At 45.3% G+C, this 70,822-nt stretch overlaps 2 protein-coding genes and 1 pseudogene across 4 annotated transcripts; 1 reads left to right on the forward strand and 2 right to left on the reverse strand.

Moving 5' to 3' along the window:
• Positions 1-3,577: 3,577 nt before the first annotated feature.
• On the reverse strand, positions 3,578-5,389 carry LOC119042837 (ATP synthase subunit alpha, mitochondrial-like; annotated as a pseudogene).
• A 1,284-nt stretch (positions 5,390-6,673) lies between these two features.
• Positions 6,674-37,697, forward strand: FAM234B (family with sequence similarity 234 member B). Its single transcript, XM_037136591.2, has 13 exons — positions 6,674-6,781; positions 13,398-13,796; positions 18,766-18,864; positions 21,688-21,876; positions 24,183-24,313; positions 28,004-28,151; positions 28,486-28,627; positions 29,604-29,747; positions 29,921-30,002; positions 32,464-32,619; positions 33,237-33,354; positions 34,377-34,597; positions 35,175-37,697. Exons 1-13 carry the CDS (start codon positions 6,745-6,747, stop codon positions 35,178-35,180), a joined length of 1,872 nt encoding a protein of 623 aa, XP_036992486.2. The 5' UTR covers positions 6,674-6,744; the 3' UTR covers positions 35,181-37,697.
• GSG1 (germ cell associated 1) lies at positions 33,646-53,821 on the reverse strand. 3 transcript variants are annotated; one of them, XM_037136593.2, is made up of 7 exons: positions 53,765-53,821; positions 44,144-44,462; positions 42,922-42,969; positions 41,975-42,127; positions 41,248-41,359; positions 38,501-38,845; positions 33,646-33,702 (listed from the first exon to the last, which is right to left on the reverse strand). In XM_037136593.2, exons 2-6 carry the CDS (start codon positions 44,460-44,462, stop codon positions 38,503-38,505), a joined length of 975 nt encoding a protein of 324 aa, XP_036992488.2. In that variant the 5' UTR covers positions 53,765-53,821; the 3' UTR covers positions 33,646-33,702; positions 38,501-38,502. The 3 variants fall into 3 exon arrangements, with proteins under 3 accessions (XP_036992488.2, XP_036992487.2, XP_036992489.2); XM_037136592.2 differs by lacking the exon at positions 53,765-53,821 and adding an exon at positions 46,947-47,001; XM_037136594.2 differs by lacking the exon at positions 53,765-53,821 and adding an exon at positions 46,627-46,648.
• Between the last annotated feature and the right edge of the window lie 17,001 nt (positions 53,822-70,822).

Raw genomic sequence — 70,822 nt, forward strand, 5'->3', positions numbered from 1 at the left:
CACTAGTCCCACTTACAAGGGCTTTGCCCTCATGACCTAATCATCTCCCAAAGACCTCACCTCCAAATATCACCACACTGGGGACTGGGCTTCAACAGATAAATTTTGGAGGGAACAAACATTCAGTCCATTGCACCTTTTCATGTATATTACCCAATATTACATGTAAACACACACACAGAGGATCATTATGTATATATTTTCTGGACCTTATGATGGTCATGTTCCCATATTAACACATTTAGATCTATGTAATTATTTTGAGTAGCTGAAATTCATTTGTATATATTAATATATTACATTTTTATTTTATTGAAATGACATGCAAAAAGATAAAATTGAAATGAATTTTTTTTTGTTTTAAATGCCAACATTATAAATACAGGGTGGGGCAAAAGCAGGTTTACAGTTGTGAGTATGTGAAACACAGAGTTCATTCTTGTATTATTACTTATTAACTACTGTGTTATTTTCCATACAAACACTTTGTCCCACCCTGTATAATCTGTGTAAATAGTACCTGGACATTGGTCCCAGTCATATCTGTCCTAAGTCACCAGGATGTGTGTTTGCCCATTCACTGAGAGAGGGAATGAAGCCACAGATCTATAAGGCTGCAGTGTACAAAGCAATACATCAGTCACAGAAACAAATGGAGCCTTGCATCCTGAGCTTTAAATGGTGATTGGAGGGAGAAGTATTCAACAGTTTCTCAGATAAGAAAACAAAGGTGCAGGATTCAAATGAACAGTAAAGAAAGAATTTGTTTATATGGGACCGGAAGAAAAGCTTCCTGCAAAAATCCTTTCTCTGAGGCACTTTCTCCTGTTTAAGGTTGGCCCAGTAAAGAAGAAAGGAGCTTCATTCTTGAAACGAGAGTAAGACCCCAAGCCTTCAAGGTTGACATAGAAAGAGAAACAGGGAGAGAGTCTCCTGGAAAAACTTTCTCTCTGTTGAATGTGAGGCTTGACTGCTGAGGGAAAAAGTAATGGCAAAGGAAGCCTCTTGCACAGGGAGACAAAACTTCATGTACTTAAGGCAAAGGGAAGGGGGAGGGAGAAAAAATAGTTTTGATACGGAGGAAATAACTTCCAGCAAAATTTCTTAGGAGTTCTGCCTTAGTATTTCAGGCATTTTAAGAATTGCCACTTGGCCTGGGGATCCAGGCCTCATTCCTTTTGACCTTGGAAGGGAGGGTTAGCACTGCTGGATATGGTCCTGGGTCATAGGCACAGAGTTATCCAACTGTAGGTGTGATGGGGAACACAAACAGGGGAAATTTTTAGTTTAGGTAATAACTAATAAACTTAGTAATTAATGAATGTAAAAAGCTATTGTTCCAGGAACTGAAGGCATGACCCATCCTGACTCCAGCAGACCATAAGCAGTTCCACCTTTGTGCCTCAGGAGGACTGCAAGCCATCAAGATGCTATCTGAGCCATTGTGCTCCAGGCTGAGAAGCCCACTTCCTTGGACACAGATGAAAGAATGCTGCAGCTTTTACCTGATTAACTTTTCCCTGGAATTCCAAACATTTTCCCTACACTTTTCGTCCCCTTATAAAAAGAGTCGGTTTAAAATGGAATTTAAGAAAGTCTGTTAGGGTACAAGCCCACCATCTTCTCAGATTGCCGATGATCTAAGTAAAGCGCCCATAAAGACTCAGTCCTTGTCTCTGCTTATTGGGTCTGGTAGGTGACGGGCAGTGCCAACACTGGCTTTTCCGGTTTCAGGTACCTGCTGCAGCCGCCAGCTTTCAGGAACTGATAATGTCCAAGCAGACACGAACTGACTGAGGATTATAGAAATAATTCCTACTCAGTGGGGATTGGATTTTCAGACCTCTGAGATTCCTTTCAGTATTGAATCCAATGCTATGAAAAGAAACAAGCACACATACTCAAATCCCCTTCAGCAGAGCTGACATTGGACATGGCAGTGGGTTGTAAGGTGGGATGGCTCTGTGCGGTGGAGAAACTATTGGAGGGTGGAGAGGGGCTGGGGAAATATTCCTAGCAGGCCTCATGAATCTAAACAGTTTGATTTAAAATGTATGGGCATGCAGGTGGGGGCAGGGTGGGAGAACTCCCCCAAGTAGACAAAATACTGCATTTGACCTTGAAGAATAGGCGGCATAGCACTGTTATTTTTCTAATAAGTATGGCATCAAAAGAAAACAGAGGCAGTCTTCCCTAGTTGCCATTACACTATACTGCTTTGACACTTTAACAGCACTAAAACATAAAATGATACTGACTTGTGAGAGATACAAGAAGTAACCCTTTCTGAAACGGCCACAAGGCCCGGAGGTCTCAGTGGTACCAAGGAGGGGTGGTGTCAGGGGTTGCTGAACAGGGTACTGGTTCCAGGAAGAAGCAGTAAAAGCTCCCGGGAGGCTCGGGACCAGCAGAGGTGGCCACAGCGTCCAGGGATTGGTAAGTATTGGATGACCAGATTGGATCATGAGCCCATGCAGGATGCTTAGAGATTTTGCACAACACTTGGGCTATCACAAAGGTAATAAGAGCCAGCGAATATGGGTTTCCTCCCCAAGGTATCGGAGACTTGGAAGATTGGGGAAGAATACTCCCACTGCAGATCAGTGTTCTAAGAGCAGAAGGGGCTCTTCTGGCTTCCGCTGTGACTTTCAGAAACAGGATTTCTTCCCTTCACAGCAGCACAGCAGCCCGTCCCCAGCCACTCTCGGGGAAGTAAGCCAAACTGGGAAGTCAGGAGGCCCTGGGCAGCAGGCGTTTTCTGCAGTGACCTCAGTGGGCATTTGGGCAGTAAAGACACTCATATACTGCCAGGTAACTTAGAGAGGAACTCACAGGTTTTCTTCATGTAAAAGGCCAAGATCCCCATTCATTTGATGGCCGCTTTGAATCTTTCTTTTATTTGAAGAAAAATACACTAAATTTGGAAAACACTGTTCTAATCTGTGATTCCTGTGCTAAAATGTAAAACAACTGGGGGGATGGGAGAGATTTCCAGATAGCAAGTAAGGCAAAGAGGAGGAAAGCTCCGGGACTGGGAGTGAGCAACGCCTCAGCACCTGCTTCCCCCTGAATATAATTTTGGCAAAGCTTGGCTGATTATAGGGAAAGTGGAAATGCCACAAAGATTAGGCACATGCAAAGGTGAGGGGCTAGAGATGCCCCATCTATGAGATGTGTTGCACACTCACACACCTTCATGTGCAGACACAGAACTGTGTTTATGTACACAGGTGCTTTGGATGACTATACCACTAAACACAAAATTTTAATCAAACTTTAAACTGTACAGCTTTATTTTATATTCACCACATAAGAAGGCACTCTCCTGGAATATACCCTTTCACTAAGAAAGTGAGCAAATTTCCTCTTTCCTTCTCTCCTGTGTAACCTGGCTGTTCCAGTCCACTGTACTCTTTCCTAGAAACCCAAGTTCTTGTTTTTCTGCAGCTAAGGTGGGCACTTTCTATATTTACTCACCTTAAAGCTTCTTTTTAAATCAGTTTTCATGGCTCAAGAAAGTGTGCCAATGAACTAGTCTGGTAGCCGGCAAGTCACTGCAAACTTATTGTGACTTGTGTTGAACCTCCTAGATGACCTACATAGATATATGTCTTGTTTTTTTTTTCAATATAAAGCTTCTATTTTTAAGGTGATCTGGAGTATACGTGGAATTCTTTTTCAAATGGAACCGATTACTAGGAGACACAATCAGAAAACCAACCAGGTATTTGATGTGAATTCTTAGGAACTGAAGCTTCGAATCCAGCCGAGAAGTTTGTTACCCTCTTCCAGCTTTGCATTGGACTGTTCCGAGATCATTTCCTCAGCCCCAACATTGTCCAACAGGGCGTGATGTTGGCTGATAACAAGAGACAAGAAAGCATTCTCAAGTTTTGTGACTTTGCTAGGCTCTAGTTTATAGATACCCCCTTACACTGGCATAAATAACAGCCATATGTTCTTTCATAGCCATGGCAGAGTACTGTCCTTGTGGCAGCGACTCAGATGCACATCGTGACTCAAGAGTTGCTGCGTGGCAGCACTGAGGTCAGGGCAAAACTGAGCCAAAGCAGCCACCTCCTGATTCCAGCCACACTGGCTGGCTTCATGGCCCTGGTTTGGGCAGCAGATCAAACTCAGGACACAGACAAACCAACATTAATGGCAGGGTGGATACCTCAGTAGAACAATTCTGTTTCCAAGAAGATCTGTCCCTCAGTGACGGAAATGACATTCGTTGGAATGTAAGAAGGCACATCACCAGCTTGTGTTTCTGTGACTGGTAAAACAGTCAAGGAGCCACCATCAAAAGGATCATTCATTTTGGCTGCTCTCTCTAGCAGATGGAAGGGTAGGTAGAATACACATGAGGATGGGCCTCAGGACCCGGGGATTGGAGCAGCAGCAAAGGCATCTTACGATAAGCAACAGCCTGTTTGGATAAGTCATCATAAGTGATCAAAGCATGTTTGCTATTGTCCCTAAAATATTCCCCCATAGAACAGCCAGAATAAAAAGCAGGCTCTGCAGTGGGGTGGCAGCATCAGAAGCAGTAGCTGACACCACAATGGAGTACTTGGTGGCATCTGCATCTGTAGGTCTCTTCACCAATAGGGTAACAGTGGATCTCTTCTGACCAATAGCAGTGTAGATACATTCTACATTATTTCCATCAAATCCACCATTGAAAACATTTCTGGTTAACAATTGTGTCAATGGCAATTGATGTTTTGTTGGTGTCAGTCACTAGTAATCAGCTCACACTCACCACGACTGACTACTGACTGGCCCCAAGCTGTCCACAGCCTTAATGACAGTCTGCTATGGTCCCCAGACACAGATTGGGAGAAGGATTTCAAGGGCTTTCAGGCCAATTCACCTGTGAGTCTTGGAACCAACTGTACCCTTTCCATAAATGGCATTACCAAAAGCATCTACTACATGACCCAACAGATGCTCACCAATGGGAACATGCATAGTGGCTCCTGTTTGCTTCATAATATCTCCTTTCTTAACTAGTTTATAATTTCTGAGCACAATACCACCAACACTGTCAGGTTCCAAGTTCAGAGACATACCCTTTAAGCCTGAGGAAAACTCTACCATTTCTTCTACTTGAACATTCTTCAGCTCATGTACGTGGGCAATGCCATCACCAAGACTTAAGACATGCCCAGTCTCTTCAAGGTCAACAAAGGTATCAGCTCCAAGAATCCACTCTTCAAGATCAGAGGATGTCTCAGCAGTGCCAGTATTCTGAAGATGAGTGCTAGGGCCACGGGGATTTCTTGCAGCAATGATGACCCCAGGGCGTTTTTGGAGACCAGCCTAGCTGCGGAGGAAGGGAGAAGGCCAAGGCCATGGCCATGGCAACACACATGGAGAGCATTTTTGCAACTTCATGGCAGTTTCTCTGTAGCCACAGTCTCCGTAATGACTAGATACAGTTTTTAATTGTACCTTGAGAGTGGTGGCAAACAGTAGAAAATTTGAGTGTTATAAAAGGCTGAAAAAAACCCTCATTAAATTATTATATTTTTTGTTATTAAATTGTCAAAAATAATAAATTATTAACAAAAGAACTAACTCTTATGAAACACTTTCTAGATGCTAGGCACTGTGCTAAGTGCTTTGCGCGTTATCTATTCAATTGTCAGGACAACTCTGTGGAACAGGTTCTATTTCATCCCTGTTTTGCAGATGAGGAAATTGAGGCAGAGAGACATTGAGCAAATAGCCCTAGATCTGACATCTAGGAGGACATGGTGCATTCAGGGGTTGAACTCATGACCTACCTGACGGTAGAGTCCTTCTCTGTCAGTCAGTGGCCTTTTTTTTTTCCTGGGGAAATGGGTAATGGGGATGGGTGTTAGAGAATCTCAGATTACACCCACAGGATAGTCCTATCTACAGTTTCTCAGGGGAAGGAGGCAGCCTCCAACTTGAGAGGTATCTTAGAGCTTTTGTTTGACGCTAAGAAGTTACGTCACCTTTTTAGACCTGTTTTCTCTTCAGTAAAACAAGGAGGGTGTTCTAGATAACACCTTCAGCATCCCTGCACTAAAACGCCTATCTCTTGGTGCTTGTGAGGAAGAAGCAGGTCAGTTTCTGCATCCTGGACCCTCCAAGCTAGGAGCTGCAGGTACCGTGTCACCTACATAAACTGGTAACAAGAGATGGAGGTTGGACTTTTACCTAAGAAACAAAGAAACAATTGTCTATTGGGCACTGTGTGTTTTAAAGAGATTACATAATTTAATTCTTACAGTATATTTGTGCAGTAGATAGCATTGTGTCCGTTTTTAAAAAATGAAGCTGAAACATAGTCCTACCAAGTGACTTGCCCACTATGGCCCAGTTAAGAAGAAACGAAGGCAGGACTGAAATCACGTGTCTTGACTCCAAAGCCCGGAGCGCATTTCTCAACCTGCGCCTCCTTTAACATCAGTTATGTCATTTAATTCTCACTGCAAGTCTACGTGGTAGTTACCACCTCCCCATGTCACTGAGGAGGAAAGTGAGCCTCAGCTCACTTGCCAAGTAAGGGGCTTGGCTCCGAGTGGGCGGGAGAAGAGGCCACAAGAGCGTGCACGAGCGAGCGGGGGCCGCAGGCAGGCTCCTCCTCTTCACCCTGTTTGGTCGCGCAGCTCCCACCTTTTCAAGTCCCAGGCCCACGCACCGCCCTCCTGGAACTACATTTCCCGACAGGACGCTGGCGCGCGCACGCGCACCGGGGCCTCCACCATGGCGACAGTGCTGTCCAGGGCACTTAAGCTCCCGGGTAAGGAGTGGCCCCCTCGCGACCAACCCTCCCCGACCTGGGCTGGGGAGATGGGGAGGCCAAGATCTGGGGGCGAAGCGGGTCGGGGCCTAGCCCCAACCTGGGCGCAGCTGCGTGCGCGCGGAGGCGAGCGATGCTGTACCCGTGGGCTGGGTTAGTGGCGCCTGGCGGGTCGGGGATCGCCGGCACCCAGCCTGGGAGACCCGCAAGGAGGGATCGCTGGAGGCACGCGGGGCAGGTGGCCCGGAGCAAGCTGACGCTGTTGCGGTGATGACTGTCAGAGCGCGCGTCGCCGCCTTCTCGAGGGTAGGGATGGTGAGGGGCGCATCCTTTCCCCAGTGCGCAGATGGTGTACCGCGGAGTCTCTAGCTCCCTCTCTTGGGTTGCACCTGAGCGGCGGCGGGCGGGCGCAGCAGGACGACGTGTGACCCTCTGGAGCAGCCTGCCCTCTAATTGATGGGTATTTTCTCTCCGAGTTAACAGAAAAGGAAAATGGCAGTTACTTGGCTGATTGGACTAGTCCAAAGTCACGAAGCAGTCAGTACTGGAAAAACCTAGACTTGGACGCCGCGGGTTGTTTTAACGCTAGACCCTGGCCTTTTGATTCCACTTAGCCTCTGGCTGTCTAAGCTGAGCATTTAGGAGGGAAATGATATGGCACTTGCAAGTTGCAGATAAAGTGCAGAATATTTTTTAAAGAAGCACTAGTGATGATGACAGCTTCCAGAGCCAACGCAGTACTTTGGGCAGCCGTCCCAAGTCTTTTGTTTGCTTGTTATTTTGTTTTTAACCTTCAGAATGGAATTGTGCTATTAGAGACTTGCTACTTTAGTAAATGCAGATTCTATTCTGCCGAAATAAAATGTAAACGTTAAGGCTTTAAAAATTTCGTGATTCTACCTAATAAAATTTTTAGACATTAAACTATAAGCATTTGCTGCTAGCTTAAGGGGTTAGTGGGCAGAGCAGTTGCTTTCACAGGCCTTGTTAGAAAGGGCTAGTTGGGTGTCCATCCGGTGGACATCCAGCATAGGATGCAGGGGCTTGCACTCTGCTACATTGAGCCACGGATGACTGTGTTGGGTATGGATTTGATAGGAATTTGCATTCCTGTCTCCAGACTTCATGACCTAAGACTTTCCCCCCACCCCCACATGGGCTTGTTAGAACATTAGAAAGAACATGGATAATATCTACCTTGGAATGTGTAAGTAACATTGAGCTGAACGGGAAGAAATGTCCCTCTACCTGCATAACTGATTAACTTTGAAGAGAGTAGTAGCCTTGTGTATCCTTAGTGTAGGATGATATCCTCCCAAAGGAGGTAATGAGGTGTCAGACATATTTAATTTTACTTCTTTTTTCTTTTAGTTCCACACCCTGCCCCCTGCCCCCCTACCCCCCTGCCAAAAAAACATGAGTAACAGTTACTCTCTGAGGATGGGAATGCCAGAAAATTTTGCTTTCAAAACTCAAGAAAATCTTGCTTTCAAACTCCTGAGCTCTTCTGCATTCCACATCTTGAGGCTGTGGTAATTTTACCCCCGGGGGTATTCAGTTGCAGTAGCCCCGTCATCTGATAGGGTAGAGAAACCACAGCCTGGTCCTTGGGCCTATGTTTGGGCAGCGGCTTGCCCTGAGCAGTCAGGTGAGTTTGATATAAGTGAGTTTGATACTTTTTAATGCCCAGATTAGCCACACATTCTTTGATCTGATATGGGTTGGTACTTTGTTTCGAGGTTTGTTTTTGTTGTCGTTGGCTTTTACTTCAGTTATCTCTTGCCTTTTCTCCCTTCTACCCCAAATACAATTTTTAGCTTTTATATTAAGTAAAATTTGTTTTTGGATACACTGTCATTGCAGTTGTGAAACTGCTGTCCTGTTTGGGTTACTGTGTCATGCTACTTTAGTTAACGTCCTCACTATTCTTTTAAGGGGGCAGAAGTGACATATATAACATTATATTAGTTTTAGGTGTACAGCACAACGATTCAGTATTTGTATGTATTGTGAAATGATCGCCACAGTGGTGTCCTCCCTATTTTTATGTGTAAGGAAGCAGAACAGAATGGCAACTAAGAGCATAAGACAGGCTTGAATTCAAATCCAGTCTTTATCAGATTAGTTACTTAATCTCTTTAAGCTTTAGTTTCTTCATGTATAATAATACTATTATGGTACATTCACTCTGTTCCACACACTACTACATATTGACCTCATTGGATTATTTAGCAAAGTCAAAGAGATGGATGTACCTGAGAGGTTTGTTAATCTTGACATGTGCTAGTTATTCAATAAGTGTTAGCTATTATTATTATCATCATTAACTCCATACTGGAAGGAAGGCCGATGTAATAGTGAGATAATGACAGATGTCCTCAACCTTGTGAAGAAAGAGCAGTGGCTGGGACTGCACTTCACAGTCTCATACCCTTCCACTAAGCCCATGATGGAAGGATGTTTGGCCCACATGCATAGAATGAGGTTAATTAATAACAGAAGGACAGCATAACCTTTATAAAGCAGCCTGTGAGACTGTTTATCTTTTAAGTATATATCTTTTTCAGTTCATTTTAAAGTTTGAAGGTCAAACACTGAAAGGAACATCAGCATAATGTTATTGCAATAATTTGTTTTATTATGTGTAACTTGGAACGATCATGTGCCCTGCCTGGGTAAACGAATCCATGATGTGAATTATTTATCTTTAGTTGCAGTAGAGTGTGTGGCATAGTCTATGTAATGTATAGTACAAGTCACAGAATAGTATATATTATAGTGTGTTCTTGGGAACCTTTGGGGATGGCACAGCTGCATGTCTTTCCTATTTACGTTTTCCTCCACACTGTTTTGGGAGTGGTGTGTAACTAGTGTCCTCAGTCTTTCTACAGGGAAAGCGGTAGCTATGGAAAGCTCGTTTGCATTGATGTATTGTGAAATGTGTCTTCTCCCCTATTCTTTGAAAACTTTTCATTCGTTAAAAGTGTGGGTGGTGTCTGAAATCATCAGAGAAGAGAGTGCCAGAGTGCCCTGAGCTTAGGAGCATGGTTTTGATGTTAGCTCCTCAGCCTAAAAGGCTGATGTTTATACACCCTTACTGTCTTTCTGTGAAACAGAAAAAAGCGTTCACTTAGGAGTTCTCTAATCAAAACTTGCAGTCTGTTATAATTAAGCAGAGGTTTGTCTTTGAACTTTCTGGAAAAATATGTACTATTAATAGTGTAAAAGTAAATATTTATTTTAAGGGTTTGGACAAGAATTGGTCCTCGTCTTTTGTGATCTTTAAAAGAAAGACACAAGAGTGAGATAGCCTGTGAGTTCTTGCGCACTTGCCTTTACACTTCCCAAATATTGTGGCTGGACCAGAGTTCTTGTACTTCACAAGAACATTTACATATTGTGGCATGGTCTCTTTTCTTCTGAGAAGTTTTGCAGATTGTGGCATGGTCTTTTAGGGATGTATGTCAGTGTGGAGAAGTCAGTCTGATTTTTGTTCCCATCATTAGTGACTTGATTCTTTTTCCCTTGGCCTGGCTACTCATATGTTTCTTTCTTTGTCCTTGAAGTTCAATGACTTTACTAGACTATGCCTCAGTATTGATTAACCTCTATCAGTTTTTCTTGAGACTCATTGTATTCTTTATACTGCAGTTTTAGGTCTGGCTTTATTGAAGGAACTTTTTTTGGTATATCTTTTTATTTTGTTATTTTTTTCTTTACTCCTCACCCAAGGATATATCTATTGATTCCAGAGAGAGAGGAAGAGAGGGAGAGAGACATTGATGTGAAAGAAACATCTATTGGTTGCCCCAGCTCAACCCTCTGTACATGCCTTAACTGGAAACTGAACCCACAAACCGGGCATGTACCCCGACTGGGAATTGAACTTTCAGTTCATGGGACGATGCTCCAAACGACTGAGCCACACTGGCCAGTGCTGTATATCTTTTAAATACTGCTTTTGGTTCAATTTTTCCCCCTTTTTCTTCTTCAGTTATGCATTTATTGGATCATCTTTGTTTTCTATAGTTATCCCTTTTTTCCTAGTCCTAGTACAAGCCTTGCTCATTTCCATGGAAGGCACACCGGTAGTCAGTACAGACTTCAAAGCCAGATTGTCTGGGTTGGAATTCTTGCACAGTCACTTACTTGCTGTTTAGCTATGGGCCAGTTAGATAAATGTCCAAACCTCATCTTTAAAATGGAGATAATAGGGTGCCTAGCTCACAGAGCTGTTACGAAGACTTCCTGAGATAAGACAGTAAAAGCCTCGAAAGGGTGCGTAGCAGGGGCTCAGAACTGCCAGCCGTGGTTACCTCCATTTCATTTTCCTTCACTTTCACCAGTGTGTCCTTCATTGTCTCTGACTGTTTTCAGTGCCTGTTATTTCTGCCGAGCCCAACAAAGATGTTGTTTCTAAAATTGTTTTGTCATTATCTTCCATTTTTCTGTGCCCTGCTTCTCTACTGAAGTATCATTTCTTCTTAGAAATACATTTTTTTCAGAGAAGGCCAGTTTCTTTAATTTCTTGGATCCCATGGGGAAGTACCCATTCATTATTTCTTACATTTCATGGTGTCATTTGTTCGGCCTTTGTTCTTTAGTTGGTTTTGTTTGATGTTTTGTTGTAACTTCTTTCTTGATTATTTGTAGAACTTCATAGTATCTTACAGAATGACTCCTAGTGATGGCCTCCTTCTGACCGTGATTCATATTTACACGGGTGGTTGTGTGACAGTGGGCAGAGGCAGGGGCCAGAGGAGCGAACTAGGGTAATCGGGATCAGAATACAGTGTAGGCCTGCTAACTCAGATTCCTTTTTTCCCAACTGCCGCTCCTTGGTGGATGTCACTATCCCGGCTAGCAGGGGGCTGCCAGTTTGTTACGGGGCCCCTGTGTGCCAACTTAGCATTTACTTCTCTTTGTTTCTTCTGCCAGTTATTAAATTACTGCTCCTGAAAGTGGATCTGGGCCCATTTATTTTTTATTTTTTAATCCTCATTCAAGGATGTATTTTTATTGATTTTAAAGAGAGAGGGGAAGGGGAAGGGGAGGAAGAGAGGTCGGGGAGAGGTCGGGGAGAGGGAGAAACAGGGATGGGCCGCCTCCCATGCACAGCCGGACGCCTGCCACCTGCCACCTGCCAGGGGGTCCGGCCTGCAGCCTTTCTGTTGTAAGGATGACTCTCCAACCAACTGAGCCACCCAGCCAGGCTGGGACATTCATTTCTAAATCAAACATTTATTGACTTTCTATGAACCAAACGCTAGACTTGACACTAAAGATTTTACTTCCTGTAGGCCCTGGCCGGGTGGCTCAGTTGGTTAGAGCATCGTCCCAATACACCGGAGTTGTGAGTTCGATCTCCAGTCAAGGCCCACGTAAGAACCAACCAATGAAGCATAAATAAGTGAAACACCGAACTGACATCTCTCTCTCCTTCTCTCCCTGTCTTCCTCTATCTCTAAAATCAGTAATAAAAAATATTTTACTTCCCGTATTGTGTTTTATTGCTTCATTTCATGTCTTGAGCAAACTGAGACATAATATATGAAATGATATCACCAAGATCACAGTGACCAGAGGTAGAGATAAGCATCAAGAATTCCTTTTTCCTTTTAAATTAGATTTTCACATTTCTTCTTAATAGAACATTTAAAGTAGCATTTACATTAGTAACAGCTTACCAAGTACTTTCCAAAACCAGAAACGTTTTCTTGGCTTCTACTTGGCTTTGACATGAAATAAAGGATAAAATCATCCAGTCACTGGCAGCGAGGGCCAAGGGGTCACTTGCGGGGAGGTGTGTGCACGCCCGCCTGTAATTTCCACCTCTCCGCCACCCCAAATAAACATAAGGTCAAGTGAAAACAGGCCCTTGTTGTGTAAACCTTCTTTAAGAGCAGCCCTCTACCTCTTCGTTCCTGCTCAACCCCAACCCTCCCAGAATACCTGCTCAGAACAGCATTTTTAGACATAAACGCTGTTTACTAAAACAGGTACTTGGAAGGGCATCAGACTCCCAGGAAGGTTCTCAGGAGTGAATTCCCAGTGAAGCCTCTCCAGGTGGCATTTAGAGTTCATCTCAGTTGTTTCGTGGAAACAATTGGAAGCCACCAATACCGGACTGTGAGAGGCATTGTAGAGAGAATAAAATTGTTTTAGAAGTTTAGGGAAGTCCCAGGAAAGATTGGAGCACCACATTCCTAAGAAACTAGAAGGTTTTACGGAAGGCATATGGAAGGTTGATGATGTAAGAGCCATCATCTTTCTCATTAGAGAGATTCAAACAAATTAAAAGAGGTTTTAAATAAACAAACAAAAAAACCTAAAAAGGCACTTGAAATTTGCTTTCTCTTTTCCTTTCCAATTTCTTAAACTCATGCAAGTAATATTTCTTGAACTCTGTGAGTTTCCTTCCTTCCAGCCCCCCGCCCCCATTCTTTCCTCCATGCTGGTGTCTATTTTACAGAGCCACAAAGGTCCCGGCTTATAAATCTGCTTTGTTTCATTTTGTGTCATGCTGTGTATTTTCCTAAGTGCTGAAGTTGCCATGTGCTTGGTGAGGGTTTCTCCTTCCTTGTTCTCCTTGAAGCTTCTCTTTCTGATTTTTCAGGGAAGAAGAGCCCAGACCTCAGCGAGTATGACCCCCTCACGCAGGCCGACAGTGACGAGAGTGAAGATGATCTCGTGCTGGACTTGCAGCAGAAGAATGGAGGGGTCAAGAATGGGAAGAGTCCTCTGGGGGAAGCCCCAGAGCCCGACTCCGATGCTGACCTTGCAGGGGCTGCAAAGCCTCACCTTTCCGAGGTCATCACGGAGGGGTACCCCTCGGAAGCCCTCGGAGGCCTGGAGCCGAAGGCAGCTTCCTCCCTCGTGTCCTACATACGCACATCTGTGTTTCTGCTGACTTTGGTGATCTCAATGATCCTGGTGCTCGTGTGTGCTTTCCTGATCCCCTGCCCGCCCAGGGATCTGCACAGCACTTGGAGCCGCCGCCTGCACCCCCAGGGAGGTGAGTTGTAGGATTTTCAGCCCTAATTTTGTAAAGCTTCTGATTATTGCATTGTCCTTGAGTCTCCTCCAAGTCCTTAAAAACTAGTGTGTGTCATGTAGCATCTCTGCCCCTGTGGGTAGAGGTGCCTTTAGGAGCTTAAGACTTGAAATCAAACAAAAAGATGGATTGATAACTTGGGAAGATCATTGCTTTGTTGTGTTTCTGTTGGCCTTGTTTTTTTTAATTTTTATTTTTCAGTTGTGGCTTATTTTCAGTATTATTTTGTATTGGTTTTAGGTGTACAGCATACACCTGAAGAGAGTCGTACACTTTACAAAGTGGTCCCCCCAATATTTCTAGTACTCACCTGGCACCATACATAGTTATCACAACATTATTGACTTATGTCCCCTACCGTACTTTATATACCTCCCTCTGACTGTTTTGTGACCACCAATTTGTACTTCTTAATACAATAGAGTATTATTCAGCCATAAAAAAAGAATGAAATCTAACTATTTGGGACAGCATGGCTAGACCTAGAGGGTGTTACACTCAGTGGAAAAGCCAGTCAAAGACAAATACATATGATTTTACTTTTATGTGGACTCTAAGGAAGAAAACAAACAAACAAAACTGAAGCAGACTCAGACACAGAGCACAGAGTGGCGGTTGCCAGAGGGGAGGGGGACCGAGTGAATGAGGTGTTAGTTGGTCTTCATTAGACATAGATGACAGAGTATTGGTTCGCTGGCTTCCTGATGCAGCCAGCGCCATGTCAGGGCAGAGCAAAGCAGTGGGAAGGGCCGCTTAAGAGAAAAGTACGGCCCCAGGCCTGGCCAGACCAGGAGCCAGTGCTCCTGTGGGACCTTCAGGCAGTTGTTGATCACAGAAAGCTGACTTAATTTGAAAATTAAAATAATTGTTTAAAAATTTTCTAATGTTTATTATTTTCATTTTCTAAAATTTATGAAATAATTTATTTTCAAGTAAAAGAGAGTTGCTTTCTTGTAGCAACTTTTCTTCCTTGTCCCTAATGGTCAGTTAAGATGGTGCTTCCCAGGTCATTCTAGCTATTTTGTCTCATTTTTGGAGCAAGACTCTTTCAAATAGCTTGCCCTGGGCCAAGAGTGGGGATTGCATCTACAGCGTCAGTGCTGAGCAGTCAGCCCTGTCTTTTGTAAACTGCGTGAGGCCAAAAGGATTCAGAACACACCAGCCTCAAATAGGTCGCTTTGGCATATTGATTATTTGGGACATAAAAGCACTTGAACAGCAGCAGGTGCAAGAAGGCCACTCTGGCTTTCAGTTCTTACTAAAATCAAGAGGTGAAGCTCCCACGTGAGAGATGTTCTTCCTGTACCGGCAGGAGAGAAACGTTCTTATCACCAGAGACAGGACATGGAGGCCAAGAGAAATGTGTACAAGCAGACCTTTTTATTTATTTATTTTTTAATTGTATTTTATTGGTTATGCTATTAGTTTTCCCAATTTTCTCCCTCTATTCCCCCTCCACTCTGCACCCCCAACCCTCCAGCATCGCCCCCTTAGTTCATGTCCATGGGCTGTACATATAAGTTCTTTGAGTCCTCTGTTTCCTATACCATTTTGACCCCTCCCCGTCTATTTAATGCCTATCAATTATGCCTTTTCTTCCCTGTACCTTTTCTCCCCCATTCCTCCCTTCCCCTTCGACACTGAAAACCCTTCATGTGATTCTGTTCCTGTTCTTGTTGTTTGCTTAGTTTTTGTTTTCATTGTTTTTCTTTTCTTTTAGGTTCATTTGTGAGTTTGTTGTCATTTTATTGTTCATATTTTTGATCTTCCTTTTCTTAGATAAGTCCCTTTAATATTTCATATAATAATGGCTTGGTGACGATGAACACCTTTAACTTGACTCTATCTGGGAAGCACTTTATCTGCCCTTTCATTCTAAATGATAGCTTTGCTGGATAGAGTAATCTTGGATGTAGGTCCTTGCCTTTCATGACTTCAAATACTTCTTTCCAGCTCCTTCTTGCCTGTAAGATTTCTTTTGAGAAATCAGCTGAAAGTCTTATGTGCACTCCTTTGTAAGTAACTGTCTCCTTTCCTCTTGTTGCTTTTAAGATGGTCTCTTTGTCTTTAGTCTTGGGTAACTTAATGATGATGTGCCTTGGTATGTTCCTCTTTGGGTCCAACTTCTTTGGAACTCTCTGGGCTTCCTGGACTTCCTGAAATTCTATTTCCTTTGCCAGATTGGGGAAATTTTCCTTCAATTGTTCAAATAACTTTTCAATTTCTTGCTGCTGTTCTTCTCCTTCTGGCACCCCCTATAATTCGGATATTGGAATGTTTCAGGTTGTTCCAGAGATTCCTCAACCTCTCTTCATTGTTTTGGATTCTTCTTTTTTCATTCTGTTCTGGTTGGATGTTTATTTCTTCCTTTTGTTCCAAATTGTTGCTTTGAGTCCTGGTTTCCTTCCTCACTGTTGGTTCCCTGCATATTTTGCTTTATTTCATTTTGGGTGTCTTTCATTTTTCAACCAACCTCAATCAGTTCTGTGAGCATTTTGATTACCAGGGCTTTAAAATCTCCATCAGATAGGTTGGCTGTCTCCTCCTCCCTTAGCTCTCTTTCTGAGCTTTTGCTCTGTTCTTTCATTTGGGTCCCATTTCTTTGCTCGGGCCCCTGATAAGTTGTAAAGAGGGCGGGGCTTAGGTATTCACCTGAGCAGGGCAAACCAGCACTGCAGTGCTGCCTGTGGGGCAGGGACCAGAGAGGGAAGGTGTTGCTCTCTTGTTCGTGTCTAGCGCACTCTTCAAGGAACTTGTGTGAGACTGGGAGTTGTGGCAACCGTGGTAGCCCACAGCCCTCTCTGAGTCTCAACTTCCCCTTAAGTCAGCCCCGTCCCCGAAGCCTGCCACCTCACCGCAGCCAGCCCGGTCTGTGCTGTCCATGGCCTCACCGCGGTTTCTCTCCATCCGCCCGCTCATCAGTCTGGTTGTTCTGGTTGATGTTTTCTTTAATTCCGTGGTTGTCAGAATTTCATGCAGTTTGATTTTCTGGCACTTCTGGTTGTTTATTGATTTTAGGTTGGTTGTTTTTCTCCTTTTGGTTGTGCAAGGAAATGAAGGGCTTCTGCCTATGCCTCCATCTTTGCCGGAAGTCTAGATTCTCTTCTTCCAAACAGACCTTTTTAAAATACCTCTTATCTTCCTCTAGTCTCCACATATATTTTAGTTACTTTTTACAGTTGCCTCTCTTATTGAACCTGGTATATAAGCTCTTGGGCCTGGCCACTGCTGGGTCTTCATTTTCTTGTGGGACCTTCTAGTACGTGTACAGGTTTATTAAATAAAATTTAAATGTTTTCCTCATTGATCTTTGTCAGTCCCAGCTAGAAACCCTACCAGGGCAGAGGAGCAGTTTTCCTTCCCCTACGGTAGTCCCACACCCCATACTGTCTTGGTCTAAAATATTTCATCTCTGACATTTCTGTGATCCTAGTCGAATTAGCCTCTGATGAGTTCTGTGTTCTCATCTTTACTTTCTCTTAAGGGGAAACTGGGTGACTATGACTTAAGTTATATCTCTACAACATAGAACATCTCTTCCTTTCTTTTTTGATTTTTCTAAGTGAGCTCTGTAATACTTGGTATATAGATACAGTGTAAAAACTAGTAACAAACTTTAGGCATCTCCAACACCCAGCCTAGGAAAATAGGACATTGTAATGACCTCTGAAATCCCCATGTGTCCCTGTGGAGTGTGTCTCCCTACTCTCCTGAGTTGACTTTTTTTTACTTTATAGTTTTACCACATATGTGTCCATAAACTGTGTAGTCTCTAATTTTACCTAGTTTTGAATTTTATATAAATATAATGTAGTCTGTTGTGAGTGGCGTTTTTGTTTAACATACCAAAAAGTATTTTTGTGGTTCACTTGAACTGAGGTGCCGAGTGTATGCTCATTTTCACCACCGTATGATTTTCCACGGTAGGTCTAGCTTATGATTTATTGATCCATTTTGCTGTTGGCAAACATTTATTTAGGTGGCTTCCGTTTAAAAAAATAATGTTACTAAGAAAATTCTTGTGCACTCTTGTACATATTTCCTGATGCAGTATATAAGAATTTGTCTAGGGCATACACCTAGGAGTGAAATAGCTGGGTCATAGGGTATGTGCATGTTCAACCTCAAGTTTCCCACAGTGGTTTTACCAGGGTACACTTTCACTAGCTGGGTGTGAATTCTCTCCGGATTTGGCAGGTGCCCTCTGACTCCTCCCTGTTTGGGGTGGAGCGTTGCTTGTCACTGCCGGGTGGAGATGGAAGTCCAGGCATCCCCTAAGCCTCTGCTGACACCACCCCAGTGGGGGAAAGAGAGGGGGACCAGGCTCCCTCATTAGGGCTGGGTGGGCTAGAACTAGAGGCTCCCTACCTGGCCTTCCCTGACATGACCCTGGTGGACGAAGGAGGGGTGCCTTGTTGCCACTGGCAAGGGTGAAAGTCTAGGCTCCGTACTTGGCCTTTGTTGTGGGGGTGGGCTTTCAGTTTTGTTTGCGTTGTTTGGCTGGGCTAGAGCAGTTATTATCTAAAACATTTCTGTCTTGCCAGCCTAAGGAAGCCAGCTTTTCCAGGGGCCTTTCGTCTGTACCTGTTGGCTTTCGTGGGTTGCAGGCTTCTGCAGTGCCTAGTCTGGGATAGTTGAGGCCCAAAAAACCTCCCCAGGGGGTCATCACCTTGTCATTCCTTGGGTCTCACAGTCCCTAACTGCCCTGCCCTCTCCCCAGCTTCCAGAGTCTTCTTATATTTGTTTTATGTATAATGTCCAGGGATTTCATCTGCGTTTAGTGAGAAATAGGCAGAACCATGTCTACTCTCTCTTACCTAGGAACCAAAAGTCTGCCTGATTTTTATGGAAGTGCTGGAACTCTGTGTTCATTCCTTTTTTAACCAGTTTGTGGCAACTTGCTAAGGGTTTTTTTCATTGTGTTTATCAGGTGGGGACCTGTCTCCTTTGGAGTTGGCCGATGTGAACGGCGATGGCCTGCGTGATGTACTTCTCTCCTTTGTAACTGCAAGGAATGGGAGTGCAGTCGGTAAGAACTCGACTTTTGGAGGCTGCTACAGGAGGCGCTCGTTGATTGGAGGGGCTGTGTGCTAAGCGAGGGCATCCTGAGGGGCGCCGTAGAAAAGGGTCTGCATCAGTCACCGTGGGTCTTGTCATACAAGATAAACCCTATCAGCAAGTTCCTGCGTTTAAGTAAAGCTCATTTCAGGAAATCATGAGCCCTATAGCTGGAAGGAACTTTTAGTGGTCGGCAGTCCCGTGAAGAAGCTGACATCTGGAGAGGAAGTGCTTTGCCCACCCACCTGCAGTGCTCACCGTCAGTTCTTAGGTTTCTTGAGTTTTCTCCCAGTCAGTGTTTCATAGCTTCTTCAGTTATAATGAACATTGGCGATCCTACCATCCCACCCCGGCAGAAAGCTTTTGTTCATGTACTAATATATCTTCCACACTTACACCTTAACTGGGTGTTTTCCTATTACTCCTTCTCTTTACTCCTTTGTCTCAGCTCTCCATTCTGCTGTCTGCTTGGCAAGGCTGACCTGTGTGAGTTATGACAAGGGTCTCCCTTGTGTGCAGACTTCCAATTGGGTTTAGCCAATGGGAAGCACAGGCAAGAAACTGGAGGAGAGGAAGGGAGCCAGGAGAGAGTGTGCATTCCTCTGGCCCCGTCCCACTGCCGTTACAGTCTGGCTGCATCCTTGATCCCAGGTCGCAGCTCCTGTCGAGGTGGTCCTCTTACAGGACTTCCTGGATTCCAGTAGTCACTTCCTCCACTGTTCCACTGGGCCTGGGAACAGGAACAGTTCTGAGGTTCCCTGCGCCCTAACCACATCTGTCTCTTGATTAACCCTTTCACAACCTACCCTGATTGAGTGTGACATTTCCTGGAATCCTGAGACCCCAGCTGTTACACGTGTCAACTGGGAAAAAAAGTGCTGCATTTGTGGCACAGGCACATGAGGGCTTTGGTTTGTCTTGCGGCCTCCATTGGGCACAACACGAACCAGCCTGATTTGGCCATAGATTGTAAAAAGACCAACATATCTACATATGGCACTTTCTATGTGCTGTGCACCACTGTAAGTCCATAGCATATATTATGGATGAATTCATCCCTCAGCTCAGTCCCATGCAGTGGACTAATATTATTATCCCCCGTTTGCAGATGGGGAAACTGAGACAAGTGAGGCTAAGGAACTTGCTCAATATCCCCAGCCGGTAAATGATAGAGCTGGGCTCCAAATCCTGGGAATCTGGCTGTGGAGAGTTCAAGTTCTTGACCCTCTTATCAAACTGCTATGCACGAAACTCCAGACACTGGGTTAAAAAATCTGTGCTACTGAGCATGAGAAGGATTGTGTTTTTTTATTTGTTCTGTCACTCATCCATTCATTCAGTGACTGGGTATTGAATGCCTGCTGTGTCCTCATGTGGAGCTGTGCTGGTTATATTGAGCGAAACAAAATGAGTGTGGTCTTTGCCTCAAGGAGTCACAGACTGGTGGGAAAGGGATAACCCATCATCATCCAGAAAAAGATGAGTCAGGGAAGTCTGTAGGGCCCTGAGGGAGGAAGGAAGAAGCACAATACATTAATCACAGCATCCCGAGAAGTCTGAGCGTTAACATTTGTCACCACGATTTGTCACCACAATTTGTCACCTGTATTACTGCTTCTGGCAACCAACGCTGAAAGAGTGAGCTACCACTTGTCCCTTGTTTTTAAGTTGTCTGTTTAATCAGCAGCACTGAGGCACAAGTACCGAGTGCTGGAGGGGAAAGTGTGTGAGATGGGTCAGTACCCCACACAGACAGTGAGTGTAAAGCTGGCGCCAGAGAAGGTTATTATTCTGCTCTGTTAACTGACATAAAATACAGGGCCCAGCAGAAGTGACGCCTGCTTGAGTGTCATTGGTAGGATAATAATATGAGTGTCATAATTTTAGTTTTAATTTAAACATTTCACCTAAAATGTCATATGGTGTGCTTGACTGTGATATTGTTATATTATAGAATTATATGCTTATGATGTTGTAATAAAAGCTTTTGTAATAAAAGGGGGCATTATTTATGCCAGATCCTGTATTATTCATTAAAGAGGCAAGCTACTCGAATTCTTTACCAGCTATCCTTGGGCCTAGGTATTAAGTTTTTCCAAGTATTCTGTCCTGACTGGGGCCAAATCAGTTACTGCCAACTAACTCTAAACCAGGAAGACCTACTGATTTTTGCTAAATGTAATCTTCAGGTTTATTTTCTAAAATATTTTTTTCTGCTCTCAGGGAGCATTTGCTAATGATTAGAATTCAGAGCTCCCTGCTCTGCAGACATTCTACTTTAGCCTCACTTTTCTGAGCACACCTTCCCCCTCCTGTTTTTTTTTTTTTTGTTATTGTTCTCAGTAACTAGTTTTTCCATATTCTTGATTTTTTGTTGCTCCTTTTTTAAATTTAGAAGACAGTTGGCTGCTACTTCTCAAGTACTTTGTACGCCACTGAGGGTTCAGAACTTAATGCCTTAATTAATGTCTTTGTCCTTAAGGATATCTGTGTTCTGTGACACTCGGGTGACAGACACGGAAACACGTGTGTTGGGAGAGGTGCGAGAGTAGAGTTCCATGAGGCAGCCCGGAGGGGGGCCATGGCTCTGGTCCTGGCGAGAGTGTGTTGAGCAGACACGACAGGTACTCCGTTTTCGGACCTTGGTGCCGGAAACATGGGAGAGAGCTGAGCACACAGGTGTGGGCTGCTGCCTTCCCAGCATTTATTCTGGCTTTCCGGCCTCTTGCTCATCTCCGTCTCTTATTTTCTCTGCCTCCTTTCTTTTTTTCTTCTCTCTTTTGAATGCTTCCAGGTGTCTCAAGGCCAACTGCTGTTCTCGTGTGCCTTTCGGGGATGAATGGCAGCACACTCTGGTCTAGTCCCCTCCCTGAGGAGGCTCGAGATATTACATGTTTGGACCTGCTGCCAGGAAGCATGGCTGGGACCATCTGCCTTGTGACAGGGACACACAAGATGTTCAGTGCATTCAACGCGACAGCAGGTAAAGATCATTTGCCACAAAAGATTTCTGCTCCAGTGAGCCCTAATCTAAAATAGAACAATCTGGTGAGCATCGTACCTTTCCACTCTCACATGGCGGAAAATCTCACCCACTACTTTGGAAGGCGTTATTAAGGGAGACAGCAGAAGAAGGGTAACAGATTGAGTGCTCCTAGATCCATGGTTTAACCTGAACAGAAACTGCCTTAAGGTCTCTGATATCTAAGTGGTCTCCCTCCTCAGTCATTTGCACAAAAGACAGCTGAGCACTATCTCTTCGTATTTGATATATGTAGGGCCCATGTGTAAACTCGGGCTTTAACTACTTAAAAATACGCCAGTGAAGAAAGTGAGGTTTGTTGAGGCATGTCAATTGGGCCTTTTATCTTCTTATTGCATTCAGACATACACGACCCAAGGAACGAAAAGGAGTTGCGTATGAGGGCTGTCTGCAGAGTCATAAGTATATTGCAGGTGTGCTCATTAACACCTTAGACTCAGGTGGAGCTGAATAAATTTCATCCTTTCCAGTTTTAGAGGTTAGAGTTTGGTCCTGAGGTACTTCAGAGTAAAAATAATGGAATTCGAGTTAACTTTAGAATTGAGGTCATCTTAAAAATCTCCTACAATTTTTCTACTCGTGAACACAGATAAGGGGAGAGAATTAGTCTTCTGGTTGGCCACCCCAGGGGTTCCGTAATAGTTGTAATAACCTCTAACAGGTCAATTCCTCTGTCCTAGACAAGTGGGCTACTCTTGTTACTGAACAGAAATGGGGGTTTGGCTGCCCACTGCCACCAAAAGGTGAACTTGAGAGAAACTGGTGAGAAAGGAAAGGTTTTTATTTAGATGCTGAACAAGCTGGGAGAACCCGTCTCAAAGCTCATCTCTTCTGCACGACCCAGACAAAGCCCAGCCATCCTCAGCAAGATTGAAACAAAAGGCAGTGCACAGAGTTCCTGCTACATCTTAAATGACTGTCCTTTGGAGCCCAAGGTGGCTGTCAGTGATCATCCGAGTAGCTTAGCGTGTTCTCAGCTGCTGTCTGGCTTCAGTCTCCTTCCCGGAGGGGGGCTCTGTGTGGAGCTGGTGCTGCAGCTTCTAGAGCCACAGGGTCTCACAGCTGCTGGGCCAGAGAGCACGGTGAACACATTGGTGAGGGCTCCACCAGGTCAGTGGGAGAGACAGAGACTCCCTCCTGGGGGCCATGGGCCATGTGACTGCTGAGGTCATGTGGTCCCCGGAGAGGACAGGCCAGTGCACTGTCTGAGTACAGATCCTGAACAGCGAGCAAGGAGCAAGAGAGTTTCTTTCTTCCCCTGGGTTTATGTTAGTTTTGGATGTGGGATGGACCAGGTTCTTTTGAAGAATGATCAGTTAACTTCTAAATTTTTGTGGGCTTTGGGTAGGTGCGCCTCCTGAGCAATCCCTTCTTTCCCCAGGCCGGACTGACAGGCCTCTTTGGTCCAGGACCTCCGCCCCTGCTGCCGTTTTAACTTCTATTGCACGTGCCTTCCTCCAGTCAGTCCCACTGTCAGTCTGGTACTGGAATGGGGCACAGTGCATTTTCCCTCTATCCAACTATCTTGCTAGCCTTGTGAGAGCTTAGTGTAAGAACCTCTTCTTGTTGCCATGGCTGATGGGGGAGACTCCCACGGTGCTCCATCAGCTCTGCACCTCCCATGCCCTGGTCCCTGTCTGAAGCAAGTTGCCCACACTCGGAGCCCACTGGCAGAGAGCGACTGAACTAAAAGCCTAAGTAAGGAGACCCTGGGGACACCACTCGGCCTCTCAGGCAGCACCGAGTCTTGCAGAAGTGCTGTGAGACGCAATGTCCTTGCCATGACCCCGGGTGGTTTGCGAAGGTATTGTCTGGCTTCCCGCCGTGTCCTCAGTACCCCGAGGAGCGTGGCTCAGTGGCTCCCAGGTTCCGTACCCAGGGCCTAACTCCATCTGCCCTGGCGACCCCTTCCATTTCCTACCCTGAGCCCTGTCCCAGATGTCAGACAGGCTGTCTATTGGTATCACTCTCTCCTGGAGAGACTTTAGTGCCTCCATTTTACCTAAAAAACCAAGCTGTGACATTATTACATGGGTTTGTTAGCTAGATACTTAAGGGTTTCAGCTCACACTCCTTGCTTCCTTCCTCCCCTTTTAGTTAGATAAAAACTAAAGGAAAATGGAAGTAGGAGTTGGTGTCTGTTGTTCGGCCACTGAGTTTCTTTTTTTCTGGCCTGGGGATTTAGCAGCTGCCTCTTCCAGAGGCAGAAAGCCGTCATTGTGATCAGCGTATTTGCCCTCCCCTAGGGAAGACTATCTGGACTTTAAACCCGAACTACTTAGCCAACAGTACCCTGGCTGCCCCAGGGGTGGTGCTGCCGGACGTGGATGAAGACGGCGTTCGAGATCTTGTGGTTCTGGCTGTTGGGGAATCACAGGTAGGCTGCATATTCAGTGGTCCTTGTTTCTTACAGAGAATCCTTCAACTTTAGCTAGTTCTTGGTATTGTTATTATAAATGCTGCTTGAAACCTCTTATTGTAAGAGCTTAGATTTAAATAAATTTGCCTTGTGAAATTAAATGGATAAATGATCATTCTGCACCCATTTCCCCCGCAGTCTCACTGTGGCTCCATTGACCGTGGCATGGTAGGGCTGTGCCGCCAGGGAGATCTGTGTGTGAAGTCGCCCTGTCACTCTGTAGCTTTGTGGCCTCGGTGAGCCAGGAGCCTGCCCACGCCCGGGCTTCTTCCCACGTGCAGTGGGGCGTCAGAGCCGTCCTATTCAATGTGCCCAGAGTAGTGCCTCTGCGTACGTCTAGTTCTGTCATGTTTAACTCTTGTTGCAACTGTAAAACAAAAGACAGACTGATAGAAAGTTTATAAAACAAATATATAGAAACCAATGTAGAAAAAATTATAAGTTGACAAGAAATAACAAAATGACCGAAGAAAAGAGAGCTCTAGTTCAGGCTGCGACAGCACAGACCTCCGTTCTGGGGCAGGGGTCCGAGCCTTCCGCTCCCGCCTCAGGCCTCCCTGGGCCGATTATCCTCCGCCCAGTGAAGTGACTGTTGGGGAGCGTTTCTCCCTGACTCACAGGACTGATGAACGTAATTATCTCAACCTTAAGTCTGTATTCCTGAAGTTTCTCTCGGAGCTTCTGTGAAAGTCTCTCTAAGATTCCCTAGTGTGCATCTGCCAGGGGATGGGTGTGGAGAAAAGAATTGAACAACTTGGAGAGAATAGTTGTTGAAAAGGGTGGATACAGATCATTTAGTCTCATTTGATCATTTTAATTTTAATAGACCTTGTGTTTGCTGTTGTGATTTTTGTAACGCATATGTGGAGTGGAGTTGTAAAATCTGCAAGTACTGCTATTTAGAAAAAAGAATTAAATCCATCAGTATTTTATCATTTTCTGCCTAGAGCCCTGTGGAGCACTGAAAGTGCCCCCAGACACCAGTTTCAGGAGCGCTGCTCTGGCGCCCCAGGCGACGCTGGTGTTCCTGGGAGGAGAGGGGCGCCAGGCCAGGGAGTGTAGGGGGGCCCGGCGGCTTTAAGGGCACTTTCCATTGATTTTTCTTCAAGTTGCCAGTTGGTCTTGAAGTAGACTGAGCCAAAATTCTGGAATTACTCACATAATCTTTTTTATTCCATCATGTGAGTAAACATGGGGTCTGGGGCAGATTTCCATGGGCACGTCCATCAGGCAGTGATTTTCTGAAGGTCCCAAAGTGGGAAGTGTGGGCGGTTTCTTTCTGAAAGAAATTACAGTTAGCAAGACATTGGACAAGTTTATAACCTAGAGCCCAGTGGTGGTGGATGGGGTGACGCTTCAAGACCCTTCCCAGTGAGGTAGCCTCTCGTAGGGGGACGGGCGTCTTGCCCGTCCTACTTGGGGCCCCTGGTCTTTTGTCTCTGCCAGAAAACAAAAGCGGGCCCAACTTGCCTCAGAGAATTTACTCATTTGTCCAGTCGTGTACAGATATGGAATAGTCTCCATGCTGCCCCACAGTGATAGACTGTACTAGAAAAGTCTTGGAGAAGCGATGGGTTTAGAGCACTACCTTTATCTTTATACTGACTGCTTTTGACTTCTACACCAGCAACAGAGAAGCTGAGGCACCTGCTAACTGTGAGCTGCAGACATGGAAGGCTCGTTCTTCACAAGAAATGAAGTGCATTAGGTTTATGACTTAGAGCGATTGCATCCTGAGATCTGGTTTAGGGCGAAGTGGGCTTGGGGCAGCTGACCTGGCATGGGGTTAGAGGAACTGATCTGGCCTAGAACATTAGTGGGAAGGGGCCTTAAAAGCCACGTGGTTAACCCCTTCATAGCCTGCTTTAATCTCTGATGCAGTATTCCAGGCTCATTGGCACCCATGCTTTCCTTAAGAACTCAGGTGGATGGGAATATCACTGATTTGTGAAGCAGTCCATTTGATTTTTGGTCAGGTCTGTAAAATTCTGTCATTGATCAGAAATCTTCCTTATAACTCCAGTTCATTGTTCAGGTTCAGCCCCATAGAGCTACTCCGAATGGATCTAATCCTTTTTCTTCATGGAAGCCCTTTACCCGTTAACCTTGTCTTGCTAAGCCTGCTACTCTAAAGGCTAAATATCCCCAATTTGTCGTACTGTTCCTCGTGCTACATGGAGTCCAGGCCTCTCTTTTTTGATTTCCGTCTCTTTGTACTCCAGTTTGCTCATATCTCTTTTAAAACTCTCTTTTATTTCTAGTATCACTTTTAGTGACATAAGGAAATTGTTACTTCTTTTGATATAAACTCTGTATTTCTATTAATGCAGCCAAAGATTGTGATAGCCTTTCTGCGATTCAGTTTTTGCTCATAATCACGTCTTTTAATTAATCAATTAACTAATGTCCCAATTTCTTCTTCCAGATTTTGGCACATCTTACATCTAAGACTTTTTTGAATTTTGAGTTTGTCACAGAGCATATTAGCTGTCTCTCTCAGTTCTTTGATAAGCTTCGATTTCGTTCCTTCAAGTTTTTGATAGGAATGATGATAGAATTGGGACAAGAGCAGACTGCTGTGACATCCCAGTAAAAACCTCCCTCTGCCCTGGCTGGTGTAGCTCAGTGGATTGAGCACAGGCCTGTGAACTAAAGGATTGTGGTTCGGTTCTCAGTCAGGGCACATGCCTGGGTTGCAGGCCAGTTCCCAGCAGGGGACTCACCAGAGGCAACCATACATTAATGTTTCTCTCCCTCTCTCCTTCCCTTCCCCTGTAAAGATAAATAAATAAAATCTTAAAAAAACAAACAAAGAAACAAAAAACCTCCCTCTGGATTATCATGGACTCCTTTTCTGGGAAATCACTTGCCTTTTTCTTGTTCATAAGAACTCAGGATGATAAACTTTGTCAAAATCCTTACTGAAGTCATGGTATCAATACAGCCCTCATATTTCCCAACCACCCCCATTTTCCAAAAGAAAACCCTCTCAGGCGGGGTTGGCAAACTATGGTCTGAATGCTAGATTTGGCCCATTGCTTGTTTTTATAAATAAAGTTTTATTGGGACACAAGCCTATTCATTTATGTATTACTGCTGATCACTTTTACACTACAGCGGTAGCGTAGTTACTACAGAAACTGTTGGCTGGCAAACCTAACATATTTACCAGCTGGCCTTTCACAGAAAATGTTTGCCTGTCTTTGCTTTAGAGTAGGTTGAGAGTGGCCAGGCCAAACTTGTAATGTTTTGATGGGAGATCAGTGTCTGCAACAATATTTGTTGGGACCACTAAATTAGTGGGTATTTCTGGGTATGAGGCTAGGGACCCAGGAATCAGCTGTCTTGTGTTTAGCTCTGGACTACAATTCTGGTCTCAGGTGATTGTTCATCAGCCACAGCTGTGCTTCAGAGCAATTGCCTGAGCTGCGGTAAAGATGCCCTTTGCAGGTATCTTACTGAGGGGCTGGGACAGTCGCCTCCCTTTCTACTGAGAGGGGAATAAAGTAAAGCAGGTTTGGCTTGGTGCTTCCCAACGCTGGAAAGTGTTTCTTAGCTAACAAGGAAGCAATGACTGAGGGGAGAAATGATTTGACTAGGAAATGATAGGGCTTTTACTGACCGGTCCCCCTTCTTTCAATTCTTCAGCAAGATTTGTGCTTTCTGCTGGTGTCTGGCCGGACAGGGAGGCCAGTAGGCCGAGCTGTGAAGTACAGCATCGTAGGAGAGGGGAATCTGATCGGTCCTCAGGTTTACATCACCGCAAATGGAGCTGTCTACATCCTGTTTGGACTTGGTAAGAAGCAAGGCTGGTTTGTGCTGCTGCTCCCCACTGCTGTATGTGATCGGGTTTCTTTTGGGAGACGGGGTGAAGGCTTGGGGATTGCTGACACCAGCCCTTTCCTTACTTCCTATAGTAGGGGCTGCTCCCTGCCCCCACCCACTGCAGGTTATTATTTTTGCTTTCCCTTGCTGCCTTCTGTAAAGAGAGGACTCTGTGTTTAGCATCTGCATATTCACTTCCTGGTTCACTCTGTTTTGGACCAGTCTGGGTGGGCTGTGTTAGGCCCTCATCCTGGGAGAGTTCTATCCAATTCAACTTCTCAGTGTTGCTCTTCCTGTGGTGCTAGGAAATATCCAAGCTGCCGCCCTGCGGGACATTTTTGTTCAGGCCCAAAATCGGGACAGCTCACCACCTTCTCTACAGAGAGAAGAGCCGGAGTGGGAAAAGCGAAGATCTGTCAACCTGTCTGAACTGATTGACATTTACAGGTAGGGCCTTGTCATTGGGGTCTCCTAAGCTGTCACGTGCCATGGAGTCCCTGAGTTCGGTTGGGCTGGTGAATGTGTGGGCAGAGTTTTGGGGAGAAACAGCGATAGCCTTAATATGCCATTTTCTGGTCTGGTTAAGTGAGGGAGAAATTTTCTTTTCTTGATAACATGATGGGTCAATGGCTGTGATGTGTGGTCCCTTTGCACACAGATTGCAAGGAGAAATATTTTTTAGGTTCTGAGTCGGTGAAGCAGAGCCAGGCTGGAGGGCCTTCAGGCAGGGAGACAGAATTACTTAAAATGACTGTAACACTGGGGAAGTGTCTGCCCTGCTCCTCCTGTGTTGTTCTCTGAGTTAGAGGATCCTGTTGGCAGAAGCGAGGACAGTCATCCATGAAATCTTATTTTTTTTGTTCTTGTTTTTTTTTAACTAATAGTATGTACTTTATCTGTCATATGCAGCAGATTTTACCCATTTAACCCTAAATCTGGGTAATAATTGTTTTTATTATTTTAATACTAGAAGTTTCAAATCATTTTCTAGCATTTCCTGAGGCAGTATTGTGTTCCAGTGAATTTGACAGATGGGATATAGAATGGTTCCAGCTGCACAGAGACACGATTTGATAAAGTGTGTGCCAGGAGTTGCTGTCCAAGCTTAATGACACGTTCAGGACTCCTGTCCGGATCTCCGCCCCCTCCCCTGTTCTTTTTGGCTCTGATTTCTTTCCCAGAGTATCCAGCGTGAGAGGCATGCAGCACTTCTGTGAGTTCCTTATGAGCTTGCGTGAATTTTCTAGGGACCTTGGTTTCTAACGGTCAGGAAAATGATACTGAGCTGGAACGACAGACTTCCCCCAGGTGGGAGGTGACTGCAAGAGTCCATACAAACATGTGCACCGAGAGAAAAAGTCCAGGCCAGTGGGTCAGGAAACTCAGTTAAGCGGGAGACTGACTGTTGGTCTTGGTGATTCAGCGATGGTGTCGAGCAGCTCCAGATGGTAAAGGCACCGGATTCCAACTGCAGCAGCCTCCTGATTACCACCCGACAGTCCCTGGTCCTGCTTCGAGGGCAGACGCTCACGCCATACTGGACACTGAGACTTCGCGGTCTACACAGGTATGCAGTGTGCTCCTTCTCCTGTTCGCCGTTTTGACTCACTTTCCCATGTTTAAAAACTGCCCAGAGCAATTGTTTGCTGTCTGGAACTGAGGCAGAAGGGAGGGGAAGAGTTCATTGTTTTCCTCTTTTCCTTATTCACTGTCTATCACTTACTTTCTTCTCATTTGTAGCCAGCCTACTCCTGGATATTTCACTGATGATCAGGTGTTAGACTTCCTTCTGCAGATGGAGGATGGAGTTGGGATGAAAAAGGTAAAACCTCGGGACTCAAATCAATCAAAACTTATATAAACTGTACTTTGTGTGCAGCCCTGCTCGAGGCATTGGGAGAAATAAAAACAACCTAAAAATATGGTCCCTTCCTTCAATATGACTCAAAGTCTAGCAGAGTGGATAAAGTGAAAACTTAAATTCACGCTAAAATCTGCAGCATTGGAAGCTTTTCTAGCTAACCTTCCTGCACGGGGATATCTTGTCCTGGATCCTAACGTGCAGTTAGGCCACTGGAGCCTTGCCAACACCGCCTCTGGGTGGGAAAGGCAGGCATCAATAAATCATCCTTCAGTGCACACCATCCACATCCGAGATTCCAGAGACGGCAGGGCATCCAGGGCGGCTGCGTTGTTAGAAAGGGCTTTCTAAAAGAGGGAACGCCCAGCGGGGTCTTGAAAGTTGAACTGTATTTCTGTGAGGAGGGGGTGGGTGGGGAAGCATGCCAGGGCTGGCGCCCGAGACAGGAGGCCCAGAGACAGAGCCATGTGGCGTGGCCCCAGGACACTGACCGCGTGAGGTTTTTACATGGGGGGGCAAAACCTCTGATTTCATGTGGGGTTGCATATTGTGAGGATAGAATGGCCGGACAGATAATGTTCATTTCTTTAACATTAGAAGCAGCATTAGAGTTTTAAAAATTTCTTTCTGATAATTGACCAAGCTTTTTGCTTTGTCTTCACTGTAAAATATGTAACTATATATTGCGTACTATTCCCTGAGAGAGAATTCAACACACGGTTCATCATCTGCTCTAATGTGTGCCCAGTTCTGCGCTGGTTACCCAGGTGATGTCTGTGGAGATGCGGCCAGAAGCTGAGGCCACGGGCCGTAGCGAGTAGTCTCTGGGCGCCTGTTGGCGCACCGCTCTGCCGCATCCTGGTGGGTGTGGTAAGGAGGCTCACAGTGCCGCCGGGTGTGGAGAGCAGGTCGAGTGCAGGGAGTCAGGAGACGCTTCGCATTGCCCAGGGGTTGGGTGTGCAGAATCATGGGCGCGGAGAAGAGGTTTGCAGGGTGGACAGACAAGGATAGGGGAGGGGCGTTCCCGCCAGAATGAGCTTAGCTGATGGAGGGTCGTGAAGGCAAGGCTGCAGAATTGGGATGAGGCGTGGACGTAGCAGGTTATTTGGTCACACGCAGAGAACGGACCTGATGTTATAAGAGTCATTTCAGGGAGAGTCTTCCAGCGGTGCTGTCCAGGAGAGAAGCAATGTCTGGTTGTCTTTCAAAGGAATTTCAGGTAGAGATTGAAATTTTCATTGGCATTCCTGGCAGGGCTGGGGGAGAAGGGTAGGTATAGTAGGTTGGTTGAAGGCTGATAGGCTGAGGGTTAGGACTTGGGTTCTAATCCTGGCCCCACTACTTGGTGAGCTCGGGCACATCAGTTTCTGCATCTCTAAGATGGGTCACAAACACCACTGCCTACTGCCTTTGGGAGGTTATTGTGACAGTTAAATGAAACAATAAGTGTGACTGGATGACATCGTTTAGTGCAATGTCTCTAGACTTGTTTTCCTCCCGGGACTGTCAGAAGGAATCTTGGATGGCTAGCCTGCGCCCTCTGTGCGTGCTTGGAGGGGTTCATCTCCAGGCGGTTCTGAGACCTTTGGGAAGCAGAGTCTGAGCATGGGCAGAGGAGGGCAGGACGTGAGAGCCTGGAGGAGTAGGGCAGGCATGTGGACAGAGGTGCAGTCCCTTCACGCACTGAAGGACAGAGACGCGGAGGAGAAGGACGTGGGGCTGCAGGGAGACGGGTCAGTTCCTGGGGGGTTTTGTCCAGTGACAGGCTCGGAGGAGTTTGGGGTGAAAGGATATGGAAATGCTGCCGGGGATCGTGCATTCAGTGTCTTTCATTATCCTTTGAGAGATTCACCAAAGGAACAAATTTTCTCCTGTTTTTGCCTGTTTAGACCGTGGTCTTCTAAATTTGGGACTGTCCTAGGGCTGAGCCACGTATGCCGTGACCCCCTTAGTCAAGCGCAGACGGCCCTTGGCCCAGAGTGTGGGACCAGGCGTTGCTGCCGCCGGGGAGGGAGGCAGCAGGGATGGGGCACTGCCCTGGTCTCCTGGTTCCAGCCCCGCCACTGTGGACTGGCTCTCTGTCCGAGGACTGTCCGTGACGCAGAGCAGTCTAGGTACTGCCCGCCTCCGAGCCTTCGTTTTCTCATCCGTGAAACGAGAGGGGGACTAGATGCTTTATACTGTTCCCTTCCCACCTGAGAAGTCTGTGGTCCTTTGAACGCTGTGGAGTGGGAATGGGGGCTGGAGAAAACTGGGTCCTGGATCCTGGTCGTTATTAACGCTTTGGGAACACCCGATTTGTTCACATCTAATAAGCTCAACCTGTCGATGTATGCTATTTGGATCTGTGTGTGTGTGTTGTTTTCTTGGCCTGCGGCCCTTCTGAGGACGGGCTGTACCCACTGTCGTCTTCTCTTTACAGGTGATGGTGGTGGACGGGCACTCTGGCTCTGTTACTTGGAATCACAGTGTTCCCTGTCACATGAAACAGACACCAACCTCCTCAGCGGTTACTTCAGACCAGAAGTCTGTCTTCCTCTTTTGGGCTGAGGGGCTGTCAGCCACGTCTCCCAATTCCGTGAGTGGCCTGGGGGATCCCTGGGCCCCTTTGTCAGATGGCAGCTGCCCTGCGGGGCTGACTGGCTCTGGAGGCTTTATGAGACCGGCCACACTTCCAGGTGGTTCTGGGTGGAACCAAGCAGCCTTTGGGCGAGTAGAGCAGGAACCTGCTTCCCTCTGAGCTCTGCTTCCTGCCTGTGCTTTTCCGCCAAGCAGCGTGAAAGCTGACAGCAGCCCCTTGGCTACTGGCTGCAGCGGTGGAAGGCTCGATAAAGGGTGCAGAGTCCTCTCGAGACCCTAGGGCCCCGTTTACAGATGCTTCACGGGTGCTGCGCTGTTGAAGAGGAAATGTGACTGGTCTGGAACGGGCAGGGGAGGCTTCATGGAGGGCGAGGCTGGGCTTTGAGGGGCATTTTCTGACTTGTGGTTTGATGAAGTTAGTGATTCGTCAGTATTTTGAACTCTGAAATAGGTCTCTTGTATCTGGGAGTTTCTCTCTCCTTGCAGTTGGGGTCAGGGCTCAGCATTTGAGAGGAATGAGTAAACTCCGCGGTCTCCTTTACCCTCTTCATCCAAGGGCCATCACGTGCGGGAATGCAGTGACTTTTGCTTTTCCTTTTTGCTTCTCCTCGTCAGGATGTCATCCCAGGAATGGAGCCATCCAGCCTTTACCACCTTTACCTCCTGCATCCAGCGTTCCCTTCCATTCTTCTGGATCTGGCCAATGCCACAGGCACAGTCACAGCTTCAGAGGGTGAGTCCCAGCGATGGTGGGAGTTTGTGCTGGCTGGGTGTGAGGACACACTGCCCTGCCAAGGGACAGAGGTATGCTTTCAGGTGACAGCAGGGGGTGTGCTGAGTGAGCCACTTTTGTTTTCCCGGGTGTCCTTGGTGCCCTGGCCCATTGCCAGAGCGTCCCCTTGGGAAGAGCACCAGGCTGAGTGGGTGAGGACCTGTGCCCTCGGTACCCTTGGGATCTGCGGCCAGCGGAGGGGAAGGTGCAGTCCCATTCCTGAAGGCTTCTAAGGGTGATGATTCATGCATCATGCACTCAGCAGGTGTTTGTTGAGCATCAGTGGTACGCCAGGCACAGCACCAGGGGCTGTGAATACAAATAAGAATAGTTTCTTGACCCTTTAGGAGCCCACGGCTTAGAATGTTTCCTGAGGGCATTGGTTTAGGAGACTCTCCTTTGCTGGTGAAAGGAAACATGCCCATTGCATAGAAATGGCAGAAAAGTCAAAGGAAACAAGAAAAATGGCCCATACTCTGACCACTGAGCACCGCCATTAAAAATGAACTATTTTTTAATATCACCATAAGATACTGTCATTTGGTGAACATTTAATAGTGGTAATTAAGAATCAAGATCATTTTTATTGCAACACCTATTTTAAAGATGAGGCAAAATAAACACTAGGGTAGCAGCTTACGTGACCACAGACCGGCAGTCTAGAAATTCTAGTTGTGCTCACTTGTCACTACAGTTAGTGTAGCCTCTGGTTTCCTGATCTGGGGCTTTCTTAGAAACGGCTTTGGAGAAGAAGTGGTACAAAGACCCAGAAGAATGCACTGCTTTGCTGGCACCCAGTCCTTCACCACTGTACACCCGCTGTTTAGCTCAGTGCCTTGTGTCTGTTGGGTGCTCAGTAAATTTCTTATGTGAATTATGAAGGAGTAAATGAACTAATGAATCTAGTCGCTGAACCAAACCACTCTACTGTTAGTGGAAGTCTTCTGTCCTTATTAACTGTTCCTGTTTTTGTCCTTCCTCAGTTGGAATTAACGACCTCTGGAAAGATGCCTTTTATGTTACCAGGACAACGGGGCCCAGCTCCAAGGGCCACCCAGCACCCCTGGTGGTCAGCAAGCTTAGTCTACGGTGGGCACTGATGGAGGGCCAGATGGTCCAGCTAAAGGAGACCACCCCCAAAATTGGCCGTGGGGAGCTGCGAAGATTTCTCTCTCGAATCAAGTTTGTTGATTCTCCCGCGCAGGTGAATAGCTTCTGACACAAATATTTGGTTACTATTGAGGGTTTATGACAAGTTCTGCCACCTCCAATATTGCTCTTTAGAAGAGAGAGGGAGGGAGAGTGCGCCTGTTTGAGTAGTTACGTACCAAGAACTAGTCGTTTAGGACTGGCGCTATTTTCTAAGGGTGCTTCGTCACCACTGAGAAATGGTACTCAGCTCCTTTCAGCTGGAAATGTGGTACCGTCTCCCTCAGGAGACATGGGGAAGGTGGGGTCATGGTCTTTATTGTACCAGGAACTGAAGGAGTGGATACTGCTGCCATTTTCTGAGTAGGGGCTCGTGATGCTAACATGTGGGGTTTGGGGCAGTTGCATAGAATTATCTTGCTCAGAATGCTAAAGCCCCTCCTTCCCCCAAATACTATGGTCCTAGTTCAATATTCAAGAGCTTGTCATGGAAAAATATGAAGTCTCTGGGCCTTCCGGGGGGCGTCTTATGAGCTATTGAGGCTACAAAAAGGACAGGAAAATAGAGGCTTTCTCCACTTCCCTACTGTGAAAAAGATTAAAGTCACTGATACTCTCACCTTTCTGCCTAGATCTAGTCTGATGGAATCTTCAGTTGGAGCAGAAGTGAACAGAATGGATACTGTCCCTCCCCTGTGAGTGCAAAATCAGTTCTTCGGAGAGAAGGAAGATGTCTTCGCCTCACCTCACCACCTCCGTGGGTGCTGCAGAGCACTGTGGAAGGCACTCCGGCGCTCTGACGGCGTGAGCCGTGTGGTCGGGGTACTTCACCTACTTTTTCAGTCTGTGCATTAACCCCCTCCACCAGGTACTTTGTAGATAACGTGGAAATGTGAATCTTATGTTTATTTTTTTGTATGTCTAATTTATAAACTCTTTCTTGGAAATTCTAGTGAAGTTCACTGGAACATTTTGTTTTGCATTATGCCATGTGTGTATTTTTTCAGCATTGTGATGAAATGTTTTCTAGATGTGTCCCGAGCTCCAGGGACCCAGTTTCTTGTCCTAAAATACATCTGGTTTGTTTGATCACCTTAAAGCTTCCACATGGCCTCCATCTGATTTTTAGGGCCACTCATCATTTCTCTCCTCTCCCCCCGCCTGTTCCTCGGCTGCTTCCCAACCTTCGCAGCAGAGAAACACTGAGAGCGGGAGACCGAACCAGCTGCTAAGCGTTTCCACCCCTTCCTTGCCTTGTGCATCCTGCCGCCTCACACTTCCATGCTTATATATTTAGCGACCATACAATAACCATATTCCTATTGTAAAGGGAGCAGAGATGAGGTCCATATGTCACCATGTGGTTTTAATTGTTCTGCTGGTCATGATCTTTTTTTATTGTGGTAAATGTGTATGCTGTGCTCAGTTTAGAGGAAAACTGAGGTCAGGAACAGTGGGGGCAGATATTGTTCTCTCTGCTTCATCGCTCGCTACTCTGCTTTCTTAGCATCTTCTACTAGCTGTCCTCCTTACTGCTTCTGTTTTGCTCTTTTATTCAGGGATATTTTTGCTTTGCTTGCATGAGAGCAAAGCTGTTTTTGGACTTTTGTTCTTGCTCGAGTCCGGTATGCAGCCAGTGTGCCCTGCACTTCTCCTTTCTTGTAGAGCCTTCAAAGCACTGTATTTTGAGGAAAACTTCCTATGTGAATACTAGAACTTTTATAATTGGTTAGGTTCTTTAGAATTTCCTCCAGCGATTCTCCCTTCCCCTGTATAAATATATAACTTACATCAGGTTCTCTCCCAAACTTCGAGGTCATTGTTTATTCAGCAGAAGACCCCACATGAGCTGGAGAAGAGCCACTTTCCTTCTTGAATAATGTGGATAGGTCATCACTGAGTGCAGCTCAGGTTCTCTCTTTACTAGAGCCTGCATCTATTTAGCTTATGTTCATAAAGGAATTCCAGAAAATTTAGAGATTACTGAAAATTAGGGACCCTAAATTCAAGGGGTATAAATGTTGCCCCTCTGGTAGGCATTATGACATAACAGAAGGCTGGTAGCAAACTCCCCCCAGGCACTAGCCCGGCCTACAGGTTGGCCTTGCCAGCTTTCTGGACACCTTGCTGCCGTACGCCTGTGAAAACAGATTTGGTTTTAACACTTTGGATGGCATGCGTAGGGGCACGTGTAGGTCAACTTATTGTAAACTTGGGGCCATTTATAGCATACCCAAGAGTGTGGGGATGATTCCAGATGTACTTCTAGGGTTTGAATCTATTTGGGTAGAAGAGCCTAGGATCCAGTTCAGTCTAGTAGAGGACTCTAAAGACAAATTTATAGTTGACTGAATAGCTAAAACTTGGGCGGTGGTGCCGTGGCCTGGGCCAAGCCCTCTAGGCCTAAACTTGGTTCTCTACCATGTCGAAGTTTTCTGGGAAGGCATCCACTTTAGGCAGGAGTAAAATGTGAAGATGTTTTCCGAGGACCGGATTTGGGGGGATTGTTTCGGGCAGAAGACTGTATTTATGCTGGGCGAGCCCCAGAAACGTACAGGAAGCTAAAATAACATAGTCCTTAAATTCTTCATGGTATATTTGCTAATTAACTTAACCTGGATTGTTTTGACTGTGATAAGTTTGAATCTCTTTGCTAAAAACATAGTACAAGCTCTAGGTGTCTTCTTCCCCTTGCAGCGAGTACAGAGGGCGGAAATGGTGGCAAAGATTGAGGAAGCTCCATCTGACCAGCGCAGGTGCTGGTCTCTTGTCCATTGTATCTCTAAACTTCCTTTTCCTTGCTGGCACTCATCCATCCAGATTTCTTTCTTCATTCCCAACATGGCTTTGCCAGCAAAGCCAATGTGACAACTACCTAGAAGTAGTAATGACTTCTGCAAATGCAGGAGTCTTTCTCCTCCCAATCTGTTCTCTTTTCTTCCCTCACAGACCTTCCCATCTATCCTAGATTACGTTCTCCTCATCCCCCAGATGGTCTCTACTCTCCCTTCTAGTGTGGTATGATGGTACCAACCCCTTGAATGTGAATTGCAATCCTTATTGCCCACGTTAAAGAAGAGCCAGCTGGTATATTGTCAGGGAGCACTATTTAAAATGTGAATTGTTACTGAACAAATAAATACTGTGTATGGGAACATGTGTGTGCCATTCTCATTCTTCTTAGCTGTGAAGGATGGTGTGTTTTCCCTTGTGGATGGATGAGAAGGCAGGGATCCAGAGAGGGGCGTATGCGGCAGCCTCGTTCACCGGAGACGTCTCCTGGGTGGTTCTCCACTGGGGAACCACGGTCCTGTCCACACAGCCTCAGCAGGCCATTCTTGGAAGTGGGCCTGTCTCTGCATGGGGTGGGAGACTTCCCATGCACTCACATCTCCTAATGGCTTCTAGGATGATATTTAATTAAACTCTTATTGAATGTCCACTGTGTGCATGTAGAAAGTGTGATAGACAGGGTGAGGGACATCCAGTGACCATGTCCAAGCTCCTAGGAGTGTCTTCGTCTCCCCTCCTGTGACTCCCAGGAAACTCTGGTGCATCCTGGGAAACCAAGCCGCAGTCACTGACTGCCAATCTGCCCCCCTCCATTTCTCCAAGTCCCAGACAGGTGACCAGAGTGGTAAGCCCCTAGATGGCAAGAGCTGCATTTTACTGCTCTTTTTATCTCCGTTGCTTAGTGGAGACCCAGCACATAACAATCAGTAAAGGAGAGAAGTGAGTGTGTGAGACAGGTGGGTGGTGAAAGGTGACAGAACTGTAAGAGGAAAGGGAGCAGAGGGACCCAGGTGCCACCCCCTGTCCTGCCCCCTGAACTTGTACTTGAACATACCCTTGTTCTTAACCTCTAAAAAACCATTCTCAAGAAACAGACTTTGGCTTGCTCACGTGTTGATAACAAACATGTAAGGTTGGGCTCAGCCTGCTCTCCAAGCCCACTTACTCCTAACACTGTTCTTCCACAGGTGACCCAGCCAGCTCTTCTTTTAACCCCTGCCTGGTGCCTTGTTGGAATCTCTTGTTCTGTAGCTCCGCATAGAAGTCAACCCCTTCGGAGACAGAGTGGATGGGCTGATTGTGGTGCTGGTGGTAGCCGGGCCATGGGCCCCTGGGGTGGGCTGCGCCTGATGCCTGTTGGAGGAAGCACTGGTGGTGAAGCGGCACGCGACTCAGGTTTCCTTGGAAGCTCTCACTGTGCTTGCACTTGAACTCCAGCACCAGCTTGGTGTATGTGTTGGAGGTGGTGACAGCTGATGCCATGCAGCAGGTGAAGGAAACCCAGGCCACGCTAGGGACAAACATACAGAAAAATTAGGTGGACAAAACATCTATGGGGAATTTACACAATGGAATACTACTTAGCTATAAAAAAGAAGAAAATTTTACCCTTTGCAACAGCATGGATGGACCTGGAGAGCATTATGCTAAATGACATAAGCCAGTCAGAGAAAGACAAATACCGTATGATTTACTCATGTGGAATCTAGTGACCTGAACTAACGAGCAAAATAGAGACAGACTCATAGATAGGAGATTGACAGCTATTAGGGGTGTGGTTAGGGGGTGCAGAGACTGAGCAAAAAGGAAAAAGGACTCGTGGACGTGGACCACAGTGTGGTGATTGCTGGGAGGAGGGGGTATAGGGACTAAATGGTAATGGAAAAAATACAATAAAGATTAAATCAAAAAATAAATAAAGTACACACATTTATTGCTATATAAAAGAAAGAAAAAAGCCTGTGATTCCTTCCGACTAGTAAACTGGGCTGATGCCTCCTGGGCATTGAGGGCCCTGGCTGTGCGGTCTCCCACTGCTCTGCGGGGAAAGCACTGTGGGCAAGAGGACTGGGGTCATCTTTCTTAGTAGGGTGCTTCCAGACGTCTCGTGGTAAAAGAGAATGAAGCGTGTAGTATTAAAGTCAGACTAGAAGTTTAACGGATTCATTTTCACTGTGGTCTTTGTACTAGGTGTGCCTCTTTTTTGATAGAAACACATGAAACTTTTTTGACTGCTGTTTCTCAAGCTGCGGTTACCTTCATATCATCTCCCAAGGTTCCGTAGACCCGTAGCTTGGCTGTATACAGTGGACATGGCCCAGTGTGATACCTTCCTCTTCCGTCTCTCCCCACCCCACCCCCACCCCACCCCAGCAAAGAGTTTTCTCAGACGCTGGAGTGATCATCCCTCCTTCATCTTCCCTTGCTTTGAGTTTAGCAGTTTCGAGGGCCCACAAAGTTGCATCTCTGAGGGTCATTCAGGAAGCACTCACTGCAAATCGAGCTACTAGAGGTTGCACCAGTGGAATTTGCCTGTTACGAAAACAGTGTGGTTCTCGGCTTAAGGGAGTTTGTAATGGATGGAAGTGAAGCTGGAGATTAAGAGGAGATTAAAAGATTAAGAAGAAAAGGCATTAGGGAATCTTATCAAACAGTCCTCAACACCTGGCAAGTCAAATCCCTAAATCTCCCCAGGGTTCTGGGTAGAACAGGGAACAGGATGTTGTGAGGGATTCCAAGAGGCCAAACGATGGTTAAGGCCAGACCACAGGCTGGTACGTGCTTCTGTCTGCTGCCTCTGACAGACTGAGTAGACTCAGTTTGGGGGGGGCTTCTGATGGGAGTTTGGTAGTCTGAGCTCTATAGTTGTAATGCCAAGGATGGCTTGAAGACAAGCAAAAGGTGAGGAATGATAGGACTAGGAAATGAGCTAAACTGATACGGTGGCTAGAGGAGCAGACCAAAGACTCCTGGGTCAAATAGCACAGACTATACCAGGAGAAAAGGGACAGGATCTCGTAACAGACCTGCAGAGCTTTCCATGTTGCCTACTGTAGCATAGAGACTCCAGCCTGGGGCTGTGTCTTTTCAGCACTGGTGCTAACCCAGCCTGGGGCTGTGTCTTTTCAGCACTGGTGCTAACCCAGCCTGGGGCTGTGTCTTTTCAGCACTTAGCACTAACCCAGATAGTTCATGTGAATTCAGGTTGTACCTACGCATTGAATAGAGTGTTCTTCAAGGGAGAAAGTAAGACACTCTTAAGCAAAGGGACATTTACCTTGACTCTGTTTGTTTTGTCATAGTTGCTGCTTTTCCTTTTTAAAGAGAAATCTAAAATCACTGACTCCTTAGTTTTTTAAGGGTTAGAGAATGACTGTAGGGGAAGTTTTATTTATAGCACAGTTTGGCGGAATAAGAATGGAGACAGGCAGAAGTTACTCTTCATTATAGGAGAAGAGTAAGCCATTCATAGGGAATAGAATTCAACCCAAATTTCAAGACTAATTCTCCATTTCTCTGTCCTCCAATATCTGGAATCATAAAATATTCAAAATATAAGGCATCATTTTCATAAGCCATGCAAAATCAATTTCACTTCCCACGGGCAACATACATAATCAGGTCAAGAAGCAATTGCTGCAGTTGTATTAGCAGAAACAAACTGGACAACGGCCTCATAAAACAAGCTAGAGGGACCCTCTCTGAACCCCCGCAGAGGGTGGGGGAAGAGTGGGTGTGGCCTGATGGTCCGGCCCTCTGACTGCCAGGCTTCTGGGAGGAGGGAGAAGAGGAGGCCAAGGAAACAAAGTAACTGACTACTTGAGGGAGCAAATCAGGGAGCAATACCATTTGCCTTCATTAGAAAGTTGGCTGGGGGAGGGGTCAAAGTTTCAGAAGATGGGAAGCACTTACTAGAAGGCCCAGCCATAATTCCAAGCATGTGGCCTCCAGTCTTCTGGACCCAAGTTGACGGTTGCCTGGAAGACTTGTGAATACATCATATGGGCCACCATCCCCAGAAGGCCTACAGAGGGAACAGGAAGGCAACGCCCTCAGAGAAAGGCTGACGTTGCCATCTACAGGGAACGTGGTTTTAGAGCAACCTCCTCTTTTGTGTCCGGTGCAGCCTGTGCCCGTCACCCACGGGCCACCACATTTCCAGGGAGACTAATCTGTGATGGGGACTTCCTGAATGCAGATCTTTGCACTAGGATGCCCCCGACTTTAGGTTTAGAGCTATGGAGAAGGTGTGAGTCGATGCTGCACCCAGGGCCTGTGCTTCTTCCCACTCACACCCCTACTGGGAGCTTTATTCTTGACTATATATGCTTTTCTCTAGCCAACAGTCTTGAAAAGCTGTGTGTATGTCACAATTGAAAAGTAAACCAAGCTAATTTACATATTGAGAACATTTGCAAATAAAAAATTTCATGGCGTAAAGTACATACTGATCCAATATAACATTCCACATGTTATCTCAATTAAAAATGACAGATGCCTGCAATGTATCTCATGCCTCCATCGTTTATGCGGCCTTTGGGCTCCTCCTTCCTCCCCTCCGGGGGCAGACTGCAGCCTGCCAGCTAGAGTTTCAGAGGCAGCGGGGGACACCCACCTCCCCAGCTTTGGGGGCACTTACCCGACAGGACGGAGGAAAGGGCTGCAAAGGCACTCAGCTTGAGCCCACGGCCAGGGTTCCCAGTGACCAGTAAGTTTGTTAGTAGCAGGAGGAAGCTGATGAGTTCAAGTCCGATGTAGGTGAACTGGGCTCCCAGCGATAACCACAGGATCTCTGTCAGAAACCAGAGGGAGAAGCGCCGTCACCCTGCCAGTGAAGTGACTGAACAGTGGGCAAACATTTGGGCGTGAAGTTCAATGTTGCCCGTTAGGAGAGAAAAGCCTCACAGCATCAGAGAAGGGGAGGATGAGACCTGAAACCAGGTGGGAATGTGCCTTAATTTGGGGTTCTTTGCTATCACCCCACCACTCTCGCTCTGCTCAGTATCCGATATATAATCAAGTAAACTTGATTGACAAGACTGTTGAGAGATTTGAGAAGTCATCTGAATCTGGTAATACTATAGCTTTGCTGTTTATCATTTTTATTTTTTTTTCTTACTTAATTTTGGACAGTTTTGTTCCCTCCCTCCTTCTTGCCCTCCCTTCCTCCCTCCCCTTCTTCCTCCTATTAAAAAAAGTATTGGAGGAACAAAAAGGAAAAACCTAAGTTTTCAACTTGGTTACTTGGCAACAAGAGCAGGCTAGACTGCAGTGGTTTTCTGTTTGTGAGCGTGTTTGTCTCTGCTGCTCTGTTCCTGCATGTGAATGACAGTCAGCTCTAGAAGGAATCTGTGTCACCCACGGGGCTCAGAAGAGGAGAAAAGCTGGAGATCACAGTACAGTTTAGATGCAGAGAAGCCCCCAAACTCAATGGCAACTAGATTTGTTATGAAACTCACATACTTGCCACAAGCCCCAAGGGAGGGTGGGGGAGGAAAGGCTTCTCCATTAACCGCTTCCCTCCAAATCGGACAGTGGGGTGATGTGGGCCTTGCAACGCGGCAAATTCCAGTAGTCCTTTCTCACCTCTCTTGGTTGGTGGTGTGAGTTCATTGAAACTTCGGCACCTCTCCCCTGAAACAGACAAGGGTCAGCTTCTTGGAGGTGCTTCCTCGGCAAATTGGGAGGAAGTCTTTCCCCTGGCCCATGCCCGGCGCCAGCCCTGCTCCCTTTGCTCTCACACGGTGCCTGCCCAACGCACAGCAGGCAGCCAGTCCATGTCTCTCTGAAAGCAGTTAAGGATGCGTGGATGAATGAATGGCATGGACAAGAGCCATCCAAAATTAATTTCTCTCTTCAGTTCCTGATAGCGAAGACAGTTATGTTCCCTAGTGTTAATCAATGCCATTTGCCGCCGCTGTACCACTGATCTGAATGGCTCTGAATTGTTAAGGGGCTGGGGTTGGAGCTGTGTTCAGTGGCACGGTAATAACTTCAATATCAGTATAAATACACACACGTTTATATGCCTCCTGCGTCTTCTTTTCCCCTTAGCCCAAACCAGGAGAAGTGGCAGATCACAAATTGTCCATGACTTTGGGCTTAGAAAAACTTCATTACCACGTGCCCCATGAATGCTTTGTGCAGGAAGTGGGAAGGGTGACTTCAGTCCGATTGCCCCTCCCTGGGGGCTGCATGCTGACCCAAGAAGCCCTGGGAGGGTCTGTCTTCAGCGCCTTGAAGGTGTCCTTACAGGACCTGGTTACCTCACTGAGCTTCAGTTCCCCTACTTTAACAATTGCAACAGTAACACTTAGAGGCAGAAAACACTTTGTGAGATGAAGAGGACTAGGAAGGCTGACCTACTTGGATCCATCTCACTAATGGGAAAATCAAGGCCTGTAGAAGTGAAGTTATCCATATAAGGTCACAGACAGGCAGCGCCGGGCTTTCTCTGTAATAGTCATCTCTCTTTGTTTTGTTTCTAAACAGCAATTCTAGTTTGCTGGAATGGAAAATCTTACAGTGTTGAAAGTCTAAATGGAACTCTTTAAAGGTAATGCTATTTTAAACCAGAAAGTCTACTAGACAGGCAGGAAGTGAAAAGCCAGGTAGACTTTTGATCTTATTAGAAGGGGGTCCTAAGGAGAAGGGACACAGTAGAGAGGTGGCAGATGCTGAGTTTGGGAGTGAGGCCAGTGGGGTGTGGAGGAGTGCTATAGACTTCCCCCTGGTCCTTTGTCTGCATAAGATCCCATGGGGGAAAATTCAGGCAGCGGGGGTGGGGGGTGGGGGGTGAGGCGGCTACCTGGTTCTTCCACAGTTTCCTCACAGGATAGCCACATGCCACTGCGGAAGGTGCGGTAGGAGAAGCGGTCATCCCCAGTCTCCCAGCTGTACTGCACCACCTCCTGGGATGGTGTGTCGTTGCCGCCCCCATCCAAGGGCACTGGCACATCAAGGCACTTGGTTGCCAGACCTTTTCCGCACAGGGGCTTGGGCACCTTCTGTGTGCCCACAAACCAGTAGTTGCTGAGCAGGGATGCTGTGGAGAGGCTGAGTGATAGCAGGCTGAGGACGGCAGATAGGAATGTCCGTTGGCCAGAGAAGCCCTTCGGGAGCTCCATCTGTAACAGACGAGGGGAGAGCCTGACTCCAGAGCCTCCTTGGAGACCCAGACACCCCTCCCTGTGGCTCCCTAACCTCAGGCACACCCAGCTGCTGGGGGTTTCCTCCAAGGAGCCGTGAGGAACTCAGCTGCAGGAGTGGCTGGAGCTTATTAGGTTAAAATGCTTACAGAGGATGGTCTGCGTCAGCATCGGATAATAGTCTCCTGGGTCAGAAAGTGATTAAGCCACTGAGGCTAGTATACGTATCAGGTTGGAAAAAGTACTGGGAGCACTCCAAATGCTCTTGCTCATAACCGTTTTTGGTTTTGTCTGCATTATGAGGTACTGACTTGCCGAGGTATGTGTTAGGGTGACGCTGTGAGCCTTCCGTGTCCTCATCCCTGCATTAGAGCACCCTCTGAGAGGAGTGAAGGGGGTACATTCTGTCAATCCATATGGAACCGGATCACAGGCCTGGGGTGCAGATAGAGGCTTTGGGGCCTTGAGGATAAAAGGAAACAGTGGACCGACTGGGATGCGGGGCCCATGAAAACCCTGGAGAGCCAAGGGCACTATGGGATCTGAGAGAGGTGGTTGTCTGGACCCAGCTTTCACCCACTGCTGCTCAGATGCACGATTCAAATAGGAGATGGTTGCGTGGTGCCCATGGAGCCGGACACCGAGTGTCATGGCCATGAGCCACATGAAAGGTGACTTTGGCCGGTGGAGGGGAACCTGGAGGCATTGCCACAGTGTGATGCAGTAGCCATGCCTGACTCACAGCACGGACACTGAGTGTGGAAGCAGAAGGATCTGTGGTCCATGTGGCTCTGGCTGGAGCCCCTTACCTTGTTACTGTTAGTCCAAGAGAAGACAATGGCTAGTTGAAAAATGACCAAAATTAAATGTTTCAGCTTTGGGGAGTGGTGGGCTGGAGCCGGATTTATTTAGAAAAATAAATCTGACAGGTCTTGCACTTTGTGTTATGGATGGTTTATACTATTGTGTTAATATATGCTGAACGGAAAAGAAGCCCACGCTTAGCTGCTGACAGATGCTTCTTAAAGTAAACCATTTTGAGCTTTCCAGGGGATCTCTCATAGCAGAATTAATCAGACTCAAATCTGCTTAGCTTAAGAGACATAAATAAAGCCTTAGCTAAATGGGATAGGCCCATTCATCTGCCTCTCTCATCATCTCCAGCTTAACGTTTTCTATGTTTAACAGAGAACTTTATCTTAGAAATGTAAGTTTGTTGTTTAGACTTCTACAAGGACTGAAACTGCCTGCTACCAACAAAGTGCAGATTATTTTATGGTGATAAGAAATATACAAGATTCATGTGTATATAAAAACCAACATACAAAATATGTTCTGGAAAGCAATCTGCTCATTTGGTCTTTGTTTTTTAAGTATTCAAAACAAATTAAATCCACCAAGAATGGTCAAAGTGTCATAAGACTCTGGGTGATGTTGGTCAGGACTGAAAAACCACAGCCCCTGAAAGAGGAAAGATCTTATATTGCTAGATATGGAAGTTATATAAAGGGAGAGAGAGAGAGAGAGAGAGAGAGAGAATGTTTTCATCTTGTTTTTAGATATGAAAATCCTATTGGTTTTAGATATCATTCTTTTACTGTAAGTTATCCCTTCTAATTATCTTCATCTCCATTGCCTGAACAGGAAATAAATTTCCAGGTAAAACATCTTCACTAGTCAGTTTGTCTAAAGATTTAGGCAATTCTGCATTTTTAGCAACTTTGTTTTCAATCTTATATGGCTTGGAAATTTGTTCATTATCATCACATCACTTCACATCAGATTTTAACTTTATCTTCAATTTATTTCAAGTTATATGCTCTTGTACGTTCTGCAGTTTTTTTCAGAAATAAGAATAATGAACCCCACCCCTTGTACCAAGGTCACAACTAATTGAAGGAATGAGTGATTTAAGAAACAAAGGATGAAAAAAGCTTGGAATGAAGTCCAAAGAAGCTGCTTCCAGGGGTTTCCATCAAGGATAGATACAAGGAGCCTCACTCAAGAATGAGCTTGATAATTGAATAGGAATCCATTCAAGATCCTTTTCAAGAATTATCTTAACACTGGAGTACCATGGCCCCTCATCACTTATTTTATCTCTCCCTCCAACCATGCTTTTCTTCCCCCAGAATCCACATACCTCTTGAACTGGAAGAACAAATCTAATTTTGCCGTGGTTTCCTTAAGGCGATCTTGAAGAAGTAGCAGCCATAAGTAAAGTTCTATTTTTGCATGTGCTGACAAGCCCCTGCCAAGATGATTCTACTCTAGAAAAGGGACAAAGACTGGCTTTCCTGACACTTAGGTTCAGATCATTAGGAAGGGCATAGGTACCAAACGCCCCTAATTCTTCCGTCAACATAGGTTAACAGAAAAACTTGTAATTAACATAGGTCTAACATAGACAACAAACTGATGAGACAGGCACACCTGTTAAAAGAGTCAGAGGAAGCTGGTTACCTTGGCCATGGTCAAAGTCTTGCAGTTTGTCTGGAGGACTGCAGGATGCTGTCTAGGCTCTAGATCTCTTTGGTTTAATGTTGGAAGATGAAACAATAGCCCTCCCTCCCCCCCACCCCTTCTCTCTCTCTCTCTTTTTGGAGCGCTTCATGATTAATCACGGCCTTGCAGGGAACTTAGGCATTTAATAATTGATAATACGGTTGTGGCCCAGCTGTTCTGCGAGATTACACAGGGGAGCTTGCCAATGGGGATTTGGGATTAATCACAGAAAAGCAAGAACCTGCATTCACAGAGGGAAGTTTGTTTAAAAAGTAAATGGCGGTTTAGTTTCCATCTCTCTGCCATTCCCTAGGTAACTGGTATGAATGCAGTGGGCTTGACTGTATGGCAGACGTAAATATCACAGGGTCGGCATCCACACAAAGGTTCCCATTCCCTCGTGGAGGGGTTCCTCTCCATTTAATACGCTCTATTATTAACACAGCCCTGCAGTGTCAGAGCTGCCTAGAACCCGTGGATATGAAATAGCTTTCTTGTGTTTTTGGTGGTCTCCACCCTCCACCCAGCATCCTGAATTAGGACTGTGAACATCGCCCTTTAGCACGGACCTCTGAGACAGCCAGGGTGTCGGGTGGGGTGGGGGTGGGGATACAGGTGGAGTTGGGTAGGAGGGGAGCACAGTCCCGGGTCAGCCACACTGTGTCTGTCTGCCGCTTTTCTCCCGACCTTCAGGCAAAAGAATAACAATTTTTATGTCTTCAAAAAGTTTCTAAAACTTAAAAAATAATCTGACAAATGACTAAGGGGATTGATTGCATGTATTCTTGCTGCCAGTCACAAATTGGCAATACAAATAGTTCATTCTGTTCTCAGAAGTCGTGCTAATTAGTTGGGAATACAAGCAGGGGGAGGCAGTCCACGCCTGTGCGTGTTTTCCTCCGTGGCCCGCGGACGTGCGCCCTCTGCGCCTGTGCAGACTCTTCTACCAGGAATGTCTTTGTTCTCTTTCCACCTGGTGGTCTGCCTCTCATCAGGGTTAGTGTCGAAGTCACCCATTCCTCAAAAAGGTTTCTTTTCTCTCTAAGAGCAGCTCCCCCCTCTCCATCCTTGTCACATTGCACCCCTCTCAGAACCCCTCCTAGATTCCACTATAATCACTTGTCTTGACTGTTAAGTTCTCAGAGACCTCTCCTTGATTCGAGAGCAGTAGTTCAGCATTCTAAGCATTGGAATGGCTTTTGAAACTTTGGGAAAATACAGATTCCTGAGCTCCATCCTGAGATTTCATAGTAAATCTGGGGGGGGGGGGCAGGAACCTGTAGTTTTAGGACATTCCTAGTAGACCTCCAGGGATGGCCTTCTTGTCCTGGTTCCACGCAGAAGGAACTTGGAAGTCGCCCCTCTGACCTAACAACCGGTGAAAAGCTGAAGAGACTGAGAAATATATCAGCAGGGAATTCATGTATCATAAAAATAACACCTGTTCGACTCATTGTGGGTTTACATTGAACGAAACCCTCTCTTCCCTGCCCTGCCCTACCCCCCCCCCCCGCCTCTTCCAGATTCGCCACTAACCAAGTTGTGGTGTTCTATATTTTCTATATTTGTGCAGTTGGTTTAGGAAATCAAAGTCAGGCTCTCCTCAGTGTGTTTGAATTAATCCATATTTTAGCCAAATGAGCCTCTCTGGATCTCACTTCTGTCAGCTAATATTTTCTCTGTTCTTCTTAGACTGTCATCAACAGCATCTCTGACACACATGTGCTTGTGCCCAGGCATGACTGCCCTGTCATCCAGGGGCCCCTTATTCATTTCGACAGAACTGCCTCTCCTTTGGACAAGGGAGTGGGAATTCCGTGGTTACAGTTCACGGTGGAATTGGCCGCTCCCTTCCTGGCCGCAGTATTCATTCCAACGCTGGGTGGCACCCTCGCCTCGGACTTCTTCCTCCTTCGTCACGTGTCCCCCCCCCACCAGTCAGCGACTGCGGGTGGAGGTGGCGGCTCCTCCCTGCTGGATTGTTCTCTTTTTCTCCCTTTGGCCTCCTCCCCACACCAGTTCTAATCTATAGAACACTCGTGTCAGCCTCATGGAATTCAGGGCTCAGAACAGACTCGGGGCTGTTTCCTGGTAGCATATTTTTGTGGCCAATTTCAGTTTCCAGTGAGTCAATTGATGCTTAAGTGCTTCCCACGGGAAATGCAACACCACTATATCAGAAGATACAGTCAGCCAGTGTTTCCTGACGGATTCTGTGCACATTTTTATTTACTTAATCGCATCCCTCATTCCCTGTCCACCTCAGCGAACACTTCTTTTCCCCTTTCTCGACTGACACCCTCCAAATGCTTGCAGACACCTCTCATATCCTGCTTGAGTCACCGTTTGGCAGTCTTGTGTCTTTGGTTTTTTATTGCCTTTGCTCATAGACCGCGCCCCTTCTGCTTTCATAGACTGAAATTTGCCTTTTCCAGGGAAAAGGGGATGGAAATGGCAGAGTCTTCCATGAGGGGACCTAGAGGTGGATTTAGGATAAAACGAATGATACTTCAGCTTCTTTATCCCCACTTACACTGGCCCTTCCAAGACCCTATTACATAATTTGTGCTCGTCATTTTGTATTATTTTTCTTCAAGAAGGCATCCGAAATTATATTATTTTAGGCCTCTTCAAAGCCTGAATCTACCCCTTAGGAGGCTGTGCAATCTGTGTGTGTGCCTGGCTGGCTGGCTACTAATGGTGACCAATCCTGAAAAACATACCCTCCCCCCCCCCCCCCCCAGGCTCCTGGGGCACAACATCTAATTTCCTCTTTTGACAAAACATGAGTTTCTCTGCCTGGCCACAAAAATCAGAGCCCAGCATCCCACTCACTTCCTTTCATTGTAATTGAGGCATGCTAATATTTTTTTCTTCTCTTTCCTCTCTTAGAACAGAAGAAGTAATTGCTAGTCAATGCAACATAAATATAATTAGGCTCAGCTCAGAAGCTCATGACTCAGCACAGACACCAAGATCCCACAACTCAAAACAGTATTTAACTTCTGTTGGTTGGACTGTTACCAGCTCAGGATGATCCCCACAGGGACAGACATGCAGCTCAACACTGATGACATCACAAAGCCAGGGGCTGGGACCCGCCTGTCTTTGCCAAGGTTCTCAGTCACTGTTCCCTGCAACCTACACAACCAAAGTTCATAGGTATCCATAAAGAGAAACAATGGTCTTGGGGCACCCACACATAGTTTGTAAACAGGAATTCAATTTATTGTGTGTTTTTTTTAAGTATACTGTGGATAAGAGGTGTTTGAAACAATGGGTAAGAAAGCTGAGCCAGAAAAGATTGTATAGCACACAATTTCCCCAAGTCAAAGCCTGGGGCTGAGGGATGCAGAGCGGGGTTTTTTTTCCAACATATCAATACTGGCATCTTCTCCCAAGAAAGGTTCACTTGCCCTCCTGGGCAATAGTTCTCTGTCCTTCTCCCGGGAGTCCTATTTCTGACCTATTTCCCATGAACTACCTCTTTCCTGTTACTTAGTAATAAAAAGCTGGAGTGGAGTGTAAACGTGTGCTCTCACTGGCTCTCATCTACGCACCCCTGTTCTCTGCTGCTGTGTGCTCCACTGTGTGCCTCTCTCAAGTAAACCTCATCACATGGTTTACTTGTCTGTTATGCTCACTTGACTTCAAGTAGCTAGATATAGTAGCAGCCATGTGTCATTCATTGACCCTTAAAACCTAGCTATGTCTAACAGACATGAATGAGTGAAGTTTGTTTGTGGAAATGAGGCTCATGCATACAAGTAGAGAGCATATTAGGTATAGATAAGATGTGAATAAAGAAAAGTGTCTCAACATCCTCATATTGCTAAAGGAGACATAAATCCCCGATTCACATGCACAACAGTAGTGAGAAGCTAAAAGGAGGGTCCACAGGTCCCCCACACACAGCCTCTGCCTTTCTACACAGAGGCACCCAATGGTGTCATCACACAGATGCTCTGCCAATACGTTTCCTCCCACCTGTGGAAACATTCCTGCTTTTTGGTGACCACAGCCCAGAGAACAGTAATGATCTCATGTGCCAGCATTATCTGTAGTTCACAGAGACCAGGGTACAAACACCTCTCTCGGAAGCTGATGACGGACTGGAAATGTTTTGTTCTTTCCCAAGCTCAGTGATTCCCTACGGAAGGGCTCTAATAGAGCCCTTATGGGTGATGTATCTTCAACCATCTGAGATTTTGCAGCTCTAATTATTTTTTACTTCAATGCCTCATATTTGACTCATTCACTGATGAAGATAACAGGAGGTCTTCATACTGGACATTTTGACCCTGGAAGGGGAGGGTAATGCCACCAAAATGCCCATTAACATCACTGTTGGACACAGCTCTGGGACTCGCAACTTCGGGTAAATCTCAACTGCACAGAGAATAAAAACGACCCTTGTGTTCCTAACATGGGTCCCAAGTTCTGGGAATTCCTCTAATGTTCAGTGGGAAAGAGCAAAGAAAAGCATTTTAAGGCCTCTCCTCTGTCGCCTTTCCCTTTCCGCTTTTAATGTAATTGTTTGAGGACTTCAGCTCTAGCAGTCATTTCCAGTAGAGGAAGCCGCCTTTCTTCAACGTCCCAAGCAGCTGGAGTGAATCAGAGGGTCAGCCACTTGTGTACATCCTGTGGGGCAATCGCTCACGCGCGGGTGACAGAACCCTTGGGGCCTGCTAGGACTGTGGGCTCGTGGGGACCAGGACAGGGCGAGACTGGGGTGCCTAAAGCAAGTGGCCTCTTACGGGGTGCCTAAGGCGCAGCTGGGCAGGCCCATTTTTATTTCTTGTGCGCCGCCCTCATCCTCTCTTTCCCTGTTCTCCCCTCCTCCCCCTCGGTCGGGGTGCCAGAGCCCAGCCAAGTCCCGCCAGCTCCCTTCGGAGCCCCTCCTTGGATGAGTAATAGTCAGCACTTGGTTTACTACGGCGCCTGGATCGCCTAGCAACGGGCGCGCGTTACCCCGGCGACGCGCCGGGAGAGTGTTTTGAACAGTTTGGCTAGGCCTCGCCCAAGCCGCCCAGTGCCAGGACATCCCCAGCGTGGCGGGGCGGGCAGCTGGGGTCCTTTCTTCCTCTCCGCCCTCCTGCGTCTAATGAAAACCGCATCCCGGGGCCCCTCCCAGAGAAAACCTGCGGGACCTGTTGCGGAGAGGACGATCCCTGGGGCGGAAAAGCGCGATCGGGCGTGGCTGAGGGCGCCGCCAAGTGGGCGCCGAGCGCAAGGCCTGGCGGAGGGAGTACTGAGACTGGGTCGTAGATAAATTCCTCACTAGGAGGTGCTGGGTTGTCGGGGAACCCAAATGTCAGGCATTTCCCTGCTCCTACCGTTCCCCTAAAGGCACAGATCCCTGGCTCCTGTTCTAAAACAAGACTGTCTTTGCCTCGCTTCGTGGAATTAACAGGTTAAATTTGGGGACCACGAATCCCTAAGCAGATCTGAGTTCTACTCACTTTTCGCATTAAGGGACTGTGTCCTTGAAAGTAAATTACGAGTGTGGGGAGGAAACCACACGGTGTACCAGACACCTTGCTGGGCTGTTCCCAAGCATCTCATCTAATCCGCACAACCAGCCTGAAGGAGAGGAGCGGCCACTCCTATTCTAGACTGGAGGAATCGGATTCGGAGCACTTGACTTGCTCAGACCACAAAGCTCGCGTGGAGTCAATATGCAAATCTGCCTGACTCACCGTAGGCTGCCGCTCCAGGAAAGCACATTAGCACCTATCAAAGGTCTCTTTGCAGGCCAGATTATGGAAACTGGCACAGAATGAGGCAAAGGATTAGTGTACTTTATACTTCACAGCGAGACTGATAACAGACTCTCCCATATTCCCTTTGTGCTTCTCCTCATAAACTAATAGTAAATAAAATAAAATTTACTCTGGCTGGCTTTTTATGTAATTCCTATCCACTGGTGAGGGTTCTTCTGTTGATAAGCTATTATTCACTTCCAGCTGCTTCTGAGCCCAGGAGCCATCTGAGCTCAGACTGATGGCTCTTTAGAATCACTAGCTCTGTTCTGCAGTCCCCAAAGTGTCCCTTTCTTAGGTCCTGTCTTATCCTTCTTCTGAGATCTCTAGAACCAGTGAAGAGCAATACCACCCTGAGTGGTGTGTGTGTGTGTGTGTGTGTGTGTGTGTGTGTTTCTGGCTAACCATAAGCTTCATTTTTTTCTCTGTTGAGAAAGGCAAGATATATAGTAATGAAAACTTTTGCTTTCTTAGGAATCCTCTGAGCTGAAGGTTGGTAGTTCCCAACTTTTCCAAATGGGAGGCAAGTCCCTTCCAGATGTGGGCTTTGCCCTAAAGAAGCCAAGACATCTTTGCTGGCTGTGGGGGTCTTCCAGGGTCTGGAAGGACCTCTGCAGATTCTCTCAGATTCTCTGAGACCAAAAGAGTGTAAGGCCTCGCTCTCCTTCTTAGTCCCAGCAGATTCCATGCCAGAGCTGGCTTCCAGCAGGACCATGGGGCTGCCTCACCATTCTCTGGCAGAGAACCTAGTATCGATGTACTCTTTCAGTTCAATAGAATGATACACATCTCTTTTGCTGTCACCACCATTGGGCCTTTTAGCAGGGGCCAAAATTGGGCAACGTGAATCATACAGATGGAGGGAAAGAAAGAAAAGCTAGGGGCCCTAAGAAGCTCTGGGAGCAGAAAGGAAAAGTAAGATGAAGAGGCAAAGGAAGAAGAATTGGAAGCTTTAATGGAAGAAGATGGAAAAGATGAGCTACTCATGAGACTTCAAAAAAAAAAGGTACCTACCTTCTGGGTGAGACAAACATTTTAAGTCAGTTGAGAGGGGTTGCTCATTCACTTTTGAAGTTCTGAGTCAAAGACCTTTCAGTTTCTCTTCTGCTCTGTTTTAACTGGTGTGTAGAATGAGTATCTAGTGTGAAGATGAATCAGTCCTCCCTCTTGCCTGCAGAGGGGTGAGGTGGTATGAGGTGGGCTGGAGAGGATGGAAAGGATGTCCTACAGCTAGGAAACCAGTCGGGGTGGGGCTGGCTGACACACAAGCGTTTCTCTGTGACATCACAGTGATAGGCAGAGATGGCCCTGCTGCTCCCCCTACCCCCAACCCCCAGAGAGGCAGGACCCACTCTAGGGCATCTACCAGAGGCCTGAATGTCTTCTGAGTCATCTAGCTCAGTGTTTCTATGACTGTGCATGAGAATCACCTTCGGGGAGTGGGGCAATCTTTGTAAACTAGCAGGTTCGGAAGGTCTAGGATGGCTCCCACACGATGCTGACCGGACCACACTGACCTGTAAGGTCAAATAATGATATGAAATCATTATAAGGGCTCAAGAGCCACATGTGACTATTAGCTACTGTATTGGATATAGCACAGCTCTAGACCATTCACTGAAAAGGTAATGATGTGCAGAAATGACCATTCTCAAGGACTAGTATCTGGAAACCTAGTAGATGTTCACTTATTTTAATGAGGACATAATGAGGATCCGTGAGCTATTAACACCGAGACATAACTGAGGTGTTATGACATGTTCTTGGCATGTCCCAACTTGATCAAGGTGTCAATTCTCCATAAGTTAATTTATAAATTTAACCCTAATACAATAACCCGTGAATGTTTTAAAACGAAGTGTACAAGACTAGCTGGAAAAACACTAGAAAGAAAGAGCACTGAGTGGACGCTAGCCCTAACATGTATGAAGGTATACTGTGAAATTCAGGGCAGGCAATTCATACAAAAAGAGACATATAAATGACCCTAATTACACAAAAGGTGTTCGCCTTCATTCATAGTAAGATTAATACAAATTAAAACCACAATGAGATGTCTTCTCTCGTTCGTCAGATTGGCAACATTAAAAAGCTCGACAATGTTGATGAGGCTGGGAGGAGACAGACACGTCCATTCACTGCTGATGGGCAGCCAAAATGGTGATGTCTCCACGGAGGAGAATTTGGCAATATTTAACAAAACCACATGTGCATTTATCTCTTGCCCACAGAAATCCTACTTCTGGGAATTTACCCCGAAGATGCACCCCCAAAATATGAAAATCCATATGCACAAAGTTTGCTTTACAGCATTATTTGTAGCTGTAAAATGTTGGAAACCTCTGAAATCCCCAAGCATGGGTGACTGGTTGAATACAATATGGTACGTGCCTTCAGTGGAGTACTGCTCCATTGTATAAAACAAACCCCACCACAAAATGAGGGAAAGTTTTCTAAACTGGTATAGTATGATTTCTAGGAAATAGTAACTAAAAAATGGAAAGTGCAAAAGAGAATATATAGTATGCCATCTTTTTTGTAAGAAAGCAGGGGAAATAAAACATACGTATATCTGCTTATTATTACCAAAAGAAACACAGGAAAGATGAACTAGAAAACGATGAAGCTGATTACTTACTGGAGTGAGGGAATGAAAGTGATTCACAGGGAGTTACTCTTCCCTGAAAACAATATATATTTTTTTGTATCATTACAACTTTTGGAAGCATGTTAATGTTCTAAATGTTCAAAACTAAAAGCAAGATGGGAAGAGAAAAGCCCAAAACTGAAAACAAATGAACCCAACTATATTTCAAAGAAATACTACAACCACACTGAAGAGGAAAAAGCAAAGGAAAGAACAAATGCAAGTAACTTATTAGCAGTGTTTGATGGTTTACCCTCCGCCCTGGGTGAGGTTGAGTGAGGAGCATTGAAACCAGCTCCTGAATTCTTTTTAGTGTAAGTAACTTATTCATCTTGTGGTAGATGTGTTAGGCAATTCTGAAATTATTTTAGATGTATTTGTGGCATTGGGCAGTTGAAGAAATATATTTGTGCCGTTGGATTGTCACATGGGAAGGGGACATCAACATCTGGATGGGCAAGGGCAAGAAGGAACCCTGTGAGGTGGGAGGGGTGGGCTGGAATTAGAGGCATTGGTGTGATTTTTATATATGTATACACATACATATGCACTCATAAATACATATACATCCACATATATTTGTGTGTGTGTATCTAAATGCAAATTATAAGTATATGTGTATTATATTTGCATGTATCTGTAAATTTAGGTATAGTTTTTCTAGTTTTGTCTACTGAAAGGCAGGTCCTCTCTGAGCCTTATTGCTTTTAATTTATAGCATAGAAAAGTTGAATAAGTGGGGATTCTGTGAGTAAAGGAACAAAGGTCCCAGCGAGCCTTTCCTCTGTCTAATCCGTGCAGGTCGGTGGTCCCCAACCTTGCCTGCTTTTCCAGCCCCTTCATGCTCACAGGTGCAACATGACCCCAAGTGACTATGCATAATTCTACCCCTCGGCTTTTTCCTCTTTACATAATTGCTTGGCTGAGAAAGGATCCAATTCAGGGTTTTTAAAAAACTATCCAATTGCATGTATGATTAAGCATACTCTTCTTAATTAAATTCAATATACTTAAACTCCTCATTACTAGTAGAAGATTGATATAATAATATATTATGAGTAATTATATAATGTAATATAACATTGGCTAGCTAACAATTATTAACTGCTTACAATGTACCACGCTGTAGGCTTTTTTTGTTTATTGTCTCATTTACCCCCCATAATGCAGTCAAGTAAGCTTTTTAATGTTATTTTACCCATGAGGAACCTGAGGATTGGACTATGCAGATCATGATGTGGCTTTCTGAAAACTTACAGTAGAACTACAATTCTCAGAGTTCTGTGCAAGCAGGAGTGTTAGGGCCCAGACACACACTTTGCCCAACTTACTAGGGTGCATAACAAACGCGGCAGAAGTTCAGAGAAGGTGAATCTCCAAGGAGGCGACTTGAGAGTGGACAACTTGAGAGTGGTTCACGGACAGGGGTTCCAGTGGTTAGGTGTCTGCCGAGTCATCAGTGAGTCCAACATAAGTGCTGGTTTTAAGTGGATGAGTGTTCGAGGGAGCATTCTCCAGGTTCCAACCATCTCTGGCATGATGTGGCTTTGAGAGAGTCCAGGACAGGAGTTTTCTAAATGTAGGTCATTTCCAGCTTGGCTGTGAAAATTCCAAGCCATCTGCCTTTGCTATTGGGTAAAAGGTAGACTTTTAATATTTGGATGCAACGCTATGAGCGCAACAAAGAAAAATGTTAAACTGCACGGATTGCACTCCTGCTTACACTTCATCCTCCAGGCTAATCACAGCATTCTGGCTTTCCCTCTTGATGGGAGTAGTTCCTGGTACCCCAGAAAGATGATGGGATGCTGGTGAGTAGAATGGAGTTGCAGGGTTAGTATCCGACCTCCTAGGTAAGCCACTGAAACTTTGGATAAATCTGTTTCCTCATCTTTAAAATAGGGTTAATAAAACCTTTCTTATGTCATGAGGATGGTATAAAGCTAAAATGAGAAAATCTAAACTTTTAAGGAGCTTTGCATTTAGGCAGATCTCAGTTCAAATCTTTTTCTGTTTACAAGCCGTATGACTTTGAGAAAGTTTATTCAAAATCTCCCTAGTCCTAGACACTATTTTGTAACTGCCAATTTGTTCATCATAATCCCTTAACCTGTTTCACCCAGTTCTCCATCCCCTCCTCTATCTGGTACCCATCAGTTTGTTCTCTGTATCTGTGAGTTTGTTTCTGTTTTGTTTGTTCATTTGTCTTAATTTCTTAGATTCCACATATACATGAAGTCATAAATCACAGCATGGGAGATACAGTCAATAATGTTGTAGTAACTATGTGTGGTGCCAGGTGGGTACTTGACTTATCCGAGGGATCACTCTGTTCATTATGCAAATGTCCAACTGCCACGCTGCACACCTGAAGCTAATACGATACTGAATGTCAACTGTAACTGAAAAAAACTCCCTCGTCCTCATTTTCCATATCTGAAGAGTGAAGATAATAACAGATACTTGATTGCGTCCTAGAGGAAATTAAATGAGATTATAGATAAAAAGCATTTAATGGTGTGGGCATTATTATTAATAGTCATAATCAACATAAAAAGGAATTAAAATGTTAAAAGGAATTGTGCAGTGTATTAGTTGTAGCTGTAATAAATGCAAGGCTTGCAAAATCTAAACTTGCCTTAGAAAATATGCAAATGTTTTAATTTACTAAGGACAGTGAACAAGGCAAATATTCTTGTCCAAGCAATTATTTTAGACCTAAAATTATGGCAAAACCCTAATGATTTATTCTCCACTTGAGACATCATCCTCCTATAATTAGATTTTATGTACTCCTGTTAATCCCAGCATTTTGTGAAGCATTTTATCTCATGTGTAATTTGATATACATCTTTTCCTACTTATTCTTCAGACTGTAAATTCCTTGAGAATAAAGCCAGCATTTCTTCTGTGGCCATAAAGCCCTGTAGGACTGTGTGGATGTTCAATACATTAAGTATTAATTGGTGCGGGGGTGCAGCAGGGATTGTTATTAACTTTTCCACCCAGTGCGATTCTGGGGAGCTGTGGAGTGTGAGCAGGGGAGAGGCTCATGATTTGTGAAGGACCCAGAGCCTCTTACACAGGAAAGCTTATGAGCATCCCTGGGGTTGACCCTGTGGTGCCATGAGTGACAGATGCTGTAGCTAAGCAACGTTGGTAGGTTATGCCTCCTTTCTTTCTTTTTCAAGGTGCTGTCTTTCATTAATTCAGACACCAGAGCCTATGCTCTGACACTCTCTAGCTGTGGGAGCTTGACTATATCATTAGGTCACTTCGAGCCTCAATTTTCTTGTTTTTAAAACAGGGTTGATAACATCAGTTTTATTTACTCTGTGGGGCTGTCAGAAGCATCCGATAAGATAGCATACATCAAAGGTATGCACACTCTAAAGGCTGGGACACAGACATTAACCTACACAGGTACCATATTATGATGTCACTCCCCCTCCCCCAGGGTCTGGGTCTTTATCGGTGGCTTTTTCCCCAGAGATGACAATCAGCTACATTCAAAGCATCACACACATGCCTCTCTGGCTGCCAGGAGGCATCGCTGATCAGGGCACTTGAGTGGATGCACTCCCGCAGTGACCCTCTTCCTCTGGCTCACAGACTGTGCTGTCCATGGCTCCAGAAGACCCAAAACGGGCTCTCCAGAAGGGAAAGGGGGTGTGCTGGGACATATTCTCCCTGCTTCAATGCTCATGTGTGCACTGACTTGGTCCAGAGGCCCCTGTGGCCACTGCTAGGCATTTAGGTGGCAACTGGCTGCGTTTAGGGTATGGTGGGGACTCCCAGATAGAAATTCCCTGTGGGAAGGTGACCGGTTCCCAAATGTTTTGACTTCCTAGTGCATTAAGGGTCTTTTATTCTGACACCTTCCCATTCCACATTTTGCCAGTTTTCTCCTTCCACATTCTTTGCTCTAACTCATGGTGCTGGGTGACTCACGTGCCTACCTGGTCCCTGGAGCTTGAAGCCTGACCTGACTAATGACAAAATCAGTTGCTTAAAGTCTGTCTGTGCCTCTTCAGGTCCTTCAGGAGAAGGGACACTTTCACCATTGCAACACCTTTTAATGTGGGGAGATTTCTAGAAGAGAGGGGGCCATCTGAGGTTGCTTTTGCCCCTGCATTGGTGATCCTAAGACATGGAGAAGACCAAGGTAATTGACCCCCTGGGAAAGTATAGAGCTTCCCTGCATGCATGTCTCACTTGCTCTATGCCTTTTTGCAAACTAGAAGACATTCATGGGCAAATTCTCTTCCTGCTACTCTCCATTGCATTATTTGACCCAGAGGAAGATATTCCAGGGCAATTACATGGTCCTTTAGACTTTAATCACAGAATCCCTGAAGTTCCGAGTTGGAAGGGGCCTTGGAAACATCTCTCCTAAATGTTTCATGGGGACCCATGGGGACCCTGGGGTTCAAAGAAGTGAGGTAATTTAAAGTCCCAGAGCCAAGCAGAGAATGCGGCAACCCCTGGCCAAGGGCTCCCTGTTCTCTCACTGTGAATGGGGCTGAAACTCCTCCTCAAAATAATCATCACAAACCGGAAGGGAATTTGAGAGAGCATCTGCTGTAGTCCTGTGACTGGGGCAGCATCAACCTGGCACCCAAACTGTCCGAGGGCCTGTTCACTTCATCTTCCCGTATGACTTTCTTTTACTGTGGTCTCTTATAAGTCTCCCCATAAACTGTAATTAAAAATTGGTGTTCTATAGTCAAGACTCAACTACAACATGAGGGCTCACATAACCCGTGCCAGGGGCACTGTCAGAGCACCGAGCTCAGGTAACCAGGAAGGCGGTCACTGAACCCCACGAGGCACCTCCTCCATCAGGCCACACACCGAGACTGGGAGGCACAGCAGATCCACCTATTACATGGAAACAAATACAGGGTGACAGCCGACATGAAGAGACAAAGAGACATGCCTCAAATGAAATCTCCCCCAAAACCCTACATGGAGGCAAGCAGTCTACCAGATACAGAGTTCAAAATAATGGTTATGAGGATGCTCGAGGAACTTAGCGGAAGAATAGATGAACTCAGAGAACTCAAAGAGATAATAAATATAGAAAAGACCATAGAAACCATAAAAAAGAACCAGTCAGAAATGAAGAATACAAGATCTGAAGTGAGGGAAGAATCAACAGCAGGTTAGATGAAACAGAGGATCCAATTAGCAATTTGGATGACAAGGTGGCTGAAAACACCCAATCAGAGCAGCAAAAAAAAAAAAAAAGGAATTAAAAAAAAAAAGAGACGATTTTAGCTCCTAGGCTTGTGATGCGTTTTCTTTAAAACAAAACAAAACAAAAAAGCACAAAGCCAAATAAAGCAGTGTTGCAATATGAAAATTGCATCACAATAAATTGCACTAAATTGGTTTCCCCTGGCACACAGGGACCCCAGGCCTGGTCCCACGTGTCCGTTCTGCCTTTCTCTCCCATTTGTTTTGAACTTAGATGCTTTCACTAAGTTTCCTAGGCTCCAAAGAACACCTTGTTCAGAGAGCTTACACTTCTCCACCCTGCCTGCTACATGCCGCAGAATTCCAAGTCAAACAGCGCTTTCCTGTCTTTTCCATTCAGCACAACATTCCTGGGCTTGTTTCCTCTGCTGGTGTGGGGCTCCAGATTGAGGGAAAGGGAGCAAACCTGGGAAGGAACAGGCTGGATACCACAATGGAAATGATGGCAAAGTAGGTCAAAAGTATAATTCCTGTAGTGACAAGTCAATTAGTAGGACTTTTCTCTTGAAAACCTTGCAAATTTAAAAATGACATGCTTAGAAAAGGTCGGAGACCTACACAAGTTATCCGGGAGCTCAGGGGATGCATTTCCTCTTTCTGGTGACCAGTAATTTAGCTCCAAATTAGGACTCGTGAGCGTGAAAGGATGGGTCACTAACAAGGATGCCAGTGGTCTTCGAGTCTGAACTTAAACACCTTTGCTAAGATGAAGCAGTCCATTTGTCTTTGGACAGCTCTGAGCATTAGCCTAACCGAGCTTCTTTGCCTTTGTGTGAACTCTCCCCCTCGGGGTCCTCAGGCAGAGCCTCAGTGCTCTTCCCACGAGAACTGACCCAGCAGATACTCAAGGGTAGTTCTGTCTTCTGAGTCTTTTCTTCTCCAGCTTAAATATCTCTAGTTTCTTTAGCATTTCCTTTCTTGGGGTAGTCTCCTGGTCTTTCATCATCCTGGCTGCTCTTCTGAGCAAGCTCTACTTTGTAGGTGAACTTGAATGCCCAGAGTTAACTTCTGTCCTTCCTCAGCCTCTAGCTATTAGTTGTTTCAACCTGACCTGACACATAGCTTCGTAGACAGACTTGAGGAGCAGACACTTAACAGGTACCGTTTTATTTTCCTGAGCTTCCTTCCACATACTTTTTTGTGCACAGTGGGTAGATCGATGTTCATCCATGAGGAGAACAGGGGTAGAAAGGGGAGAAACAAGGGCAAAAAGTTGGGTCTCCTGTCCCACCAAAGTTGGTCAAGTCTTTTATGAAATGAACAGGATTAAGTAGCTTTGTGTCTCTTTCTGTCAAGAATTCAGTTCCTAGAAGCAGGCCACTTGGGTTCAAATTCTGTCTTATAATACAGTGTTTACCTTTTTAAAAACATTTTATTTTTCAATTACAGCTGGCTCAGGTGTAAGATGTTTCCATTTGAGCAAGTTAATCTTTCTGGGCCCAGGTTCCTCCTCTGGAAAACGTAAAATCGTACTGTTGTTGTCAGGATTCAATCAAAGGCTCTGAGAACAGCATTTGGCGACAAGGTCTCGGCCTGGCCATTATCATTAGGAGTGTCATTACTCTCTCTGCCCTCCTCTTTTCTCCATGCTCTCGGTCACTCCCGGGGAGATTTTCTGAAGCAGCCCAAACTGCTTGTCACCTGAGTGCTTCAGGCTGCAAACTCACCTTCTGCCCCCTTAATTGCAGGTGTTTCTGTGGGAGGATAATAACACCGAAAGCCTGTCATTAATCCCTTGCAGGCTCCTGGGGCCTTTCATCCTGAAGGATTCCAAGGCCCTTGAATAAAAGAAGCAAAAACACTCATTAAAACATTAGCATTTGTATGGCAGGTACAACAAGTTCCTTGGATATAGCACCTCGTAAAATGGCAGGTTATTGGAAGTCTTGCTTTTAAGAGGTTAGTTTATTCCAAGTAATCCTTAAATTTTAGTGACTTGAATGCTGAGCTTAACCCAGAGTCTCCTTTCCATCCTTTCTTTCCTTCCTCTCTGGCAAACAAGAGAGGAGGGCTCCGAGCACCCCTCCAGTGCTGGCAAGGGGCCGGAGGGCTGTGGGTTGAAGAGGAAGATTCCTACAAAATAACCTCACCAACAGCAAGGACGACTGGGTCTTTCATCTTAAGACCTCAAAGCTATTTATACTCCGTATATCTGATATCTGCTGTCAGGCAATTGTACTTAATTTATAGAGAGAGTATTTTGACTTGCCCAAGGTTAGAGTTTCACCTTAGGTGTAAACACCAACGATAATAATATATTGGTTTGGAGATCAGTTCCATTGTTTCTGATTTTTAATTAACTGTGTACTGTTCATCAATTAAAGATGCGCTCGAGGTCTGCCCTGGTCCCAGTCCTGGGCTACAGGGTTGGTCTAGCTGTCTCTGCACCAGACTGGATGGTTTGGAGGATGCTGTGCGCATGAACAACCGTGAATGGCAAGGGCTGGCATTCAGTCACATTGCAAATCCCTCCTGCTCCATTGAAAGAAAGAGATGGCAAAATTCCCTTTCCTGACCCATGTGAATACTTTCAATAGAGTGTTCATTTGCTTGGCCATAACCTGAACCTGTAAGACCAGGGCCTATTAATCTGGGCGGATCTCTTCACGACGTGCCCTTTTACAGATGTGTTTCCAGCTCCAGTGGCAACAGATGGCTGGGCTTTCCTTCTGGCCTCTGCTCCACCCGTGCCTGGCTGGGACGGAGGCAGCATTTAATGAACTGTTTGTAGTGTCTCACCATCACCTCCTCTTTGGGTTTGGTGGTACATTTTTATCGCTAATTTCTGGGTTTTGTTTGTTTGTTTTTGAGAAGGAAAGAGAGAAGTAAAGTTAACATCCAGTGAATGCTTATAATGAATCAGAGACATTACATACATGATTTCACTTACTTTCCCAAGCTGTAGTGTTATCTGAAAGCCCTGTTTTTGGAAATACAAGTTTAGAGACATGGTGGGCAATAATTGGTACTTTAGCCCAGAACCTAGGAGACTTTTTGGGGTACTCATTTGGGGGTTTGTGAAATGATATATTTGTATTACTTTGTGGACTATCATACTCAATGACAGTAGCATTTTGGATTTGTGCTGGTGACTTTATTGAAACAATTTTGTATCTTAGCATAACTCATTGAGAGAACATTCTCAACCCTTAGTTAACCATGTGTCTGAAAGGCATAGCTGTTAGATCCTGAGGCCATGGCCAAGCCACTGCTACCCATTTTGCAGGACAAGTATCTTGGAGGAAATAAACTGCCTGGACACCTCACACATGTATAATGATGACACCAGCATAATAACTATTTATAGTATTATGTGTATCATTACAGTATTATTTATAGCTTAATTTTGGTTCTTACTGCTTTAGTTTTGCCCTTCCTCATAAGTTATTGCTTGCTGACCATAATAGCTCAGGACTTAATTCTGTTAACATCTTTTTGGAAGGGATGACATGTTTTGTGGCTCAAAGATCTCAGGAACAGGGTGAAGATGTGGCTTCTGAGGTTTAACCCTGACTGTTTTCTGCGGGTGGGCAGATGGCCTATTCCACATGATTAGTTACTAAAAAGAACTCATACAAATTATGGTTTACTTTGCATATATAAATACTTAAGTCTGTGTTTAATAATACACTCGATGCAAGTATCCTACGCACATATTATGCTATATCAGCCTTTCAGCTGAGTTCAGTGGGAATACCGTCCCACAGGCCACTTTGACTGGCCTGCCCTCCACAGGCAGTAAGGCCTGTGTCCCAGAGACAGCAAAGCTGATTAAGAACAATTAACATTCTTTCCTGTTGACTTTTCTTAAGCTTCTCTTGGTAATAGGTATAAAGTGTGGTGACATATGAGAATCAATTTATGAGTGTTTACTGTATCTTTACCATAAAAAGTATAGATGCCTGATCCAGAAGAAGTTGGCGATATTATCTCTGTCTTCAAACACTAATAACCAAGTCAAGGAGCTAATGCTAAACACTAAAGAAGTGAGGATAAGATTTTCTGACAATACATATAAATTTACGTGACTAACCACTGTCCTGGAGTATTTTAAAAGGTCATCATGCAGACAAATGAACTGGGTCTTGAAGAAGGTGTAGAGTTTGTATTATTACTAACAATCATGTGTCATGGAGCACACCAACATGTAGAGCAAGCTCTTTTTATGATTCCTACACCATCTCTACGAGATTGGTGGTGGAAGGAAACATAGAATTTGTTGAGTAAATATGCAGACTGGGCCTGATGATATCTGCACATAAAGTAGATTTCATTACAGAACAGGAATCCTCAGTTTAGGAAACCCAAATTTTTCACAATGCCTTCTCGATTTTTGTTGCCAAGGGAGACTCTCATCTCCCAAGGCAGTTTATGGTACAAATGTTCTCAAAAAGAGAAATGTGGAACAGAGACTAGTGAGTGCCTCTCTCATAAGACATGCGAACTTGTGGGAGACCCATGGAGAACTGTCTGCCATCAACTTGCTCAAGGCTACCCACCGGGTAACCCAGGGTTTGGATTAGGATTAGGACCAAGGTGGTCAAGATAAATGCAGTCAGCTCGCTGATTCTCTGTCCAAGACATCAGACTTAAATTTGTCCCAACACCTGAAACTACCACACATTCTATGTGAAGAATGTTGATGCTGGTCTGGCACCCTTCATCAATGATTGGGCTCCCTCTTTGTCCCTTGGGACCAATCTCCAATGTTGGGCTTTATTCCTTTGATGTTTCTGGCCTTGTTCCTCTGGGTTGAAGTGCCTGCCTTGGGCTTCTGCCCAGTTCCACTGTCCCAGGAATTCTACTGCCCAGGATATTTTTGGCCAGCATCATGTCTGGATCTTTGTGCTACTCTCCTTGGTCCAGTCATTACATTTACAGGAGTAGCTCTTTGATGCTGACCTGCCCACTGAGACCTTTATCCTGTTACTCTCTCTAGTGTGTTAAGGTGGGTCCATAGGCCCAGCTGGACTGCAGATATACACTGCAGTGTGCTTGTCTGACCCTGTTCAGTGTGCTTTGTTCCTGGGTCATTATTTGATTTCACCCCAGTGGCAGAGAGTTGGTGATGGGAGACAGAGGATGAAGGGGGCCAGTGCAGGAGGCCAGTGTGATCAGAGCCCAGGGGAAGAGTGGTGCAGAGAGACTCTGAATGCCATGCTGCAGGACACCAGTAGAACACAGTGACTGAGTCACTGGGCATCATGAGATGTCATGATAGTGTGCACAGACTGATAAAGAGAGCATGGTTTTTTTTTTTTAATATTATTTATTTATTTTTAGAGAGAGGAGAAAGGAGGGAGAAAGAGAGGGAGAGAAACATTGATGTGTATTTGCCCCTCGAATTCCCCCAAATGGAACCTGGCCTGTAACCCAGCCATGTGCCCTGACTGGGAATGGAACAGATGACCCTTTGGTTCACAGGTCAGCGCTCAGCCCACTGAGCCACACCAGCCAGGGTGAGAGCATGGGTTTTGGATTCAGACTGAACTGGGTTAGAATCCTGGATCTGCTATAGACTGGAGGATGTCCTGGGAAATTTTGCTCTGTGTCTCAGTATCTGTGTATTAGTGGTAGTAATTCATACCTCATGGGGCTGTGGTGAGAACTGTTGTAATACAGATAGAGGTATCTCCTATTTTGCAAAAGTTTGTGTTTCATCATGTTGCTTTTACAAAAGACCTACTACTTTAGCATTTGTTTTTGCTGGCCAAAAGAAGTCCAAAGGGGATTTTTGCTTTAAAGAAAGAGGGCGAAAAGAGAAAAGAGCATTCAGCATCTGTTTTCCTGCCAGCCGTTAGAGGCAGTGGGTGTCCCAAGGAGCCAGAGTGGCCTCATCAAACTCCCCAGGAAGCACACCCAGCATCTCAGCATCAAGCCCCCTGAGCTTTGAACTGTGTCTGTGAGCATCTGGGCTTTATCTCCATTTATTCTGTGCATCCACTAGCAAGATGTGTCCTAAGGTATCAGAAAAGCCTAAAAGAGCTCATAAGGGTGTTACACTTAGTGAAAACCTGGATACAATTGAGCAAATTTGGTAGGTTATTTTTTTTGGTCCAGGAACCAGCAGAATTTTTCCCATTACTTTGTCACTTTGCGACATTTTGGTTTAAAAAGGCCTTCTGTTTCATATAGTGGGGGAAACCTGTACAACGTCTAGTGCAGAGACTTCAGATTTTAAATTTTCCCGCCCGTGGTAACTGTTATACATTTATCATTTTAGAATGTTTTCTCCGGACTAGACCTTAGAGGAGTTTATTTAATCTAACCCTCTTATTTTGGACATGAGAAAAAATGAGGCCCAGAGGGGTCAGCTAAGTGATCTGTTTGCCCAAACCTTGCCAGCTAGTGACAAAAATCTTACTTATGGGATACATTATTTATTAAACAGAGTGTGATTGTGTATGAGCAGCCATTTATTAGTGGGTGACTTTGTTGCAAACAGTCAGGAACATCCTCTGGGGACACAGATGATAGATTTAGCTTAGGCTTTACCTGGTGCTGGGGGAACTTTCTTCTTCAGCCATTGACTAACTACCGTATTTTTCAGACCATAAGATGCACCTTGGTTTTAGAGGAGGAAAATAGGGAAAAAGATTTCGAAGCAAAAAATGTGATAAAATATTTAATAACATAAATAACATAATATTTCACCAATGTAAATGTAAACAGAACTCAACAGCAGCATTAACAACCATTATTTCTCCCGAATTTTGGGGGAAAAGGTGTGTCTTATAGTCTGAAACATACGGTAGGTGTCAACCAGTTAAGTGCTCCTGTGATGTAGCCAGCCTCCCAGCCCTTGAGCCTCAGCACCTTTCTGTTTTTTCAAACCTGCCTTACTCTTTACTGCCACTTAAAGCCATGTCATTCAGCTAATTTCTACTCTGCCTTCTCATTCTTACTCAGAGAAGTGCCATTTTTCTTAGGGAAGTCTTCCTAGCTGACCCCAGCAAGACGAGGTTGCCAGCCATATGCTCCTGTAAGGCCCTGTGCTTCTCTTCACAGTGTTCATGATGACATCATAGAACTCCTATGACATCACCAACACCCATCTTTCCTGCTGGGTAATGTCTGTGAGGGCAGTGGTTGCTTGGCCTTGTTTTGGGGAATATTCCCAGAGCCTGGCAGAGTGCAGATACTTAGAGAATGCTGGTTAAATGGTTTTCTCACTGCAATACTTGTTTCAGAATTTTGGAGTGGCAACTTGGAATGTCAAAAATACTCTAAAAATGAGAAGACAATAGACTCCGAATAAAGAAAAGTTCTTCCCAAGAAAGGCCATTAGAAAAGTCATACTGACATGTGCAAATACGTGTGAGACCCTCCTATACTTACACACACACAAGCACATTGCCTTGTTCTTATGTTTCTCATTTCTTCTTGTGGTGACAGTTCACCATGGACTCACCTGGCCCTAGGCCTGGCGTTTGGAGACTGCTGTGCTGAAAGTCATGGCCATTAACTAATGGTAGCATTTGCCATTGCATCACATTGCTCAGGAAAGCAAATTTCAGAGTCCCAAAGGTTTTCATGATGAGTGTACCAAATACACATCCATCTTTGCTTTCCCCTTGGTCCAGTTTTCATCCCTGCTTCTACTTTTTAAAAAAAAATGAAAACTCCACCTCATCACAGTGGCCTGTCTAGTTCCCAGGGCAGTGCACACTGTCCAGACAAGGGAGGTGGCAGCACCTGCAGATGAGGGCTGTTCCTCTGGGAAATGTCACTTAACCAGAGCAGAACATGACCCCCATAGCAGCTGAAATCCTTTTATGAATGGTGTCTTCAGATGGTAATTCAGCGAGTTCACTGAGTGTTGGAGAAGATGTGGATTTTGCAATTTGAGAGGCATGGGTTTAGATCTCAGCTCCATGACCTACTGTGTGATTTGGAGCAACTTCATAGGCCTCAGTTTCCTCACCTGAGAAAATCTCTATTATAGAGATTATATAATCTCTATTATAGATAGCTATTTCATAAGGATGCTTGTAGGATTAACTGAGATAGTACAGCTCAGCAGAGGTGGGGCCGTATTTAGTGCTTCTTAAATGCTGCTTATGTTGATCATCGACGGTACCCTGACATCCATGGTGTCCAAGCAAGTCATCTTGGACAGATAGTTCATATGCCATTTTGCTCTCTTCTCCTCACCTCATTGCCCCTTTCCCAACCTGTGCCTTTTCTTAATGTCATCATCATTCTCATTTACTAAAACCAGAAACCCCAAACACCATCCTCTTTTTTGTCTCTTTTAACATCTCAGTGGTCACTAAAGTCTATCAGTTCTACCAGTTCAGTCTCCACCTCCTCCTCTCTCACTCCTGCTATTCGGTCCAGAACTGCATAATTCCCCTTCTTGGGCAATGGCCACAACCTCCAGGCTGGCTCCCATCCCCAATCTTTCATGAAAGCAGATCTGATCTCATGCACTTTCTTGCTTAAGATTATCTCTGAGTCTATACAGAATAAAGCCCAAAGTTTCTTGGAGTCAACTGTAGCTCCATAAGGTCTGGCTTCTCTCCTCACTGCTCCTACTTCGAATCCTATGTTCCAGAGACACAACCCTGTGAACTCTCGACAGCTTTACAGGGGTCTCAGTCTCTCTGAGAGACATGAGACCCTTCTGGGAACACTGTTAATAATGATGATGATGATGAAGAGGAGGATGTGATAATAAGAATAACTGCTACCATGTATTGGGGATTGACAATACACCATTCTTGGTGCTCAGTGCTGTAGATTCAAACTCTGCCTTTCCCCAGATTTGGTCACGTGGTTAATTCATGAAATTTAATTATGATCTTTTAAAATATATCTTTGTATTTATGCAAGTGAATGTCTCCCTTTCAATCCAGAGGGCTCTTGACTTTTGCCTGTGTCTCTTATCTACAGGGGAGCCCACATTGGCATGTGAGTTAGCCAGTGCTGCAACTGCTATTCATGTTTTTATCTTTTAAATAGATTTTATTTTTTTTAGAGCAGTTTTAGGCTCACAGCAGAATTGAGCAGAAAGCACAGAGTTCCTTTATATTTCCTAACTCCCTTTTACAGCCTCCTCCACAATCAACATCCTACCCAGAATGCTATATTTATTATAATTGATGAACACCATTATTACCTAGCATCTATAGTTCACATTTTGGGTTTATTCTTGGTGTTTATTCAGTGAGTTTTGACAAATGTATAATGACATGTATCTACCATTGTAGAATCACGAACTATAATTTTACTGCTCTCAAAATCCTCTGTGTTCCACCTATTCATCCTTTCCTCCCACCAGCCCTTGGCAACCATTGATCTAGTTACTGTTCCACAGTTTTACCTGTTCCAGAATGTCATGTAACTGGAATCATACAGTATATAGCATTTTCAGATTGGCTTCTTGCATTTAGTAATATGCATTTAAGTTTCCTCCATACCTTTTCATGGCTCGAGAGCTCATTTTCTTTTTAGCAGTGAATAATATTTTAATATCTGGATATACCAGAGGTCATTTTGGTTGCTTCCAAGTTTTGGCATTTATGAATAAAGCTGCTATAAACATCTGTGGGTAGGTTTCTTTGTAAACATATATTTCTACCTCCTTTGGGTAAATACTAAGGAGTGTGATCATCACGAGGTCAGAGTCTGTTTGGTTTTTAAGGAACTGTCAAACTGTCATCCAAAGTGGCTGTGGCATTCTGCATTTTCACCAGCTATGAACGAGACTCCAGCAATGAACAGAAACTCTTTCTGTTGCTCCACATCCTCAACACCATTTGGCATTGTGCGTGTTACAAATTTGGGCCATTCTAATTGGTACATGGTGGTATTTCATTGTTGTTTTAACTTGTAATTTGCTAATGATATACACTATTGAGCACCTTTTCAAATGTTTACTTGCCATCTCTATACAGTAAATCCTCATTTAAGGTCATTGAGAGGTTGTTGGAAACTGCAGTTTTGCATGAAACTGTGCATTATAAAACCAACTTTACCATTGGTTAGTTAATATAAATAATACTTAAGTTCCTTCAGCATTTTATTGATCACAAAAACATCACTAAACCTAAATAAAGGCATAAAACATTTCTAATATTAAACATCGAAGTAAATATGAGCTCTATATACATTTAGGGAAGATTATAAAAGATGATGATTTACCAACCTGCGTGTGGGTGGCC

The sequence above is a fragment of the Artibeus jamaicensis genome, unplaced genomic scaffold (genome assembly GCF_021234435.1).
Source record: "Artibeus jamaicensis isolate MK-2021 breed Jamaican fruit bat unplaced genomic scaffold, CSHL_Jam_final contig_233, whole genome shotgun sequence".
Taxonomy (NCBI): Eukaryota; Metazoa; Chordata; class Mammalia; order Chiroptera; family Phyllostomidae; genus Artibeus; species Artibeus jamaicensis.

Coding starts and splice junctions, on each gene's coding strand:
- FAM234B (XM_037136591.2), top strand. CDS start 6,745: ATGGCGACAGTGCTGTCCAGGGCACTTAAGCTCCCGG. Junction 18,865..21,687: donor AAGGAATGGGAGTGCAGTCG/GTAAGAACTCGA, acceptor GAATGCTTCCAG/GTGTCTCAAGGCCAACTGCT. Junction 32,620..33,236: donor CAGCCACGTCTCCCAATTCC/GTGAGTGGCCTG, acceptor TCTCCTCGTCAG/GATGTCATCCCAGGAATGGA.
- GSG1 (XM_037136592.2), bottom strand. Junction 41,360..41,974: donor CCTTTCCTCCGTCCTGTCGG/GTAAGTGCCCCC, acceptor TTCCCTCTGTAG/GCCTTCTGGGGATGGTGGCC. Junction 38,846..41,247: donor AATTATGGCTGGGCCTTCTA/GTAAGTGCTTCC, acceptor GTTTGTCCCTAG/CGTGGCCTGGGTTTCCTTCA.